At 45.7% G+C, this 72,089-nt stretch overlaps 4 protein-coding genes and 1 pseudogene across 4 annotated transcripts; 4 read left to right on the forward strand and 1 right to left on the reverse strand.

The window, feature by feature from the left end:
• The first annotated feature begins 14,329 nt into the window (after window positions 1-14,329).
• LOC136505863 (glycine-rich protein HC1-like) lies at window positions 14,330-15,240 on the forward strand. The gene has a single exon (XM_066500998.1). The coding sequence runs from the start codon at window positions 14,564-14,566 to the stop codon at window positions 15,071-15,073; it is 510 nt and encodes a 169-aa protein (XP_066357095.1). The 5' UTR covers window positions 14,330-14,563; the 3' UTR covers window positions 15,074-15,240.
• A 17,065-nt stretch (window positions 15,241-32,305) lies between these two features.
• LOC136505516 (uncharacterized) lies at window positions 32,306-33,240 on the reverse strand. The gene has a single exon (XM_066500680.1). It carries the CDS (start codon window positions 33,091-33,093, stop codon window positions 32,740-32,742), a length of 354 nt encoding a protein of 117 aa, XP_066356777.1. The 5' UTR covers window positions 33,094-33,240; the 3' UTR covers window positions 32,306-32,739.
• Window positions 33,241-38,197: 4,957 nt separating this feature from the next.
• Window positions 38,198-40,267, forward strand: LOC136503936 (uncharacterized). Its single transcript, XM_066498854.1, has 4 exons — window positions 38,198-38,297; window positions 38,554-39,116; window positions 39,217-40,190; window positions 40,259-40,267. Exons 2-4 carry the CDS (start codon window positions 38,555-38,557, stop codon window positions 40,265-40,267), a joined length of 1,545 nt encoding a protein of 514 aa, XP_066354951.1. The 5' UTR covers window positions 38,198-38,297; window position 38,554.
• A 27-nt stretch (window positions 40,268-40,294) lies between these two features.
• On the forward strand, window positions 40,295-41,304 carry LOC136506106 (uncharacterized). The gene is made up of 3 exons (XM_066501228.1): window positions 40,295-40,455; window positions 40,561-40,679; window positions 40,764-41,304. Exons 1-3 carry the CDS (start codon window positions 40,296-40,298, stop codon window positions 41,202-41,204), a joined length of 720 nt encoding a protein of 239 aa, XP_066357325.1. The 5' UTR covers window position 40,295; the 3' UTR covers window positions 41,205-41,304.
• A 5,837-nt stretch (window positions 41,305-47,141) lies between these two features.
• On the forward strand, window positions 47,142-49,432 carry LOC136505097 (glycosyltransferase BC10-like; annotated as a pseudogene).
• Window positions 49,433-72,089: the final 22,657 nt, after the last annotated feature.

Genomic DNA, 72,089 nt, shown 5'->3' on the forward strand with positions numbered 1-72,089 from the left:
TCACCGCCATTGCCGCTGTAGTAGAGGATGTCGCCAAAGTCCTTGTTGTCGAAAGATAGGACGGTTGTTGAGACGAGGTAGGATTTAGAGGGCAGGGGGATTTCAGGAGAAGCGACGGTGATGGCTACGACGAAGAAGAAGAGTGTGGTTACCATTTATGATCATAGTGGGTGGGTAAGTGGAGACAACACACAAATCAAGTAAATCTTCCCACACTCATAAGTAATGGCATAAATGATTGAGATATGCTAGCTTTGCTCACCAAAAGAAAAAACAAACTAAAAACATATTAGATTAACTAGAGATTTAAGATTTACGTCCATATTTACCTGCTCCGATAGTTGTAGACCGACATCAGCACGACCAGCTTTATAGTGGATGGCGACGGGCGAGGATACATCGGCGGCGACAGGCACGAAGTTGTTGGCGACACTACTCATGTTAGTGTTGGAGGAGCATCCACCAGTTAGGCGAAGAGGTGGCGAGGGCACCATGGTTGCTATAAGCAGCGGCGATAGTGACGGTGACGGCTGGATGGTGATAGGATAGCGGCGACAAAGACAACCAAAATTGTGGTGGGGGTAGCGGGTGCGGCTGAGTTGAGAGAACTATGACGATGAGGAACTAGGGACTATATATAGAAACTATCGTGGATGCTAACCCTAACTATTGAGATGGATATGGGCCCCACTCACATTACTATTTCTATTGGGCTTGAGCCTATTCCGAAGATGATGTAAAGGCCCATTTACTAGAAACTGCTCATTTAATTACTAGCAAGGCCCATTGATGCCGCGGATGACGTGCACCATGACGCCATACTCGCTACTACTATGGAGCGTGAGGTTGCCTTTCTTGAGCGTCTGATCGATGTGGTGTTCGAGGATGTTCTCCTGTAGTCACCGCCATTGCAGCTATAGTAGAGGATATCACCAAAGTCATTGTTGTCAAAAGATTGGACAGTTGTTGTGATGAGGTAGGATTTAGAGGGTAGGGGGATTTTAGGAGAAACAATGGTGATGGCTACGACGATGGCGAAGAACGTGGTTTCCATTTATGATCATAGTGGGTGAGTTGGTGGAGACAACACACAATTCAAGAGATTAACTAGAGATTTAAGATGTATATCCATATTTACCTGCTCTGATAGTTGTAGAGCGGCATTAGGAGGATCGACTTTATAGTGGATGGCGACGGGTGAGGATACATCGGCGGCGATAGGCACGAAGTTGTTGGCGATGCTACCCATGTTAGTGTTGGAGGAGCATCCACCAGTTGGGCGAAGAGGTGGCGAGGGCAGCATGGTTGCGATAAGCAGCAGCGATAGTGACGGTGAAGGTTGGATGGTGATAGGATACCAGCGATGGAGACAACCAGGATTGTGGTGGACGTAGCATGGTGCGGCTTAGTCGAGAGTACTTTGACGATGAGAAACTAGGGACTATATATAGAAACTATCGTGGATGCTAACCCTAACTATTGAGATGGATATGGGCCCCACTCACATCACTGTTTATATTGGGCTTGAGCCTATTCCCAAGAAGTTGTTAAGGCCCATTTACTAGAAATTGCTCATTTAATTAATAGCAAGGCCCATTGATACCGCAGATGACGTGCACCATGATGCCATACTCGGTACTACTGTGGAGCATGAGGTTGCCTTTCTTGAGTGTCTGGTCAATGTGGTGTTCGATGCTGTTCTCCTACAGTCACCGCCATTGCCGCTGTAGTAGAGGATGTCGCCAAAGTCCTTGTTGTCGAAAGATAGGACAGTTGTTGAGACGAGGTAGGATTTAGAGGGCAGGGGGATTTTAGGAGAAGCGACGGTGATGGCTACGACGAAGAAGAAGAGTGTGGTTACCACTTATGATCATAGTGGGTGGGTAAGTGGAGACAACACACAAATCAAGTAAATCTTCCCACACTCATAAGTAATGGCATAAATGATTGAGATATGCTAGCTTTGCTCACCAAAAGAAAAAACAAACTAAAAACATATTGGATTAACTAGAGATTTAAGATTTATGTCCATATTTACCTGCTCCGATAGTTGTAGACCGACATCAGCACGACCAGCTTTATAGTGGATGGCGACGGGCGAGGATACATCGGCGGTGACATTCACGAAGTTGTTGGCGACACTACCCATGTTAGTTTTGGAGGAGCATCCACTAGTTAGGCGAAGAGGTGGCGAGGGCACCATGGTTGCGATAAGCAGCGGCGATAGTGACGGTGACGGCTGGATGGTGATAGGATAGAGGCGACATAGACAACCAAAATTGTGGTGGGGGTAGCGGGGTGCGGCTGAGTTGAGAGAACTATGACGATGAGGAACTAGGGACTATATATAGAAACTATCGTGGATGCTAACCCTAACTATTGAGATGGATATGGGCCCCACTCACATTACTATTTCTATTGGGCTTGAGCCTATTCTGAAGAAGATGTAAAGGCCCATTTACTAGAAACTGCTCATTTAATTACTAGCAAGGCCCATTGATGCCGCGGATGACGTGCACCATGACACCATACTCGCTACTACTATGGAGCGTGAGGTTGCCTTTCTTGAGCGTCTGATCGATGTGGTGTTTGAGGATGTTGTCCTGTAGTCACCGCCATTGCAGCTATAGTAGAGGATATCACCAAAGTCCTTGTTGTCAAAAGATTGGACAGTTGTTGTGATGAGGTAGGATTTAGAGGGTAGGGGGATTTTAGGAGAAACAATGGTGATGGCTACGACGACGGCGAAGAACGTGGTTTCCATTTATGATCATAGTGGGTGAGTTGGTGGAGACAACACACAATTCAAGAGATTAACTAGAGATTTAAGATTTATATCCATATTTACCTGCTCTGATAGTTGTAGAGCAACATCAGGACGACCGACTTTATAGTGGATGGCGACGGGTGAGGATACATCGGCGGCGATAGGCACGAAGTTGTTGGCGATGCTACCCATGTTAGTGTTGGAGGAGCATCCACCAGTTGGGCGAAGAGGTGGCGAGGGCAGCATGGTTGCGATAAGCAGCGGCGATAGTGACGGTGATGGTTGGATGGTGATAGGATACTAGCGATAGAGACAACCAGGATTGCGGTGGACGTAGCGCGGTGCGGCTTAGTCGAGAGAACTCTAACGATGAGAAACTAGGGACTATATATAGAAACTATCATGGATGCTAACCCTAACTATTGAGATGGATATGGGCCCCACTCACATCACTGTTTCTATTAGGCTTGAGCCTATTCCCAAGAAGTTGTTAAGGCCCATTTACTAGAAATTGCTCATTTAATTAATAGCAAGGCCCATTGATACCACCGATGACGTGCACCATGATGCCATACTCGGTACTACTGTGGAGCATGAGGTTGCCTTTCTTGAGCGTCTGATCGATGTGGTGTTCGATGTTGTTCTCCTACAGTCACCGCCATTGCCGCTGTAGTAGAGGATGTCGCCAAAGTCCTTGTTGTCGAAAGATAGGAGGGTTGTTGAGACGAGGTAGGATTTAGAGGGCAGGGGGATTTCAGGAGAAGCGACGGTGATGGCTACGACGAAGAAGAAGAGTATGGTTACCATTTATGATCATAGTGGGTGGGTAAGTGGAGACAACACACAAATCAAGTAAATCTTCCCACACTCATAAGTAATGGCATAAATGATTGAGATATGCTAGCTTTGCTCACCAAAAGAAAAAACAAACTAAAAACATATTAGATTAACTAGAGATTTAAGATTTATGTCCATATTTACCTGCTCCGATAGTTGTAGACCGACATCAGCACGACCAGCTTTATAGTGGATGGCGACGGGCGAGGATACATCGGTGGCGACAGGCATGAAGTTGTTGGCGACACTACCCATGTTAGTGTTGGAGGAGCATCCACCAGTTAGGCGAAGAGGTGGCGAGGGCACCATGGTTGCTATAAGCAGCGGCGATAGTGACAGTGATGGCTGGATGGTGATAGGATAGCGGCGACAGAGACAACCAAAATTGTGGTGGGGGTAGCGGGGTGTGGCTGAGTTGAGAGAACTATGACGATGAGGAACTAGGGACTATATATAGAAACTATCGTGGATGCTAACCCTAACTATTGAGATGGATATGGGCCCCACTCACATCACTGTTTCTATTGGGCTTGAGCCTATTCCCAAAAAGTAAAGGCCCATTTTGCTAGAAATTGCTCACTTAATTACTAGCAAGGCCCATTGATGCCGCGGATGATGTGCACCATGACGCCATACTCGTTACTACTATGGAGCGTGAGGTTGCCTTTCTTGAGCGTCTGATCGATGTGGTGTTCGAGGTTGTTCTCCTACAGTCACCGCCATTGCCGCTATAGTAGAAGATGCCACCAAAGTCCTTGTTGTCAAAAGATAGGACGGTTGTTGAGACGAGGTAGGATTTAGAGGGTAGGAGGATTTCAGGAGAAGCAACGGTGATGGCTATGACAACGGCGAAGAGTGTGGTTTCCATTTCTGATCATAGTGGGTGGGTAGGTGGAGACAACACACAATTCAAGTGAATCTTCCCACACTCATAAGTAATGGCATAAATGATTGAGATATGCTAGCTTTGCTCACCAAAATAAAAAACAAACTAAAAACATATTAGATTAACTAGAGATTTAACATTTATGTCTATATTTACCTGCTTCGATTGGTGTAGAGCGACATTAGGATGACCAACTTTATACAGGATGGCGACGGGCGAGGATACATCATTGGTGACAAGCACAAAGTTGTTGGAGATGCTACCCATGTTAGTGTTGGAGGAGCATCCACCAGTTGGGCGAAGAGGTGGCGAGGGCACCATGGTTGCGATAAGCAGTAGCAACAGTGACAGCGACGGCTAGATGGTGATAGGATAGCAGCGATAGAGACAACCAGGATTGTGGTGGACGTAGCGCGGTGCAGCTGAGTTGAGAGTACTCTAATGATGAGGAACTGGGACTATATATAGAAACTATCGTGGATGCTAACCCTAACTATTGAGATGGATATGGGCCCTACTCACATTACGGTTTCTATTGGGCTTGAGCCTATTCCCAAGAAGATGTAAAGGCACATTTACTAGAAATTGCTCATTTAATTACTGGCAAGGCCCATTGATGCCGCGGATGACGTGCACCATGGCGCCATACTTGCTTCTACTATGGAGCATGAGGTTGCCTTTCTTGAGCGTCTGATCGATGTGGTGTTTGAGGCTGTTTTCCTACAGTCACCGCCATTGCTGCTGTAGTAGAGGATGTCGCCAAAGTCCATGTTGTCAAAAGATAGGACGGTTGTTGAGATGAGGTAGGATTTATAGGGTAGGGGGATTTCAGGAGAAGCAATGGTGATGGCTATGACAACGGCGAAGAGTGTGGTTTCCATTTATGATCATAGTGGGTGGGTAGGTGGAGACAACACACAATTCAAGTGAATCTTCCCACACTCATAAGTAATAGCATAAATGATTGAGATATGCTAGCTTTGCTCACCAAAATAAAAAACAAACTAAAAACATATTAGATTAATTAGAGATTTAAGATTTATGTCCATATTTACCTCCTTCGATAGTTGTAGAGCGACATCAAGATGATCGGCTTTATAATGGATGGCGACGGACGAGGATACATCGGTGGCGACAGGCATGAAGTTGTTGGCGATGCTAGCCATGTTAGTGTTGGAGGAGCATCCACTAGTTGGGCGAAGAGGTGGCGAGGGCACCATGGTTGCGATAAGCAGCAGCGATAGTGATGCAAACGGATGGATGGTGATAGGATAGCAGTGATAGAGACTAGCAGGATTGCGGTGTAGGTAGCGCAGTGCGTCTGAGTCGAGAGTACTCTAACGATGAGGAACTAGGGACTATATATAGAAACTATCGTGGATGCTAACCCTAACTTTTGAGATGGATATGGGCCCCACTCACATCACTATTTCTATTGGGCTTGAGCCTATTTCGAAGAAGATGTAAAGTCCCATTTACTAGAAACTGCTCATTTAATTACTAGCAAGGCCATTGATGCCGCGGATGACGTGCACCATGATGCCATACTCGCTACTACTATGGAGCATGAGGTTGTGTTTCTTGAGCGTCTGATCGATGTGGTGTTCGAGACTATTCTCCTACAGTCACCGCCATTGCCGCTATAGTAGAGGATATCACCAAAGTCCTTGTTGTCAAAAGATAGGACGGTTGTTGAGACGAGGTAGGATTTAGAGGGTAGGGGGATTTCAGGAGAAGCAACGGTGATGGCTACGACGACAGTGAAGAGTGTGGTTTCCATTTATGATCATAGTGGGTGGGTAGGTAGAGACAACACACAATTCAAGAGATTAACTAGACATTTAACATTTATGTCCATATTTACCTTCTTCGATAGTTGTAGAGCGGCATCAGGATGACCAGCTTTATAGTGGATGGCAATGGGCGAGGATACATTGGCGGCGACATGCACAAAGTTGTCGGCGATGCTACCCATGTTAGTGTTGGAGGAGCATCCACGAGTTGGGTGAAGAGGCGGCGAGGGCACCATGGTTGCGATAAGCAGCAATGACAGTGACAATGATGGCTGGATGGTGATAGGATAGTAGCGATAGAGACAACCAAAATTGCGGTGGAGGTAGCTCGGTGCGGCTGAGTCGAGAGTACTCTAATGATGAGGAACTAGGGACTATATATAGAGACTATCGTGGATGCTAACCCTAACTATTGTGATGGATATGGGCCCCACTCACATCACTGTTTCTGTTGGGCTTGAGCCTATTCCCAAGAAGATGCAAAGGCCCATTTAATAGAAATCGCTCATTTAATTACTAGCAAGGTCCATTGATGCCGCAGATGACATGCACCATGACGCCATACTCGCTACTACTATGGAGCATGAGGTTGCCTTTCTTAAGCATATGATCGATGTGGTGTTCGAGGCTTTTCTCCTACAGTCACTGCCATAGCTGCTATAGTAGAGGATGTCACCAAAGTCCTTGTTCTCAAAAGATAGGATGGTTGTTGACACGAGGCAGGATTTAGAGGGTACGGGGATTTTAGGAGAAGCGACGGCGATGGCTACGACGACGACGAAGAATGTGGTTTCCGTTTATGATCATAGTGTGTGGGTAGGTGGAGACAACACACAATTCAAGTGAATCTTCCCACACTCATAAGTAATGGCATAAATGATTTAGATATGCTAGCTTTGCTCACCAAAATAAAAAAAACAGACTAAAAACACATTATATTAACTAGAGATTTAATATTTATGTCCATATTTATCTGCTCCGATAGTTGTAGAGCGACGTCAGGACGACCAACTTTATAGTAGATGGCAACAGGCGAGGATACATCATCGGTGACTAGCATGAAGTTGTTGGAGACGCTACCCATGTTAGTGTTGGAGGAGCATCCACTAGTTGGGCGAAGAGGTGGTGAGGGCACCATGGTTGTGATAAGCAGCGTCGACAGTGATGGTGATGGCTAGATGGTGATAGGATAGCAGCGATAGAGACAACCATGATTGCGGTGGAGGTAATGCGGTGTGGCTGAGACGAGAGTACTCTAACGATGAGGAACTAGGGACTATATATAGATACTATCGTGGATTCTAACCCTATGTTGACGGTAGTTATCATCCATCATAAACTATCAATTTAACTTGAATAAATGTATAAACAGGATCACCAACATAGATTTAGGGGTTTAAACTGATAATTTCCACAAGTTTTGGTGAATCTATGTTTTTAGCAGGGTTTATCCAGAAAACTGTCAAAAGGGATCAAATCATCAAATGAAAAGACGCTTATCCGCAGCGAAAACTATCCCAGAAGGTTCCAGAAGACTCGGGAAGACACCACACCGAAGCGGAGGCTGAGGCGTTGACATGTGGGGCCGGCTGGCCCCACCTATAAGTCGGCCGGCCCCCTATCCCCACCTGGCAGTCCTTTCTTCGTACGTCGGTTCTCCACCGCCTTAAGGATTGCATCTACGCCGTTCTTTTAAGTCGGTTTGATCCGAGGGCTCAGGATTGACGCTCCAACCTATATAACCTACCCCTGCCCCCCTCCAGAGCATGCTGCCATAAGTCAAGAACAGACCAAAAATTAGGGTTTCTAGAGAGAAGAGAATAGAGCTCCAATTCTTCAAGGTTCTAGTATAGGTTAGCTAGCAAGGTTCGAGTAGAGTGTGGGCTATTGCTTAGGATTCCGGATCTGCTGTCTGGAGACTGGTATAGCCATTGTATCTCTAAATTTATGACTTTGTGCTACTTCAATATTATATTGCTATTTATTATGTTCCTAGTTTGCTATAGTTATATGCTTGATATAGTTGTGATTGATGATTAATTTATGCATATGTTCGCAAAGCTCTTAGCTCAGTACTCGAGTGAGTTAAGTGGTCAACACTATGTAAGCATGGTGCTTAGATATTGTTTGTCTGTGGATGCATTCTGCACTCTGGGTCATGTGGTAGATCGCGGATGTGACACTCCAGTTGAGTCCTTTCTAGTCCACTCCCCGTTTGTAGAACAAGTAGAATGCGGTTGCGAAGGGAGACAAGCTCTGTTCTTGATCTTCCATAGTAATGTTCCTTATGCATAGATCCAAAGTTAGTTATACTATAGATGAGAGTGTATATACTTGGGTGTACAAAAGACTTAGTAAATAAGGAATGACTTAGAAATCTTCTACTCTTAACGAATCTCCTGCTTAGCCATACTACATTTTATGAGTCTCTATTTCTATCTCTGGGATATCATTATTACCTTACACTTATTATTTATTTATCATTTGACCTATCCTTGCCATAGCATGAGAGTGGTTTTGTCATAAGTATATATATTTGCCAATACCTCTATGCCAACACAACTCCATAGCTCCCCCCTGTGGATAAAATATAAATAACGATACCTGGCATACTCCCAGGTGAAATGCTACAACGATATATTATCTGCGCGCTTGCGGATACTTTAATATATATATAATTTTCCTCTAAGTTTTCAAGTGTCATTTATAATTACCAACAACGCATTTCTGGCATCATGCTAGCGATGACAACTTAGTAAAGAGTGATGCTAAGAAATATCAACACCCTAACTATTGAGATGGATATGGGCCCCACTCACATCACTATTTGTATTGGGCTTGAGCCTATTCCCAAGAAGATGTAAAGGCCCATTTCTTGAAATTGCTCATTTAATTACTAGCAAGGGCCATTGATGTCGTGGATGACGTGCACCAAGATGCCATACTCGCTACTACTATGGAGCGTGAGGTTGCCTTTCTTGAGCGTCTGATAGATGTGGTCTTCGAGGCTATTCTCCTGCAGTCACCGCCATTGCCGCTATAGTAGAGGATGTCACCAAAGTCCTTGTTGTCAAGGTCCTTCGGAGTTGTTTGATCTGGGTGATGTTGGTGGCATGCACCATCCCAGGGGGTGAAGGCACCGGCAGTCCTGCACCATTTCAAGTAGAGGCTTGCGGTGGATGAGGATGCATAATGGAGTTGTTTGAACTGGTGATGTTGATGGCATGCACCATCCCAGGGGGGTGAAGGCACCGGCAGTCCTGCACCATTTCAAGGAGGGCGCGTGCTCGCTTCTTGGTATTGGGTGTATTGGATCTACCTGTTGTAGGTTCTTCTAACACCTACTCCTAGGACAAAGGAATGATATGATTAGGGATAGGGAGGTAGTTGTAGTGAGCTAGGATTTGATGGGGGGATTTTACGAGAAGCAATGGTGACAACAATGGAGGAAAGTGTGGTTTCCATTTATGAGCACAGTGGGTGCGTAGGTGGTGACAACACACAACTCAAGTGAATCTTCCTACACTCATAATTCATGGAATAAATGATTTAGATCTACTAGGTTTCACTGATCAAAATTCCAAAATAAACTAAAAACATATTAGATTAACTCGAGAATGTAATATTTATGTCCATATTTACTAGCTCCAATAGTTATAGAGGGACATCGGGAAGATCGACCTCATAGTGAATGTCAGCGAGCGAGGAGACATCGGTGACGACAGATACAAAGTTGTTGGAACGCTGCCCATGTTAGTGTTGGAAGGTCGTCCACCAGTTGGTCGAAGAGGTGGCGAGTGCACCATGGTTGCAATAAGAGATGCAGTAGTGATGACTGGATGGTGATAAGATAGTAGTGACAGAGACAACTAGGATTGTGGCAGAGGCGGAGGTGTGCGGCTAAGTCCTAGAGTAGTTCTAAGATGGGGAACTAGGGACTATATATAGAAATTGTCATGGATACTAACCCTAAATATTGAGATGGAACATGCCCTACTCACATCATTGTTTTTATTAAGTTTGGAATCTATTCCCAAGAAGATGTAAAAAGTCCCATTTACTAGCAAGTGCTCATTTAATTTCTAGGCTAGACCACCCCTACTTGTAACATAAGGATTTTACACTTTTCATGTAAGTTTTTATGAAAATATTTTATAAGAAAATCTTACTGGAGTATCATTATGCATACAATTTATTTGTACTGTTGACAAACAGAGGATCAAAGAGTTCATGGCACTTGAGGCAAGTAAGGAGTTCATAGCTCAAGGGTTAAATACCATTACATCTCATGGGATAATGAAATTGGAGAGCATGATGAAGTATTTTCTGACTCAGCATTGGAAAGAAATACCTTTATGTGCTCCCAAGTGTACAATCAAATGAATGTTATGTGGCTCCAAATTCCCAGTGCTTACCCAAGTCCTTCATAACGCCATCTTGATGTATGACTACATTGTACCTTCATTTACAAGAATATGGTAGTGAATTAAAATATTCCAAAATTGCAAACATTTAAACCATGGACCGGGGAGCACAAAGCCAAGGCAAGTAGCGGAAAAGGCATTGTGAGAGAATAGTCTCAAAGAAGGCAAACATGTGCCTATTTAAGAACACAAAGTTTCTCTCAACAACTATGAATGAACATTCTCCCTCATTAGGTACCATATCTCTAAGCGGTGAAAGTTAAGAATTGAGCAATATGGCTCCGATACCGATTGTAAGGACTAAATGACCCCAAGAGGAGGGGTGAATTGGGGCTTTGAAAATTAACTCTATGACCTTATAGAGGATGTCATAGGCGTAGACCTTGTTTGTGGCCTTGGTTGTGCACCTTGCAATTGATGCCACGGATGACGCACACAACGATGTCATACTCGCAGCTGTTATGCAGCGCGAGGTTGCCCTTCATCAACGTCTAGTTGGTGCGGTGCTCGAGGTTGTTGTGTGCACAATGGCCACTGCCACCGTTGTAGTAGAGGATGTCACCCAAGTCCTCATTGTCGAGGTACGCTTGGGAGTAGACGATGCTTGTGGTATGGGGACGCCCTTGCGATGAGGTGGGTGGAGACGTAGCTAATGACGGCCTATAGTTTGGTGTGCAGACTAACGGTCAATAGTTTGTTACGGTAGACAAAGGTATTGATAACGAGCATGGCAGGGATGTCACTAACGATACTAACCCCGCGGTAGAGGCACTTGCCGGTGGAGAGCATACCACTGTAGGTGCTACTATATGCGGAGTTTCTACTGGTGTTGTTGGAGTTGGAGAGCTCCTACAGCTAGTAGGTGTGTGTTGCATACAAGGATGCAGTAATAGAGTTGCTGGATTGGGGTGATGTTGGTGACACGCACCATCCTAGAGAGGGGGAGCTGACTGTCCCACACCATTTCAGGGAGGGGCATGCTCGCTTCTTGGTGTTGGACGGATTGTATCTGCATACTCCTGGTTCTTCTGATACCTCCTGCTCCTATTGCGGAGATAAAAAATAATATGATCAGGGATAGGAAGGTAGTTGCGGCAAGCTAGGATTTGATGAGAAATTTTAGGAGAAGCAGTGGTGACGACGATGGTGGAGAGTGCGGTCTCCATTTATGAGCATAGTGGGTGGGTAGGTGGAGACAAAACACAACTCAAGTGAATCTTCCCACACTCACAAGTCATGGCATAAATGATTGAGATCTGCTAGGTTTCGCTCACCAAAATTACAAAACTAAAACATATTGGATTAACTTGAGAATTTAGGATTTATGCCCATATTTACCTGCTTTGATAGTTGTAGAGGGACATCAGGAAGATCGACCACATAGTGGATGGTGACAGATGAGGAGGCATTGTGACTATGGGTGCGAAGGCTTTGGTGGTGTTGCCCATGTCATTGGCGAGGAGCCATCCACCACTTGGGAAGAGAGGTGGCAAGGGCACCATGGTGGTTGCATTAAGCAATGGCAGTGGTGATGGGTAGGATGATGATAGGATAGTAGCGACAGAGCCAACTAGGATTGCAATGGAGGTGACGATGTGCCACTGAATCAGGGAGTACTTCAAAGAGGAGGAATTAGGGACTATAAAGAAATCGCCATGGATGCTAACCGTAGCTATTGAGATGAATACATATGCCCCCCTCATGTCACTATTTTTATTGGGCTTGGAACATATTCCCAAGAAGATGTAAAGGGCCATATACTAGCAAGTGGTAGTTTAATTTCTAGGCTTTGGATCTGCTCCTATTTGTAACATAAGGATTTTACACACTAAGTTTTCACTACCCAACAAACTTTTTCTACGATGACAAGAAAAGTACAAAAAACTTTATTAGACACGACTTCGCATGGTGGTTACCGTCAAGGATCAGCCGTCGGGGTCTGACTCTCATGGAAAGTCAATCTTCCATGATGGTTATAAGACATGCCACAGTGTGTGCGATGCTTAAAAAAATTTTATCCTACCAGCTGTACCGGTGTCTGAACTCCTGCTTAAGCCACAACGTGGGTACCGTGGCTATCCACATGCGTGGACCCCAGCCACACCCCCTTTCCCCTTCCTTCTCATTCGTTTCAAGCGCGAGTCCGGCCAGCCGCAGTCACCGAGGTCACCTCCCATCGCATTTTTTTATGTTTGAGGCATCGGTGAACCTACTTGACCCGGTGCCCTGTTTTTCTGGCAACTCGGCATCGGCCATAATGTTAGGCATCGATGCTTGGAGAGGAGAGAGAGTGTTTGGGCACCGGCATTTTGCAACATTGTGGCTAGTCTAAGCGTCGAGGAATAATTTTTGGAACGGTTCTATTCTTTACTGTTAGGGAAACATCCCTATCGGCTACTGCACCATCAACAAAGGTTTGAACCTTCAATGTTGGTTCTGTCTGAATCGTCAAGAAACATCTTTCTGTGTCGGTTTAAGCCGTCAGTGAGGCTTTGGTCTTTCCTATCGGTACCACCAAACTGTTAGGAAACCTTGATGTCTTCCTCGTCAGCCTAAAACCGTAAGTAAATTATGATGTCCTTTGTCACTCACATATTAATTAATTTAGCCATTAAAATTAATACCACATAAGAAAAAAACACACACAGACACGGACACACACACACCCTACACAACACGCACACGCACAATATTGACAAAAGGAGGGGGTGAAGTCACTACTCATTTCTCTAGTTGAAAGTAGACCTTAGTGCCCTTACAAGACATGTTGGATTGGAATTAAACAAGGAATTAAAGCAGAGAACTACACTTATATATTTCTAATGTCAACCTTGAGTTTGTTCATCCCCGTTCTCGCCGCCTTAGCAGCTTGTTTCTTCGAATTTTGTTTGTGATGGAAGGAAAGGAATAAATGAGCGAGTGTGTTCGACAAATTAAATCAAACCATGCATCTTGTTGCTGCTGCTGCTGCTGCTGCTAGCTGTGGTCGATGGAGTTGACAAGCAAGCACTCGATCGCCACCGTGCTGCAACAAAGCATGCATTGATCCACGGAAGTCCACAATAATGTGTAAATGGCCGGCCGGCGACAGCTTCCTATTTTTTTCTCAGGGTCAGGTAATTAATGGTCACACTCACACTGACACGTCTCGCCTAAAACGATGGACGCGCGCGGAAGAAGAAGAAGAAGAAGAACCTAGCGGCGGTGGCGGGCCGGGTCATGTCATGTCGTTGTCGTGGTCACCTGGAGCAAGACTTGTGTACGTACGAGTAGACTGACGTGAGTGTCGACAAGTTTGCAGGCACACCGTCCGTCACTGGCCTATCCGCCTACGGAGTAGTAGCTGACCATGAGAGCGGCCAGATGGTCGATGGCCCTCTAGCTGTAATCCCCCTGGTGGAGCGAGCGAGCATAGCAGCTAGCTGCCGCGCGGAGCTGTCCGCAACGTACTGGCGACTCGCATGGCGTGGCATCCATCCGGAATGCATGCATGCCAAGATGATAAGATAAGATAAGATAAGATGATTGCAGATTTGCAGTTGCAGCCGGAGAAGGAAGAAGCACCTTCAATTCTCAGTGTCCTGACCACTTTCGGGCGGTTGCATATATGCGATCCCATCCATCCTATTGCATGCGTTGCCAAAAGTAAAAGCCTCCCGTCCCGTCGATTTGGGAATTTGGCCGGCCGGCAGACTAAAAAGTCTCCACTGTGGCACTGCCGGAGAGCTACCCAGCTGACTGACACCTGCTTAGCCACCGCGCCGCCATCTCACTCGCGCAAACTGTCAAGTGTGCATATAACACACACACACACATCGCCGCTCCCTCCGTCCACAGTCTTCGGTTCAGCTTTATCATGGCCAGAGCCATGGCCGCGCATCACCACCACCGCGCCCGCACCCCGCCCCTCCTCCTCGCGATCCTCTTGGCGGCGGCAGCCGCGGCCTCCGTGGCCTCCGCCGCGCGAGACCTCGATGGCGCCAACCCGCTCCCGGCTGCACGAAACAGCAATCCCGATCCCAACTACTACGGCTACGGCGCCGTCCCGGGCGTCGGCGGCCCGGCGGGCAACGGAGGCGGATTCTACGGTGGGCCGGGATACGGGTCAGGCGTCGTCCCGCCCGGAGGGTTCGGCTTTGGCGGCGGCGGCGGGTGGGGCGCGGGGTACGGCGGCGGGTACGCGCACGGCGGCGTGGAGGTGCCGACGGTGGTGTGCCAGGACAAGGGCCCCTGCTACGGCAAGAAGGTGGCGTGCCCCAAGAGGTGCTTCTGGTCCTACAGCCGCTCCGGCAACGGCTACGGCGCCAGAGGCGGCGGCGGGTCCTGCACCATCGACTGCAAGGCCAAGTGCACCGCCACCTGCTGATCGATCGATCGAGTACGTGCTAGGTAGCTGCTCATGGCTCTCCTCGATGCATGCAGCATATATATACAGGACAGTGTGTGTTTTTACTAGAGATCGAGCCCCTTATTGTGTCAGATTAATCTCAGATATGTTTAAGAACTAGTACTACTTGTGACTTAATTACTGCATGTTGTTGGTACCTACAGTACGTATATATACGTATCCTTGTAAATAAGGCGATCATGCATGCATGATCGATGTTGTGTGCGCCGGCGGCCATGCAGTGTGCTTCGATCTATATTATTATATAGTATAAGTTTAATTAACGACTTTTGCAATGCAATTGAAGATGGAATTCATTTCGAATTGAAGCTTCAGTACATACATCTGGAAGGCTCCCTCCCGGTGTGTACAGCATTGATTCAGTTGAGGACATTCGCGCCAACAAGCTAGCTAGGCTGCCTTTACTTTTCCCGAGGAACCGGGTTTTCATTTCACATATGAGATGTCACATCCCCTTCTTTTTATCTCTTATTATATGCTGCGCTAGCTTGTTGCACCGGTTGTAGCGGCAGCAAGTGCACTTGAGGGGAGGCATTAGCTAAACCAGTCTTAATAGAAATTTTATGAGAGTTTTGTGAGCAGCAAACAAAGTAACCAACTTAACAAATATACATGTTGGCATGCATGGCACCATAAAAGATAAATGATCAATCATTATGAGGTGAAATGAGTTTCATGGGATAAAACTAGTCGTCTACGCTGGGACAATCCGCACTGAAACTCGTTATGAGTCCATCAACCCGTATTATCCCAGAATGGGCTAGGATTTCAGGAGACGTCATTAATCCTATAGAATCATAGATCTCAATTTTGATTTTGTCAGTCGGTTCTTTATCTTTAAGCTAAGTTAAAAGTTAATTTAAAGATAAAGAACCATAATATAGTGCCCCATATGTTTTTCTCTCTCATCTTCCTCTCTCTCTCTCACTGACACAAAGAGCTGCCGGAGCCAATAAAATTTTGCTTCACCGGCTCCTGCTGGCTGGCTATGTGAGAGGGAGACGAGAGAGGGAGCCGGAGCTGATCTCTACCAAAGGGGACCTCTGTAAAGCCTCCCGTCAATTTGGGCATTTGGCCGGCCGGCAGAATAAATGAATATACAAAGCAGGGGAAAAGGTGCTAGTGTGTGAGAGCGAGAAGGCACATCACATCAGGGCATCAGGCTTTGCTACATTACTACTACTGTATGTACTTAATTGTAGCTGTTGCTTAATTATGCTCCTGGCGGCTGGCGGACCTTCGTCCATCATCTTTTCTTCTGTGCCAATATCTTTCACTCATATGGAGAAGAATTTGATCTTGCATGTATGGATGATGGAACAGTAGACGCGAAATTAAGAGTGGCTGGCATCATGAATGATGTTTTTTACGACGATATGAATGATGTTTAATAACGTGACTATGGACATGTTTCTGCAATTCTGCTGACAATAATGTAAATTTCAGGTACTCCACCTATTCCCCGAGCTACGCCTATCCGGTACGTACGTACAGTACTCCCTCCGTCCAGGAAAGAATACAATTCTAGCACAGTGTCATGATTTAGTATCCTAAGTTCAATCAATTATAGATAAAAAAGTATCAGTATTTATGATATCAAATAAATATCATTGGAGTGCTGTGAAACGGATACTCAGGTGCCATTGCCATGCACGCCGTACTGATCCATCATCTGCATGTGTTGCAGAGCTACTACAACTACTACCAAACCCAGACCTACGATGGCTACCAGGGAGCCCAAGAGTTGACTACAATCCTCCAGCCTGTTCGGCGGCTGCAGAGCGACGACTACCTGCAGAGCTACTATGCTTACCCAGTGGCGGATCCACGGGGGGCTAGGGGGGCAGCAGCCCCCCTGTGAGAGTGATTTTCCTTTGTATTTATTGTAGAAAAAACGTGATTTCACCGTTAATCTTCGACATTTGTTCTAAATCTCTATTGATTAACCCCCCGAGGTGCTCATCTTGGCTCCGCTAATGCGCTTACCTGCAGAACTACCACGGTTACCTGCAGAGCTACGATCGCTACCAAGGAGCCCAACGCCAATATACTGTCCCCTGGGACCAACAACGCTATGGTGCTCCTTGGGCGGAGGCGTGACGGTCATCTCCCCAAGAAACTACACCTTTGGGGGGGGGGGGGGGGGGGGGGGGGGGGGGGACGACCCTTTATGGAGGGTGGAGGGGGACGACCCCTTGCAGGTGCCTTTGTAGGGGCTGAAGGGGGTTGGGGACGAGCCAAAAGAGACTCGAGAGGAGGCACCATTATAGAGGTGACGACTGAACATCACTATAAGCGTCATTATGGAGATGTCGCAACAATGGAGCGAGAAATGCGATCACATATTAGTATATAGAATAGAAGGTGCATGGTTAGTAAGGGTAATTTTATACAAAGGTCATTACATAGTAATTTGGGGTAATAAGTGGAGGTAACTTGGAACATAGTCTGAACCTGCTCAAGCACTAATGTTGACCAGTTTCGTTGGCCTTCAACATAGCTAGCGTTCACAGTACAGTTTGCCTTCAACAACTCACAAACTGACCAGCTCTGTGGGCCTTCAACAACTCACAGACTGACCAGTTCTGTTGGCCTTCAACAACTGACAGTCTCACTAGTTCAGTTGGCCTTCAACATTAGCGCCTTTAGTCTATCAGGTCCTCCTGAGACGATGATCCTATCTTCATACTCTTGTACATGGTCTGGGGTATTGAAGAGGAAAGTAAGCATAACCATTTTTTTTTTCGAAATATCCGTTGCCGGCTTTCATTGACAAGAGGATAGCATAATAATTACAAGTGTTCCAGCGTGAGAAGCGCCCTTTTTCTGCATGGCGATCACGTTACAGTGAAGGCCTTGCCACCCCTACAGATTGTAAGCTCAATTTACATGAAGCTTGTAACAGCAAAGATTTAGTAAATAAATCATCATCTAAACTATGGCACAATTGGCCCAACTCCAAATACTTGCGCCGTCGATGGTAACACCTCTTCCAGACCTTCGTTCCCCGTGCGGATCCACACCTTAGCCGCGCGAAACTTGCTCAGATGATCTGCTGGTCCTGTTGAAAACACGATTGTTTCTTTCTTTCCAGATTTCCCATGCGGCTAGCATCACCATTGAACGTGCTCCATCTCTCCTGGTTCTCGGACCGTTGTTTGCCATCTGAACAAACCACTGGCCTAAGTCATTTTCCTGTCTCCAGTTTGCCGGCCTCACCGCTACTGTCGTAATCCATAAGCCCACCCTATATCCCAGACCGCTCTGGAGAAGCAGCATTCCTGGAACAGGTGCAAAACCTGACGGATTAGGATTCTATGGGTTCCCCACTGGGCCGGCTACTCGGAGGATTCCTGGACTGGCCCAAGGTTTGCTTGAAGACACGAAACAAGGTGGCGTGATCTCCAAATAATCAAGAACCGACCTAGTCGAACATTTAAAGAAAGTAGTCTCTGTAATAGAACTAGGACTCTCCAATTCTAACTGACTAGGACTAGAACAACTGCCCTACCCTCTGCTCTATATAAAGAGAGGCAAGCGGCACCCCTTTATACATCAATTCAATCATACAATCCAACACAAAGGCATCACGCTGAACTGGACGTAAAGGTTATTACTCGATTACGAGGGCCCGAAACAGTATAAATCGTTTGTCTTCGTGTTTTCCGCCGAGTTCTGCATACGTCAAAGCCCAACACTGTCCCAAGTAATCCCGTGACAGGTCGTTGGTCGTCAAACACCGACAAAACCGTCTCTAGGTTCCTTATGCACAAGGGGCAGAAATAATCATTTGGCCATCTCCTGATTTGTAGGTGTGCAACTGTCCAAATTCTGTTCTGGAGCATCAACCAAATGAAAAATCGACATTTCGGTGGTGCTTTCGTTCTCCAGGTGTTCTCAGCTGTCATAGATGTAGTCATTCCAACGAATTGTAGTTTATATGTGTTAGATGATGTAGCTTTCTCATGTGTGCGTCTAGGTTCATTTGGTAGTTATGGTGTATCCAGGTTGTTCCTAGATTGTAGCACAAATCTGTGTAGATAATTGTCACATGTGTAATTCTGTTGTAAACTGATCCTCCCCGAGGGCTTTTCCCATGCCTATTTAACACGAAGCCGAGTGCCTGGGGAGGGTGAAAGGATCAAGATGCCCAAGAGGGGGGGTTGAATTGGGCTAATTCTAAATTTTCTTGCAATAATCAAATCCTACGGATAGCCCAATTAACCCCTTGTGCCTAGAAAAAGTGTTTCTATCAAATCAACGCACAAAAAACTTGCAACCTATGTTCCAAACTTACTTTAGCAAAGCAATTCTATGAATGTAAAGACAAGTATTGAATTGCTCAAAGTAAATACTTAAAGTAAATGCTCAAAGTAAATGGAGAGAGGAACGCGGCGATGTTTTGCCGAGGTATCGGAGAGTCGCCACTCTCCACTAGTCCTCGTTGGAGCACCCGCGCAAGGGTGTAGCTCCCCCTTGATCCGCGCAAGGATCAAGTGCTCTCTACGGATTGATTCTTCGACACTCCGTCGCGGCGAATCACCCAAAACCGCTCACAACTTGAGTTGGGTCACCCACAAGCTCCACCGGATGATCACTAAGCTCCCAATCACCACCAAACCGTCTAGGTGATGGCGATCACCAAGAGTAACAAGCACGAACTCTCACTTGACCACGCGAAGCCTAATGAGAAGATGGATGCACACTTGTCTACTCTTGATTCACTAATGAGGTTTCACTCTTGGATTCTCAAATCATAAACACCTCACTAGGACCTTGCTCTTCTTGGCACTCACAAACGTGTTTCTCAGCTGTTGGAATGAGCAAAAGTAACTCCACTCACGAGTGTAGCTTCTATTTATAAGGCAGCCTGAAAAACGAACCGTTATGAGCTTCTGCGGGGTGACCGGATGCTCCGATCGTTTTGACCGGACGCTCCGGTCAGTTCAACCCGCGAACAGTTTTCAAGTGATGACCGGACGCTGTCAGGGTCCGGTCAGTACCGACCGGATGCGTCCGGCCGCTCTTGGATGCTTACTTTAAACGACCGGACGCTGGATACTCAGGGTCTGGTCACCACTGACCAGACGCGTCCGGTCACACTTTCTCAAGTCTGGACCCTTACTGGAGTCGACCGGACGCTGGTCCTCAGCGTCCGGTCACTCGACCTTCCAGTGTCTGGTCACTCCAGACTTTTTCTCCTCAGTCAAATGGACTGACCGGACCCTACGGCCAGCGTCCGGTCGCACCGGAGCCAGCGTCCGGTCAGTATTTGACCCTCCATTCACTTCCAACTCTCGATCATATGTGAATGAAGTTTGCTCCAAAGGATCTTAGGCATTCATAGGAGCTACCTAGAGCTAGTTTTAACAAGTGTGCACCACACCTAACTCACTAGACTCAACTAGGTCAAGCTACCCATTCATAGCCCCCTTCATAGTACGGCCAAAGGAAAAACAAAGTCCTAAACTACTCTAAGTGTCTCTCCAACTTCAATTGACACTTAGAACTAGTTAACCTTAACCTTGTCGTCCATCCTTTGAAAACCGAAATGATTTCCATCGTAGGGGCATGACAACCTCAATTGCCCAATCGATCTTCATTACCATGACCTAACTTAATTGCCTCTGCAAAACACACGTTAGTCATAGTAATCTTGTATTGACATTAATCACCGAAATCCACTTAGGGGCCTAGATGCTTTTAGAGGGCAACTCGTTAACCTACTTTCACATGGTATTCAGAGCCTTTCTCCTAGCGGATTCCCATGGCTTTCTCGTTAACCTACTTTCATACTTGGCATCTTGTACCGAATCCTAAAGGGAAGAATATCATTGGATGTAAATGGGTATTTAAGGTAAAAAGGAAAGCTGATGGATCAATTGATCGCTACAAAGCTCGGTTGGTTGCAAAGGGGTATAAGCAACGATATGGGATTGACTATGAGGACATGTTCAGTCCGGTAGTCAAGGCGGCCACTATTAGACTTATTCTGTCCATTGCTGTGTCTCATGGATGGTCACTTTGGCAGCTCGATGTTCAAAACGCTTTCTTCATGGCATCTTGAATGAGGAAGTTTATATGCATCAACGCCCGACTATGCTGATAAATCTCATCCTACCTATGTATGCAAGCTTGACAAGGCCATCTATGGTCTGAAACAGGCCCCCAGGGCATGGTATGCACGGTTGTGTGCAAAGTTGGTGGCCTTGGGTTTCATACCGTCTAAAGCAGATACTTCCCTCTTCTATTATAACAAAGGAAATTGCAAACTGTTTGTTTTGGTGTATGTTGATGATATTATTGTAGCTAGCTCTAACCCCCGTGCAATAGATATGCGCTGCTGGCTGACCTTCAGAAGGAGTTTGAGTTAAAAGACTTGGGTGGTCTTTACTATTTTCTGGGAATAGAAGTCAAAAGAAACAAAGATGGATTAGTGCTCTCTCAAGGAAGATATGCTGCTGATGTTCGTACCCGTTCGGGAATGGACAAGTGCAAGGCTATAGATACACCCTTGTCTAGCACGCAGAAACACAGTATTGAGGAAGGAGATGCTTTAGGTCCTGAGGACTCAACAGAATACAGAAGTCTGGTTGGAATGTTGCAATACTTAACTCTTACTAGGCCTAATATTTCCTTTGTGGTTAATAAAGTATGCCAGTTTACATGCACCTACCACAGCTCATTGGAGTGCTGTGAAACGGATACTCAGGTATATACGAGGAACATTGAATCTTGGACTCAAGATTGGGGTTTCCAAGTAAATGATTGTTAGTGCTTTTTCAGATGCCGACTGGGCAGGTTGTGTAGATGATCGTCGATCTACAAGGGGCTTTGCTGTGTTCCTTGGAGACAACTTGAACTCTTGGATGGCTAGAAAACAAGCAACTGTGTCCCAATCTAGTACTGAAGCGGAGTATAAAGCGCTAGCAAATGCAACAGCTGAGACGATGTGGGTTCAAAAGCTGTTGACTGAACTTGGGATACCTCATCCTCCCATGGCTCGGCTTTGGTGTGACAATCTTGGTGCTAAGTATCTTTCTGCTAATCCAGTTTTTCATGCCAGAACGAAGCATATTGAAATAGATTCCCATTTTGTCCGAGAAAGAGTAGCACAGAAATTGTTGGATATTAGGTTCATCAACTCCAATGATCAAGTTGCCGATGGTTTCACCAAGGCACTCCCTATTGCGAAGCTTCAACAATTTAGACACAATCTCAACCTTGTCTGTGGCTGAGATTGAAGAGGGGTGTTAGATGATGTACCTTTCTCATGTGTGCGTCTAGGTTCATTTGGTTGTTATGGTGTATCCAGGTTGTTCCTAGATTGTAGCACAAGTCTGTGTAGATAATTGTCACATGTGTAATTCTGTTGTAAACTGATCCTCCTGTACACGCCACGCCGGGGGCTTTTCCCGTGCCTATTTAACACGAAGCCGAGTGCCTGGGGAGGGCAACTCGTTAACCTACTTTCACAATATGCAGAGCTCGCTGTGTATTGACCATCAGAGTCATGCAGCCAAACAATCCTGTCCTCCTACAACGGTAGCAGCACTACATCCTGTAGGCTCCCCCATAAGGCCACAAACTCTACAATTATCCTTTCATTCATGCTTGGGATCCACGTCCCTTACCCATTTGCTGTCTGTCAGTGCTTCCTTAACTATACTATTCTTCCTTTTGCTGTGTTTGAAGAAGGCAGGGTATAGCGTTCTGGGTGCCTCTCCTTGTAGCCAGCGAGAGGTCCAGAACATAGCTCGTTCTCCATTACCTAATATCACTCTTGTTGCAGCATTGAAAAGTGCTATGTCATCCTTGTCCACCAGCAGTTCCATTCCTCTCCATGGTCTGGCTCTATCATCCCAAGAGTACCACAGCCACCGAAGTCTCAAGGCTCTACTAAATTTTTCTAGATCTATGATGCCTAAGCCACCGTATATTGTTGTCGTGCAGACCCTAATCCAAGCCACTTTGCATTTCCCTCCTGTAAGCTCCTTGTCTCCTGCCCAAAGGAATTTTCTCCTTAGTTTGTCGAGCTCCTTCAGGAAGTTCTTTGGCACCTTCACCACCGTCAGCAGATACACCGGGAGGGAGCTGAGGACCGAGCTAGCGGACTAGCTCTCTCCGTCCCGCCACATTGAGAAGGCGCCCTTGCCAACCTGCTACTTTTCCTTTGGCTCTGTCCTGTATGTCCTGAAGGTGCACCATCTTGAGTCTTCCAAGCGTTAGTGGCAGCCCCAGATATTGCGTTAGAAAGTTAACGCTTGGTCTAGGGAAATGATGCAGCACTTCGTCCATGTCAAGTCCCGCACATCTAATCGGCGTGACGGTGCTCTTTTGCATAGTGATCTGTAGCCCTGTGGCATCCCCGAAAGCGCTCACGATCTCCATGCATGATGCAGGTGTTAGGATTGATGTGAGTACCTTTCTGTGTTTCACCCGTAGATTCGTAGTTAGGCTCCACGACCTTGCGGAGCTTCACCGCAACGACAGCGTGGACGCCGATGCCGTCCTAGATGTAGCCTCGCGAACGCCAGTGCACGGCATGGTGGTGAGGCAGTGGGGCGTCGAAGAACTCTTTTGGTGGGTGTGGCGGCTCCGGTCCGGTGGCGAGGTACAGTGGTGGTCCAGAGGGGCCGGTGTAGACCTGCAGGGACGACGGCGATGGTGGGGCACATCCCGTCGCTTACAGCACGACTTTAGATCGGTTTTAGGGTTTGTCTATAGGTGGATGGCGGCTCCGTTGAACCTCATTGTCCGAGCCCTCGCCCCCACCTTCCTTTTATGTGTGCTGGGCGACAGGGGCCCACCAACCGAATTAGGGTTGGGCTCCCCCAATCAGGGAGCAGAGATAGGGCCCAATAGGCCGTTGGGCCTATTGGTGGAGATCAACTAACATTCTCCCCCTTGATCTCATTCCATCTTTCACTTTCATGTTATTTGCTTTTGTTCATTCCATTACAGATTAGCTCATAGAGCATGTCTCATCGTCACGGTCCATTGCCGATAGACTTAACAGCTACAACTCACTACTCTGTTCTGAAATAGATACTTATCTTTGGGCCTTCTTTTGTCCAGGAATATTTTAGGCTTTCCCTTAAACCCAAACTAGCTATATGTTCTCTGAACACCATGTCCTCTGAACATGTTGGGTGGTAAGCCTTTTGTAAGCGGATCCGCGAGCATCCTTTCTTTACTTATATGCTCAAGATTTATGACTTGATCCTGGACTTTATCTTTCACAACATAATACTCCATGTCAATGTGTTTGGCAGCACCACTTGACTTATGTTGTGAGCATCCTGTACTGCCAGATTATAATCGCAGTATTACTTTAGTGGTCTATAGATGTCGTCAACCACCTTCAAACTGGGTATGAACTTCATTAGTTAGTTCACCTGCCCGTTGCCTCATAGCATGCTACAAACCGTCATACATTGTGGACGATGTAGTGACAGTTTGCTTTGAGCTTTTCCATGAAATAGCTCCCCTTTGTGAGATGATAGAAAATCCACGTCTGGATATGCATTCACTCTCGCATAATCAGAATCTGAATATCCCACCATGTGGAGTCAATCAGATCTTCTATACGTCATCATGAGGCCTTTCATTCCTTCCAAATAATGCAAGACTTTCTTTACTAATTTCAGTGTTCTATTCCAGAATTGTTCTGGAATCTGCCAAGTAAAACCCGGTAACAAATGCAAGTCAGGGCGCATACATACTTGAGCATGTTGCAAGCTTCCGACAGCTGAAGCATATGGAACCACTTTCACTTTATCGATTGAGCTCACATTGGTTCCTGGGGCATTTAAAATTCCCATATTTATCGCCCTTGACAATAGGAGCAGGTGAGGGACTACATTTGTGCATACTGAATTTCTTTAAGATCTTTTCCATGTATGCCTTTTGTGATAGTCCTTATACCCTTTTTTCTTCTATCTTGGTGAATCTCGATCCCTAGAACGAATAAGGCTTCGCCAAGATCTTTCATATCAAATTTCTTTATCTCCAGTAGTAGACTGACATCACTACTAGCAAGTAAGATATCATCTACATATAGGACAAGGAAGATAAACTTCTCATTCTTAAACTTTGCATAGACACAATTGTCCTCTACATTCTCTTTAAAACCCAAAATTCTTTATTGACTGATCAAACTTCAAGTACCACCGTCTTGAAGCTTGCTTTAATCTATAAATGAATTTCTTTAGGCGGCATCCCATTCGTTCTTTTCCTTCCATGATAAAACCTTTCGGTTGTGCCATGTAAACATTTTCCTCCAAGTCTCCGTTGAGAAATGCCGTCTTTACATCCATCTGATGTAATTTTCAATCGTAATGTGCCACTAATGCCATTATGATTCTGAAGGAAACTTTACATGAGACTGGAGAAAAGGTCTCATTGTAATCAATTCCTTCTCTTTGCATATAGCCTTTTGCCACAAGTCGCGCTTTATATTTCTCTATATTCCTTTGAGAGCCAAGTTTTGTTCTGTAGACCCATTTACAGCCTACTGTTTTGACTCCTTTAGGAATTATTTCCAAATCCCAAACTTTATTGACATTCATTGTTTTCATTTCATCTTCCATGGCCTCAAGCCACTTTGATGAATGATCACTTCTCATGGCTTCTTCAAATGAGGTGGGATCATCCTCCATTTGAAATTCTTTAGTGTTGTACACTTCATAATCAACAGGAATAGCTGATTTTCTAACTCTTTTGAGACCTATTAGGGGCCTTCACATTCGGCACATCTTCTATTTTGAGGTTGTTGTTGCTCCCCCTCATGTGTGGCAATAGATTCTATAGAATCCTGAAGAACAGGTTCCTCATTTTTCATTTATTGTTGCCACAGGTGAAATAACAACAGGTGCTGGCACCATAGTATCTAGCACTGTCGGTGCAGCCACAATAGGTAGTGAGAAAATTGGCTCATGAATCATTGGAGTGGGTGCTTACACCCGCTTCACTTCAAGGTCAATTTCTCGAGCTACCATGCTCCCCCTCATCTTTTCATCCTCTAGGAAAACAGCGTGTCTCGTTTCCACAAACTTTGTATGTCTCTCTGGACAGTGGAAAACGAAAACCTTTTGACTTTTCTGTGTTGCCAATGAAATGGCACCTTACTGTTTTGGGATCTAACTTCTCAATGTTTGGGTTAAATACTTTAGCCTCAGCAGGGCTCCCCCACACACATGCAAGTGGTTTAGTGAGGGTACATTTTCTGTCCACAACTCATACAGTGTTTTGGGCACCGATTTACTTGATACTCTTTTGAGAATATGAATGAGGTTTTTAACGCCTCCATCCACAGGCTCAACTATAAGGTGGAGTAACTTATCATACTGCCCACCATATCCATCAGGGTACGATTGATTCTTTTAGCTACTTTATTCTGCTGAGGTTCACCCGATATAGAAATACTGGGCTACTATGCTATTCTTTTAGGGTATGCCAACCGTAGTACTCCTCCACGATCAGACCTGACTATCTTAATCTTTAATATCTTAAATTTATCCAATACATCTTTTCTTTCTTTGATTGGATAAATATAGCCATAATGGGAGTAATCATCTGTGAATGTTATGAATGAATCATTACCATCCACACTCTTTACAGGAAACTGATCACAGATGTATGTGTGAATAATCTGTAGAATTCCTGCGCTTCGTTTGTCATCTTTTCTTAATTCTTTTTACATACTTTCCTTTGTTCAAAAACTGAGAGCTCTAATGGAGGAAGAATCTCATTATTAACTTGTCTTTCCATTCTCCCCCTCGAAATATGGCCTGAACGATAGTGCCATAATTTCGACAATGCATCGTGAGCTCTCTTATGCCACCATATCCAGAGTAACACTCTGTCACCAGCTGCTTTATCAGCTGAGTAGCATATGTCTTTGAAGTGTCAGTAAACTGACTCTTTATTCTATCGAGGTACTCGGTGACCGTGTCACATTCTAGGATTAAGCCCACAATTACGGGTTCAGTCATGTTCTTTATCACAGCCAAACATTTCTTGTTGGCAGTGATCCACTTTCTATGCTCAAAAGCCATATGATATCTTTTAGGATTCAAAATCCCTTTCTTTAGTTGCCCAAGTGGCATCATTCTCTTTTGTCTCCCTCATCGGTGCCACAATCTCAGTGGAACACGGTGAGGTGACTACCCAGTCCACCTTAGACAGGATGAAAACCAGATCATAACTTTTCTTAACATAAAATTAACACCATTTGCATGTCTTGATTCCAACGTTGGTCAAAATCAAAACATACAACTGTTCTTATACACTAATTCTACATCACCGTTGGGCAGAAATAGAATTAATGCATAAATCATTAACTTTCACAATTGTTCTTACACACTAATTCTACATCACCGTTGGGCAGAAGTAGAATTAATGCATAAATCATTAAAATTAACATCAGTTCTTATACACTAATTCTACATCACCGTTGGGCAGAATGAGAATCAATGCATAAATCATTAAAATTACGATATTGTTATTAACAACGTTGGTCAGAAAATAACAACATCATAATCCATGACAAATCTCTTTTCTCCAATTAAATACCACATTGGTTCAAAATAACTGGAGAATCAACAATTTCTTTAGCAGCGGAAAACTTTTCTTTTTCTCCAATTAAATACCACGTTGGTACAAATTAACTGGAGAATAAACAGTTTCTCTAGCTGTGGAAAAACTTCTCATTTTCTTGAATTTTACCCACAGGGAAAATTGCTTTTTACTATTTCCTTTAACCTATTAATCAATTTCCAGGAAATAAACATTTACTGGAAAAAATTTCTTTTCTTGAATTTTACCCACAGGGAAAAATTACATTTTCTATTTTTCTTTTGAACCATTTATTCATTTTCCAGAAATAAATATTTGCTGGAAATAGAAAAAAGGAAAAACTCATTCTTTTCTGTACTGTTCTTTCGGCCCAAAACAGCAAGGCAGCCCACGGCCCACGGCCGTACACGCCCTTCCCGCGCGCCCCCCCCCCCCCCCCCCCCGCGCCCAGGCCGCAACCTGGGCCTGGGCCGGGAATTCGGCCTGGCGCGCGCAGCCGCCTGGGCTGAAAGCCAGCCCGCTCGATCTGAGCCGTCCGATGGGAATCGACGGCTGCGCGTCGATTTCGCGCAGTTAAAAACCCCCGACGCCGCGCGCCCGGGGAAAACCCTAGCTTCATTCGCCTCTTGCCCTTCTCTCTCTTCGCTCGCCGCTCTCTCTTCTCTCTTCCTCAGCGCAGCCGCAGCCACCGAGAGGACACCGAGCGGGAGTGAGCAGCGAGCCACGGCGCCGTCGCCGGCCCCCTCGCCGACGCGCGTGCTCCCCGACGGGTGAGCACGCCGCCGTCGAGTGGCCTGGCCGCGGCGCCCCCTTGACCGAGCCCGGCGAGCAACTGCCCCCGCTCGGCACTTCTTCTCCCGCGCCGGCGAAGGGACGGTTCGCCCGGTGATTAGGGTTTGGATTTTTCTCTTCTTTTCTCTGATTTGCTGTTCTTCCTTTTCTTTTCTTTGACATCCGAATGGATCTAGGGTTAGGTTCTTCTCTTCTTTGGATTTTTCTTTTCTTTTCCTTTTCGGAGTTCATCCGAATGGTTTTCATCTTTTTTCTTTCTCCATGCGAGTTAGGGTTAGGTTCGGTTGAACCCATCTTTTCCTCTTTGTTCTTTTCTTTTCGCTTGAATTTCCCGAACAGATTATCCCCGTTCTAGGGTTAGGGTTTCGGCTCTGTGAGCCTAGGGCCCTATTTCTTCTCTGATCCGAATGGATCTAGGGTTAGGGTTCGTGTGCCGACCCCTCTCTTCTTTTTCCTTTTCTGTTTTCCTTTCTTTCTTCTCGGATTGAACCGATTAGTGATGGGGATTCGTTCTAGGGTTAGGGTTCTTGAGATCCTAATCCTCTTTCTTTACTGCTTCTCTGATCCGAACGCGGATCTGTTCTTTCTCCCCGCGCGGTGGCGGTGGTGACCGGGTTCCAGTGATATCCGCCACCCCCGATCCCTTTTCTTTGCTTTTACCCGGTTAGGGTTAGGAATACACACTTGTAACCTGCTCTGATACCATTGTTAGGATCGATGTGAGTACCTTTCTGTGTTTCACCCGTAGATCCGTAGTTAGGCTCCACGACCTTGCGGAGCTTCACCGCAACGACAGCGTGGACGCCGATGCCGTCCTGGATGTAGCCTCGCGGACGCCAGTGCACGGCGTGGTGGTGAGGCAGTGGGGCGTCGGAGAACTCTTTTGGTGGGTGTGGCGGCTCCGGTCCGGTGGCGAGGTACAGTAGTGGTCCAGAGGGGCCGGTGTAGACCTGCAGGGACGACGACGATGGTGGGGCACATCCCGTCGCTTCCAGCACGACTTTAGATCGGTTTTAGGGTTTGTCTGTAGGTGGATGGCGGCTCCGTTGAACCTCGTTGTCCGAGCCCTCGCCCCCACCTTCCTTTTATGTGTGCTGGGCGACAGGGGCCCACCAACCGAATTAGGGTTGGGCTCCCCCGATCAGGGAGGGCCCAGGTGGAGATCAACTAACAGTAGGTAATGTCTTCTTTTCTTGGATTGGTCAAAACTACCGCATCATCGGCATACATTGAGATACGGAGACTGGCATGTCTACCCTTCAGCTTTGACAAGAGACCCTATTATGTTGCAATGTCGAAGATGTTGTTCAGTAAGTCCATTGCCAGTATGAAAATATAAGGTGATAGGGGGTCTCCCTGCTTCAGCCCCCTTATATGCTTTGTGTTATCTCCTGGGCAGCCGTTCAGTAGAATAGAGGAGGACAAAGTCCTGAGGATTATAGCTAACCAGTCAAGCCATCTTGTCGGGAAGCCCCTTCTGCCAGCTTGATGAGGCAAGCCGGCGTTCTTGTCCTGTGGTAGTGTCTTTCCAGTCCCCTAACACACATGAAATTGTCTTGAATACATCTCTTCTGGATGAAAGCACTCTGTGATGTGGAGATGAGCTTGTCAATGTACATGGATAATCTGATCGATAGCACCTTTGTCAGGAGCTTAGCGAAGGAGTGAATGAGATTTATTGGCCGAAAATCCTTGGGCTCAGTTGCAACTTCAACTTTTGGAATCAGCATGACCTGAGCACGATTCAGATGTTCCAGGGCTCCATTGTGACGAATGTAGAAAGCACTAAGGACATCAGGTTTGATAATCTTCCAGCAGGCTTTGTAGAAGTCCATCGGTGAAACCGTCCGGGCCAGGCTCCTTTTCATTCGGTAGGCTTTTCACCGCTTGCTCGATCTCGCTCTCTGTGAATGGTCTGTCTAATTCGAGACCAGGCAGCAGCTGTAGTACGTGTGTTAAGGTGAATGTTTGGCCACTGGAAGTTCCTAATCCTGCGCACTTTCTTTCCCATCAAATTCTCGAAGTTTGTCATCATGGTTCCGGACCAAGGCACCATCTCGATTTTTAAGCATAGGGAATCTTGTACATGCATCCCCAGTTTATTCTGGATGCCTGTCTTCTTTGACTTCTTTCCAAAGCTGCCAGACCTAGCATCCTGACTTTTGAGATCCCGTCTCAAGTTCATCTCCTCGCCTGTTAGCTGTCGACTTTCTTGTGCGATGTCGAGTCTTACATTTGCAGTCGTGCATTGCTAAATATAGAGGTTTGCTCCAGCTACGCAGGGCGCGCGCCGTCTCTGCTAGCTTCTTGCTCAGTACGGTGTGCGCCGAGCCCAGCCTGCCCCACCTCACTGAAGCCATCAATTTTAAGCCAGTGATTTTCAAATTTGAACATCGCCTTCCTTGCAGCATGGTTTTGGTGGGTGAGGATTAGGGGACACTTCCCATTCTAAGTCGCAAAAAACTCTGTCCACACGCACCAAGGTTGGATTTTCCCTTTCATTTGACCATGCGTATCTCCTATTCTGCAGCGTTATCTCCATGAGTTCACACTCGTCCAAAGCTCTCCTAAACTTCCCCCATTAATCTTCTTCTATTCATATTCAGGTTGTTTTTGTCACTTGCTTGGTACATGAGGAGAGAAGGCAGAGCAGATGTCACCTGTTGCACGTGTCCTTGTAGAAGTCCATCATCGGATCAGGGTGCGTGGGCGGTGGGGGAGGCGCTCCAAAGGTATGTAGCTCAAATGCTCGCTTTGCATGCGAGAGGCACGGGGTTCGATCGCCTGCATCTCCATTTTTCTTAAGATTTTTCGTGTCTTCTTACTTATATTGTTTTTCATAATAATATTTTTCATGCATACATTATACGGTAAATAAATAAATAAACATCTGTGCATGGACCATATGAAAAAGCTGTTTTACGGGCGACGCGGGTAGGTACTGTACGGTAGCTGAATGCATGCAGGCCAATGCAAGGACCAAATAAGTTTGTTTTGCTTAATTTGCATGTCCGACCCCGTCCGAGGCGATGCGCGTGGTCAGGGAGGAACTCGATCATCTCTGACCGGCGGAAAGGCGGCGTGAGTGATGGGTTGGTCTGTCAACGCCTTTGAATTGAATCATCATCGTCCGTTCCGTGAATACGAGTAAAATTTAGAGATATCACGTGGAGTGTTCGGATAGTAATAATAAAACAAATTACAGAAGTCCTCAGTAATCCACGAGCGTTCGGATAGTAATAATAAAATAAATTACAGAAGCCATCGGTAATCCGCGAGACGAATTTATTAAACATAATTAATCTATCATTAACGCATGTTACTGTAGCACCACGTTACCATGGACTAGCTGATTAAGCTTAAAAAAAATCAACGGCTACCATCGCGTGAATTGCAAATGCAATTGCATGGCATCCAAGGCGCTGCTGCTGCAGTCAGCCATGACGCGACGCCGACGCCGACGCCGGACCCCTACCGCACGCGCGCGCACAGGAGTTGTACACGACTACTGAGATGCTCGTATTGAGTGTCAGAATTAGATAAGCTCCCTCTCTCCCTCCACGAAAGAAACGTAATTGTAGGATTTATAGCTCAAGTTTCATTAAATTTATAGCAAATAGTATTAAAATTTATGTCTCTAAATAAATTTATTATAAAAATATATTCTATGACTAATCTAACGGTACTAATTTTATATCATAATGTTAGTATCTTTTATATAACTTTTATCAGACTTCGAACCGATTGACTTGTTGTTCTTGAAAAACGAGAAATATACTCTTCCTTGGACAGAGACAAGAGAGTACTTAGGTATTTGAATCGAACGGGGGGATCGGAGTGCTAAAACAGCAACACCAGACAACCAATAATTACCAGCACTGTACTAGACATCTACGTACAGTACAGCATCTGTCTAGTATCTATCTGCTGTCACTAGCGCTAATTAACTGTTGTAATTAACACAACATGCAAGACCTGCGATGCGAATGCGATACATATGATCCAGTCACCAACGACGTACGTACATACAGAGACGGTAAAAAGGCGAAAGCTAGCTCCCGTCTGCTGCTTTCAGGAGCGGCCGCCTCCTCCTTTCCTTCGTTTTCTGTTTTTTTAGTACTACAAAAGAAAAGGAAAAAGAAGAAGAAGAAAAAAAAACAAAGGATGATGCTTTGTTCCTCGTCTTCCTGATGATCGATGCGCCATGAGTAGTAGAGTACTCCGTAAGAAGTAGCAGTAGCGCAGGCAGGCAGCTAGAGGAAAGCGCCGTGCTGGGGCTGCGCCGCCTCCAACCCGCCGGCCATCGGGAACGAGAACCACGGCGCCGCCGCGCCGTACGCCTGCTGCTGGCCGCCGGGGCGCACGGGCTGCGGCTGCACCACCACGCGGTGGTGGTGCTGGTGCTGCTGCGGGCGCCGCAGCGCCGTGGGCGGCGCGCCGGTGAGCCTCTGCACCAGGTCCCGGAACTCCCGGGGCTCCACGCGGTACACCTTGGGCGGCGGCGGCGGGGGAGCCGCGGATGAAGGCGCTCCGCCGCCTCCGCGCCATGGCCGGGCGTTGGTGGGCGGCTTGTTCTGCGCCGCCTCGTGGCCCTGCGGCACCTCCATGTTTGCTTGCCCGCTGCTTGGTTTTAGCTTCTTGGATTGGAAGAACCAAGAAGGAAGTGAGTAGCTAGCAGAAGGGAGGGGAGGGGATCCTTGGCTGCTTTCCTGGAAGTGGAATGAAGGAGAGGCCGAGACAGAGAGAGAGAGGATGAGAGCGTGTGGAATTTATATACAGCTCATCCTAGCGTCGTCTCGTCGTCGTCGTCTCGTCTGTAGGAGAGGAGTAGGTGTGGCGTGGAAGCCTGTAGAGGAAGGTGGTGGCGGGCGAGATAGAGACGACGCGGCACCGCCGTGCCACGTGGTTGGAATCGGGAATTCGGAAGGAAGTGGGGCGGTCAGTGCTGGAAGGCGCAGTAGATTATCGAGGTCCTTCCTCAGATGCATCGCCGCCACCTGGACCTCGGTGTTACCGACCACCTCGCTAGGCTAGGCAAGCTAGGGGTCATCCGCTTCGATGTGATGTCGTGAGTTGCTTCATCACCTCCACTGGCTGCCGACGTGGACCATGGATGCTTCCTTCTCTCTCTCTCTCTCTTTTTAATTTCCATCCATCAAAATCTGATGATCCGCTGCCAACCAAATTGGTAGAGCGACTCCAACAACGTCTAAAAATTTATTTAAGTGGTAAAAACCTGGTCTTTTCTTGAAAAGTCCAAACAATAGTACGTAGTTTAAAATAACAAACCTTTTGCCTACTCCAATGATAGTTTCTTCTTTAATTTATTGGTTGTTAAAAACACACGTGCCGTTGTCGATTTAGATGCAGAGCCGACACTACACAGCTGGCTGCTATGGTCAGCCATCCTCGGTTTTTCCAATCGCAATGGATTCGGAGTGAGGGTGAGTAGTTTTTTTTGTTTCCTCCATCATGTAAAAAAAACAAGATTATATTGATCATGGGTTTACCCAACTGTCAAAGCTGCTCTAATAAATCCATTACTAGTAATGGCATAAATCACATTTCCATCTCACCAAAGCCAAGAGCATGCAAAGATTCCCTGCATACATATATACTAATAAATAGGTAAAAGATACAGCTGGATTGTTGAGCACGCCCGCCACAGCAGCCAAAGAGAGAGAGAGAGTGACTACTTGGACATTCCGATGGGTTGCATCGTCGTCTCACCATCATATCGCCCAGCCCAGTCAAACAGAGGTGGCTAGCGGTAGGCTACGTACACTCGTGTAGTCGTGTGTGGGAGCACAAGTTACGAGTAGTATACGGAGTATATATCAACTAAACCTTTATTTATATAAACCGAAAATAGTTGAGCGAGCCGGCTAGTCTTTTTTTATAAGCTAGATGTTTAAAATATATAGTTTACAAATAAACTATAAGCTATTCTATTTAGATCAGTGAAACCTTTTAACGGCTAGCAACTTATTTTAGTCAATCCAAATGTTGCCTTGCTTGCTTCATTCACTCTTAACAATATATAATGTACTGTACTACGGAGTAACAATTAGTAATATCTCCGGACAAATTTTTTTTCTACTTACAAAGTACTCTGTAAGCACTAGTAACAATCCAAATGTTGACGTACAAACAGGACCTGAATTATTGGTCACAATTAGTAATTCATGTCCTGTTTGAACAGTAACAATTAGTGATTAGTAACTACTACTAAGTGAAAATAAGAGAAGACAAGGAAAGGAAGTGACGGGGAACAAACAGGACCTGAGTTCTTGGGCTGTGGGCCTTCAATCTGCCCTAGGCCTCGTTTAGATTGTAAGTTTTTTCACTTTCTCCATCACATCAAATCTTTAGACACATACATGGAGTATTAAATGTAGATAAAAAAATAACTAATTACACAGTTTGATTATAAATTACGAGACGAATCTTTTGAGCCTAGTTAGGCTATGATTGGACAATAATTATCAAATACAAACGAAAGTGCTACAGTACCAGATACTGATTCCTAACCTCAATCTAAACAAAGCCCTAATTTCAAATCGATCGACACTCAGTTCAATTCGTTTTGTTTCCTGCGTGCATGGTGGTAGCGGATCGGAACTTGCATGCTACCAGCATCGGATCGGAGTAGCAGGGTGGGTAAGCACACGCGTACATGTGCCTCGAATTAAATAAAAAAATAAAATACAATACTGAATGAACAATACTAAACAGTAGGTGCAGCGCCATGCATGTTTCACGTGTTTAAACAAGGACAGCACAGGCCGCGAATTCTTTTTCAGGTCTCGTGGTACGTTGCAGTGTACCCAATTCAAAAGGCTTCCTAATTACAATGCATTCGATGTCAAGAATATAATAATACGTATTAATTTGAGCTAATGTCAAAGCAGAACGCGACTAAACGAGAGGCCGCACAACAGGGGCCCGCGTTCTTCTTTAGATTCTTTAGAAGCTAGCTAGATTGTGTTCGACTTCGAGGATGACCAAGACACTTATGGCAAACATATTTTGATCATGAAAAGGAAAAAAAAAACAACATACTATACATTGCCATTTGCTAAATATTAACTATCGTATCAGAGGCAATTTTTCAATATAAATATTTTTATTGACTTGGCGTTGAAGTCAGAAAAAGAGGAACTCGATATTTGTATATCTGTACAAAATCTTGTAAAAATCCCAATGCAACACTACACACACGTGCAAATCCTTAGCCCGTGCTACAAAGCAAGCAAAGCAAGTATTTGATGCAAGCAAAACTCTCCACAGTGGCATCCACTAGCTCTATGCATGTGCTTGGCGCAGGGCTAGAACCACTCTACTGTGATTGGACAGGCAAAGGAGAAGGATCATTCGCCCTGTTCGCTGGTTGATTTTTAAGCTGATAAGTCCAGCCGGTGCTATTTTGTTGTGAGAGAAAAACACTATTGGCTGGCTGATAAATCCTGGCCGAAACCAACAAGCGAACAGGCTGATTGACCGAAGATGATGGGCCTTGCCACTCCAAGCGGCCACTATACAGGGCCCGACTGACAATAGGTAGTTTTGTCTTCGTGATGCGATGTGTAATATTTAAGAGAGGGTAGAGATGGAGTGAGACAGTACACAAGAAAGAACAGAACACAAGTCGAATTAAACTTGACCTTCCTCGTCCAACACTGTCTCTTCTTTGTGATGCTTCTCACCTCGCTAAAAGATGGCATTCGTCCGTCCTCCTCTGTTCTACTATGTTCCACTAGCTTCTTCCAAGTCTCTGCTGCTTCCACTCTCCGTTGCCTCCTTGCTAACATGCGTTCCTCCTCCTTTGTTTGTACCCTAGCTGTGGGCGGTCGAGTTCCATTAGTCCAGTGGAGGTAGGGGGGCTTGAGCCCCCTTGTTGCTGTCCCCTACTAGATCCGTACTTGTGTCCCTGACCTAACTAATTAACACCATCAGGCTAGAGACGCGGGCGACACCACAGGTACCATGCCCACTAGAATGACCTCGAGCTCGGGGCACCCAAGCAACCATGGTATGTCTCCCCTTAGGCGAGTACCTTGAGTGCATATAATGGATGAGTGGTAGGCGCTAGTTGATCAAGTAATCTGGCACCCTCGATTTATTAAGTACTCTATCCATTTCAAATTGTAAGACATTTTGGCTTTTCTAGATACATGCTTTAACTATATATATATAGACATAGTGTATATCTAAGTACATAACAAAATATTTATCTTTTATAACTAAATAGGAGATCCCCACTAGCTTATTTTCCTGGCTTCTCCTTAAGCCACGTCATCCTCTTCATTTGGACCTGCTATTCCTCCATGTGCACTAAGCCACCGATGGAACAATCTTTCTGGATCTATCTATACGGAACTTGCGTGATCTGAGACCTTTGGATACCCGAGTGATTTAACAAACAGATATCACACAAATATCTAGTATCTAGAAATTCAAAACTGACTTTTAATTTGGAATGAAGGGGTATTATTTTTAACGAATAATTGTAGATTTAGGTATTATTAAACAAAAAGTGCAATGTTGGTTATTTTTTTTCATAATGACATACGTGGACAGTATAAATATACTTGATGTTACTTTTAGTAACAGCAACAAATTAAAAGACAAGTAATAAGATAATAATAATTCTCGGACGCAACGGTTACGTGAGGATTATTAGCGAAGTCTCCAGCTACTACTCCCTCCATCCAGAAAGAACGTAACTATGGGAAACGTGCCGGTCAAACTAGCTCAAGTTTGACCAAGTTTATAGAAAATAATATTAGCATTTATCACTACTACAAAAAATCTGTTGCGGGGCATTTTGAAATTAGCCTCGGAGGTGGGCGGACTTTTAAACCGCCTCGGTTAATGGCTAGGATTAACCGAGGCAGTCACAGTCAACCGCCTCGCAAAATTGATTTACCGAGGCAGTTACATAAAATCTATTTACCGAGGCGGGCATTATAAGGCCCGCCTCGGTTAATATCCCCGAGGCCCATCAAAAAGCCCATATCTAATAAACTATCGGGTTCATATATATCCACGTTTTCCTAAACGGTTTTAAACGGCCGGCTAAACGCGTTTAGACGGTAAACGACAGGGTGCCGTGCAGTTTAGGGCCTGGGCGGACAGTTAAACGGCTTTCCCGTTTAGACGGTCAAAAACGGGAATAAACGTTGAAGACGGGCTAAACGGGACGGCAGGGAAACGGGAATGGACGCCTGGAACGGGAATAAACGGGCGTTTAGGTGATGGCCGCGGCCCAAATCCATGCGCGGGAGCAGCAGGCGGGAGGCGGGAAGGGAACCGGGCGGGAGGCGGGAAGAGGAACGGGGCGGGAGCAGCAGGCGGGAAGAGTGGCGCCTTGGCGGGCTCCTCGACAAGTTTTGGGCCTGGTACCAGTACCGGAGGCTAGGGTTGAGAGGAAATTTCCCCGTTCTGCTCAGCTCGTACGCACGCCGCCGCCAGCTCTCGCGCACGCGTGTCCCAGCGCGCCGGCGACGAGGCCGACCTGTAGCTGCGCTCGCGTCGCGGCTCCCTCCTCTACACGCGCGTCGACCAGCGCGCCGGCGACGAGGCCAACTTCCAGCTGCGCGGGCGTCGCGGCTCCGTCCTGCGTGCGTCGCGGCTCCGTCCTGCGCGCGTCGCGCCTCCGTCCTGCGCACGTGACGCCGCCTCTGAGCAGCAGCTCCTCCAGCCATGACACCTCCTCAGAGCAGCAACAGCTCTAGCCTTGACGCCGCCTCCGAGCAGCAGCAGCTCCAGCCTTGACGCCTCCTCCGACCGAACTGCCTCCCAATCCCAGGTACTGCTCTGTCCATTCTTCCATTTACTTGTTGTTCCTGATTAGCTCGATTAAGTACTTCAATCTTGCTCTCAATCTTGCTCTGTTATGCTTATGCTCTGATTCAATCTTGCTCTGATTCCCTGTTATGCATCAATCTTGCTCTGTTATGATTCAATCTTGCTCTGATTCCATTTACTTCGAATTAGCACCATGAATTGCATCAATCTTGCTCTGTTATGCTCTGATTGAAAGGTCGATGACATGCCATTTGCAGGATGTCATCTGCCGGATCGACTCGTGCATCCGTGGACCAGCCAGAGCCAGCTCGTGCCCCTGCCCTTAAGAGAAATTCTGATGATGTGGGGTGGGAGTATGGGGTTTTGATTGATCCAAATGATTTGAATGTAATCAAGTGCAAGCTGTGCCCAAAGGTTGTGAAGGCAGGAATCTATAGGCTCAAATTGCATATTTGCGGCAAGAAAGGAGATGTTCGTGCATGCCCCAATGCAACCGAAGAGGACAAAGCAAAGTGCAGGAAAGCTATTGAAGAGTCTGGGAGAGCTAAAAGGGCTAGAAGGGAGAAAGAACAAGAGGTTAGAGATGCTGTTACAATTGATGTTGAGTCAGATGCAGAACCGGAAGAAAAAACTGGGCTTGATGAGATTGGAGGCTCAGGATCGCGTGTGATGGGTCCTATGGACAACTTCACAAAGCCTATGGACTCTAGTTCGTTGGCCAAGGGGAAGAAGCTCCATCAGCTTAATATCAGTGAGCATGTCAAGAAAGAAAGACTTCATAGGTTCAAGAGATATGTGGCAAGATGGTTGTACGTTCGCAGTAAGTTTGTTTCAGTTCAGCCTTTGCAGCAAGTATTTGATTTTTGTTGCCTAACTTCCAAGTTTTTAACCATGAATTGCATTAATTTTTACTTTTTTAGGAGTACCTTTCAATGCAATCAATAATACAGAGTTTGATCAAATGATTGAAGCTGCCGGTCGCTTTGGGCCAGGTGCAAAGAAGCCTTATCAGCATGAGTTGAGAGAGAAGCTGCTGCAAGAGGAAGTTCAAGATACAAAGGAGATGTTGAAGGCACATGAGAAAGAATGGAGCAAGAATGGTTGCTCCATTATGACAGATGCTTGGACTGATCAGAAACGAAGAAGCATTATGAATATGTGTGTCAATTGTAGCATTGGTACAAGCTTTCTTGAGTCAAAAGAAGTTTCAGCCGAGTTCCACACTGGAGAACTCATTTTTCAGTATGTGAACAGCTGCATTGACAAAGTTGGGGCTGACAATATAGTTCAAGTAGTCACAGATAATGCTTCAAACAACATGGCAGCAAAGGATTTATTGTCTGTAGAGAGGCCTCAAATATTTTGGACTTCATGTGCAACTCACACAATCAATTTGATGCTTGAAGCAATGGGAAAGATGAAGAAGTTCAAGACCACAATTGAGCAAGCAAAGGCATTGACAATCTTCATTTATGCACACCATAGGACCTTGGCATTGATGAGGAAGTTTACAAAGAAAAGAGAGATTGTTCGGCCAGGCGTGACTAGATTTGCATCCAACTTTTTCACCTTGCAGAGTTTGTTTGAGAAGAAGGAGCAGCTGAGGAAGATGTCTCAAAGTGAAGAGTGGGAGAAGATAAGCCATGTCAAGAGTGCAAAAGGAGTGCAAGCCACAGCCACCTTGGTGAGGCCAAATTTTTGGAGTTCTGTTGCACTTTGCTTGAGGGTATTTGAGCCATTGGTGAAAGTCCTTCGGATGGTTGATGGGGATGTGAAGCCATCAATGGCATTTCTTTATGGGGAAATCCTTAAGGCCAAGGGAGACATCAAGGTGGCTATTGGAAACATTCCTGGGGCAGCAGGGTTGTATAGTTCTATCATGCAAATCATTGATGTAAAGATGAAAAATAGGTTGGACAGTCCTCTTCACAAGGTTGCTTATTTCTTGAACCCTTATTATAGCTACAATGATGACTCCATCTTTCAATCTACGGAAGTCATGGATGGCTTCTTAACAGCTGTAGAAACATTCTACCATGGTGATTATGATAAGCAAGCCCAAGTACTGAATGAGGAGGTGCACAGGTTCAAAGACCGTGTTGGTCATTTTGGAAAACAAGTGGCAGCTGCTGGCTGTAAGGACTTTGACATGAATCCTGGTATGCAAGTTTTAGTAATTTTTTTGTTGGCTGTTGGCTGCTGCTGCTGCTGGCTGTAACTGGCTGCACAAGTTTCACTAATTTTTTTGTTTCTATTTTTTGCAGCCAAATGGTGGGGAAACTATGGAACACAAGTACCAGTACTACAAAAGATGGCTATCAGAATTCTATCCTTGACTTCAAGTGCATCAGGTTGTGAAAGAAATTGGAGTTGCCATGAAGGGGTAAGCATCCTAAATCCTCAAGAAGAGCTTCAAATTCTCAAAATTTGTGTTGTATACACTCCTTTCACAATCTGATTTTTGTAGATTCATACTAAAAGAAGGAACAGGCTCACTTGTGAGAGGCTTGAGCAACTTGTGTTTGTTCAATTCAATGCTCTCCATGCACAGAAGAAAGATAAGGCTAAGAAGAACCAAAAGGTGGATCCCCTTCTAGCTACTGAAGCAACATATGCTCAAGGGTGGATTGTGGAAGGTGGAGAAGAGGATGAAATCAATGATGTTGATCCTGTTACGGGGCTGACGTGGCAGCTAATTGCAGAAACTTGTGGTGCTGAGGAAGTCACTTTACTTCGGAGAAGTGCAAGACTGAATCAGCCAAGAGAGATTGAAGAAGACATACACTCTGAACCTGAACCTGAGGATGATCATATTGACGAGGAAGAAATTGAGTTTGAATCTGACCAAGAAGATGTGGTCACAGCAGGCTATGAGGCAGAGGAGGGGGCTGGGACTAGTGACGATTGAGCTGCTCCAAGTCATATGATATGATCAGAGCCTTGTTTTTTTATTATGAGTGTGAACTATTTGTGTAATGTTGTCCTATTTGTGCCTTGTGAGAACTGAGAACTATGTTGTGTATTGGTTGTTTGTGAACCATTTGTGATTTGCCTAATGCTTGCCACTTCTGCTAATTGCCTAATTCTAAACTGATTTGTGAACTTTCATATTACTGCATGTGGCTTTAGTTTGCAAAGAGTCAAATATTGGCATATTGCATGTGGCTTTAGTTTGCATGTCACAGTACTTATTTTCTCCTATATGTGCATAGATTATATCGAGTCAAAGGAGTGGACATGGAGTTATGCAAGTTCAGAAACTCAAATTATGCAAGGTATGTGCAGTTCTGTGACTCATGTTCTTTTCCCTTCTCATGTTTTGTACATGTTCTGTGACTTATGGAATTATGCAAGGTATCTTACATGTAAAATTGACATCTATATATAATTATATATACAAAACTGTTGAAACCTTGCTACAGTAACAAAACCGTTTAATCCTTTTAGACGCCGTCTAAACGGCGTCTACACAGTCTAAACGCTAAACGGAGGGTCACCGCCCGTTTACCGTTTACCGTCTAGGAAAACGTGGATATATATACAGACAACAAGACAGCAAGGGTAAGAGTGAAGTGTTGGTTGTCTTGGCTGAGTAACTGATGATGTATGTGTAAGATTGAGCACTTGGTAGCACATGTTAGCTTAAGCATTGTGTCCCCCTTTATAGTACGGCCTTTTTATACTCGAATTCAAAATATAAAAGAATTTAAACCTCTTTTGAGTTTGAAGCCATCAACATTTATAATTGAGGGCTCCTCCGTTTCGTGTAACATCTTCGAATATAGATTCCCTGCTTGTCATCTCGATAAATCTCATTAGTTCTCTAATTGCGTGGTCATTATCACCAAAACCCACAATTAGGGCTTGATTGCACTTTCACACTCATTTCTCCCTTAGTCAGCCGTCACTCCCTTCCTCCCTTACTCCCCCAGCCCGACGCCACCTCCCCTCCCCGCCCCCAGCTCAACGCCCTCTCCCCTCCCCTCCCCTCCACGGCGCGCGGCGGTCGGAGCATGAAGCACGGCGGCGCTCCTTCTCCACAACCAGGCGGCGGCGGCGGTGACCCTCCAAGCAGTGTTCCTTCTCCACAACCGGATCCATGACTGTGGTGGCCAGATCCGCCGCTGGTGGCCGGATCTAAGCGGCGGCGAGCATATCCGACCGAAGACGAGCATCTCCGACTGGCGAGGAGCTGTGGTACACGGATCCAGCGGCGATGGCGCAGATCTAGGCCCGGTAAGGGCTGGGTCCGAGCTTTTTCTTTTCTTTTTTGTTTTTTTATTTGATTTATAGAGGCGGGCATACAACCGCCTCGGAAAATACCCCATTTACCGTGACCTTTGTGCCGAAGTGGTTGCGATGCCCGCCTCGGTTAATCGTTTTTTCCCGCCTCGAAAAAGTTTTCTGTAGTAGCGTATATTTTTCAAATAAATTTATTATGAAAATATATTCTATAACTAATCTAATGATACTTATTTTGTTTCATAAGTGTTAGTACTTTTTTTATATAATTCTAGTCAAAGTCAGGATGTGAGAATTGTATTCTTTTGTGGACGGATGGAGTACCCAGAAAGCAAAACGAAGTCAAACGTGCGGTTGGTCATACAAGACTGAAGACCGGAGAGGCAGGCAGTCAGATCATATGAAAAGAAGGAATATATAGGGCGCGTTGAGTTGGCCGGAATTTGGATGTGCAAAGTTTGCATAGTGCCAGATCCCTTACTGTAGTATTTCGTTTGTATTTGGTAATAATTGTCCAACCGTTGATTAATTAGGCTCAAAATATTCGTCTCGCAAAGTACAACCAAACTGTGCAATTAGTTTTTAATTTCGTCTACTTTTAGTATTCCATACATGTACCGCAAGTTTAATGTGATGGGAAATCTTTTTTTTTGCATAGTGCCAAAGTTGAGATCTAAACAAGGGCATAGTGGACAAGTACTAATAAGTGGTGAACGACGCAGTCAGAGAGGCAGTCAGTCAGATGCCGTATCTATGACGAACGAGAGAAGAGAACGTTGGGCCAGTGGCTGTGCGGTGGTCTACGTACCTGTGCGTGTGTGGATAGCAGACTAGTAGACCGTCCCGAGCGCGTCGACGTACGCCGGACGACGACGACGCGGCTTCGCTTGGAATTGGGTCCGGTCCGGCAGTCAAACAAAGACGCCCGCCCGTCAGGCAGAAGCTTTGCTGGGTTCAGCAGCCAGCCACGCGCGCGGCTTCTCTCTACGTATGCACAAGCTTGGACGTTTACGAGATGTAAAATAAATAAAAGCTAAAATTTTCAAGTTTTTTTCCTTTCCTTTTCCTTTTCTGTGCGAAGGACCAGAATGTTGTTAAATGGGAAATGAGATGAGCCTCGATTGTGGTTGTGGGTCGTTGGTGTGGCACAGCTTGGTTTGGGCCCAGTGCAGCGCGGTGGGTGTGCGGAGAATCAAGCTGCTAGGGCCAGGGCCCAGTGCAGCAGCACACAGCCCTTCTTCCACGGCAGGGTCCGCTGGGCCGGCCTAGCTGACGTTAGCTCAAGGGAAAGTACTGCCATCTATTGGCTGCAAGTAACACGATAAGAATGTAATAAGTAGTACCTAGCAAATAAATATCACCGGGAAGAGAACATTCTGCAAATTAATATACTAATTCCATAGCTTTAATAAAAAAATATTGGGCATCATGAATGAGAAAATTACCCTAAATGAAGGAAATTTACACGCCAACAAAGGAGATGGAGAACATTTTTAATATAAAGGATGAAATTTTGTAATAATTGAAATACACCATTATTAACCAAACCCTCTCCCCCTATTATACCTGAGGGGCATCTAGGCCCCCAGCAGTTTTGGCAGTTTTCTGTATGGTTGCTTCAGGCATTTTGGAGGACCTCAGGAAATCCTTGTGATATGTAGTTTTGCCTGGTTTTTGCACAGAAACGCTAGTTTCCGCCTCGGAGGCACCCGACAGTCGTTGTTTTTCACAGATGGACCGAACCTTGGACTTTTTGTGTGGGGCCACCTTGGGTGGGTCCCTTGGGCCCCGTGAGCCACCTCGGTGGGCTTAGGACCCATGGCCCATTCCGTCCCGTCCGTGGCCTATTTTTGGCTCGTTTTCACTGTGCCCTTCACTTAGACTAACTTAGTCATTTCCATGCATGTTAAGTGGCCCGATTTGACTCGTTTCCGCGTCGCATTACCCGTTTTTGGCCCGTTTTCATTGGTTTTGGCTCATTTTCTTCGTGCCATTGATTTAGACCGACTTAGGCATTTCCAACCGTGCCTTGGGGCCTCTCATCACCCGTTTGCACCTCTTGTCTCCTGGTTTGGGCCTATTTTGGCCTTGCATGGCCCGTACTTAGCCCGTCGCGAGCTGTTTTCGCCTCGCATGAGACATTTTTGTCCCGATGTCATCTTGTCCTTCTGTCGTGACCCATTTCCGTGACCTCATTAGGCATATCCGTCATGCTCGATTTGAGTCCTAGCCATTCCTCGGCATCCATCCAACCAACCGTGCTTGGAAATCAGAATCAAACGAGCTTACTTTTTCAAGGTTTTTGCTCAGAAATGCTGGTTTCCTCCCCGGAGGTGCACAAGGGTCGTTGTTTTTCATGGATGGACGGAATCTTGGAGGCTGACCTTAGGTATAGATACATAACATCATTTGTTGAGCAAGGTAATGTTTGGTACTTTCGATATTTTGCATAACGTCATGTGACCAACAAGGTTATATGTGGTACCTCCGCTATATACAAATAACATACTTATCAAATGTCAGAAAGATGTATTATCCAGAGCGATGGCTTGCTTTGAGCACTCTAGGGCGTGCATGTTTGATATCCGTCCTGAAGCCGGCTCGACGCGCAGGCCTAGCCTAGGCCAGCCACTGCCTGGCCCAAGTGGTGAAACTGCACTTGTTTGGTTTCCTATACAAACTGGACCAGGCCCATAGAAGATTGTGTTCGATTCAACAGCAGGGAGCCAAGCCCAACACCAACTAACTGCAACTATCATAGTGAGATCATGTTTGATCTCAGTGAGGCTAGCAACTAGGGAGAAGAGCACACAAATGAAACAACAGATATCATAGAGGTAACAGAAATTCATTGAACAAATAAATTAGTGTTGCATTACAAATAAAATACAGAAGCTTCATCCACTTTATGTGACAGAAGCTTCATCTCACCACCTACAGATCCCCTTGGAATGGGGACCTACAAAGTACTGTAACCATCATACTTTGAACAAAATATAAACATACATGATACTTATCTGATAGAAGCTTCATCTCACCACCTACTTTAGCTTTTTTTCAGCAGCTATGTGTTCATCACAGAAGTTTCCGTGGTAAATACTTGTGATAATTTATCCACTTTATCTGACAGAAGCTTCATCTCACCATCTACGGATCGCCTTGGAATGGGGATCTACGAAGTACAGTAACCATCATACTTTGAACAAAATCCAAACATACATGATACTTATCTGACAGAAGCTTCATCTCACCACCTACTTTAGCTTCTTTTTCAGCAGCTATGTGTTCATCACAGAAGTTTCCGTGATAAATACTTGTGATAATTTATCCACTTTATCTGACAGAAGCTTCATCTCACCACCTACGAATCGCCTTGGAATGGGGATCTACGAACTACAGTAACCATCATACTTTGAACAAAATCCAAACATACATGATACTTATCTGACAGAAGCTTCATCTCACCACCTACTTTAGCTTCTTTTTCAGCAGCTATGTGTTCATCACAGAAGTTTCCGTGATAAATACTTGTGATAATTTATCCACTTTATCTGACAGAAGCTTCATCTCACCACCTACAAAATCCAAACATACATGTGTTAATATGCTTTTCATATGATCTATAACTGAGAATAAATAACTATGATAATAGTGGTTTGTGATCCATGTAATTAATTGTACCTGTATGGTCTTGCTAAAGAATGAAGTGAAGCACCACTTTGCTCATGTGCTGAAAATGGCTGCATGTACAATTTATGTGGTGGTGATATTTTCGGTAATCACTGATAGCGTTTTTTTAACTCTAATAGCGTTTTTTTAATATATGTTGCAGCCTAACGGAGAAAATAAATCAAGTAGTTCTCAGGCTGCCATTGTTCAGTTTGGACTTAATCAATCCCAGGGTAATGTAGTAGCAAGCTGTATTTCAGCAACTGAGCACTCTTGTAGTTCTGTACGGCTAGTTTGGGGTCCACCCGGCACTGGTAAAACTAAGACAGTCTCAGTAATCTTGTATTTCCTTCTGAAGATGGCTAAGATACCTAGAGTTCTTGTATGTACTCCAACGAACACAACTCTAGGGCGATTGACTCGTCAACTTGTTTCTCTATTAGAGAACTCATCTGAAGCCGAATCAATTCAGGACATCATTATGTTGGGTAATGAGGAGCGTCTGAAGGTGAAGGAAGATAAAGATCTGTCAAAAGTATATTTGAAAAATCGCGTTAAGCAGCAGAAGGACGAGTTCCAGAAGCTGAACAAGCTGAACAAGGAGTTTCAGAAGCTGAGTAGAGGGAGAGAGTTGAACATGATGGAGTTTTAAAACCACGTCACTCACTCGTAGCATAGCCTAGTAAGGAGGCTATATATATATATATATATATATATATATATAGATATATAATATATAGATATATAGATATCTATATATATATATATATATCTTATATCTATATATATATATATATATATATATATATATATATATATATCTATATATATTATATATATATATATATATATATACTTGGAAAATAGAGGGGTTTATTTGTAAAAAGAAATAGAGAGAAACATGTGTATGACTAGTAACCACTGCTTGCTGAAAACTGAAAAGCGTGTGATCGCTGATTCTGATTTGGACTGCACCGGTGCACCTCCTGCCTGGCTCTGCTGCCAACGCACACCGGAGAGCCGCGACCTTTCCAGCGCCCCCGCCCACCTCCTCTGCCCTGCGTTGTCTTCTCCGTCTCTCTCTTGTCGCCGGGCTGGATTAATCGGTCGGTCGCGCCCGCCGATGAGCTGAACTGATCGAGCTGAGGCCGGCCGCCGCGCGCCGCCCGCGGAGAAGACGAAGACTCCTCCTCCTACGCTTTCCTCTTTCTTAAATTGAAGCACCATCTCATGGTACGGTCCATCCTTCCCAGTACTCTGCTTCTTAGTAACCACTTTCTTTTTCCTGCTATGGCGTTGTGATCTCATCGTCTTCTCCGCCGGCGGGGCGTCGCACCGCGTGAAGCTGCGTGCGTTCTTCATCTTTATGCGTTTCTTGCCGCCTCCTCAACGAATCCAGTATTCCTCCGATCCTCCTCCCTTTCCCTGCGGTGCGCAACAAAAAATGTTTTTTTGGTCCTTCACAAAGAAAACCGCTGTTCCATTCAAATTCAGTTCAGAAATAACCGCTGCTCTGCTGTTACCACCTTCCTTCACGATGGACCAATCCGAAGCTTTCATCATCTTCTGATTCCACAGCCTCAGCAATTCTCAATTTCCCATACGAATTCTTGTCTGAAAAAAAAAACTCTCCTTTCAGCTGATCGGCATGCCGCAGGGAGCAGCAGCAGCAGCAACAGCCGTGGACGGCAACGTCAAGGGCGGCGGCGGCGGCACCAACCCCAGCACCGCCCTGCCTGCGGCGGCTTTGCCCCTAAAGCTCCTCCGCCCTCTCCTCCTCGTGGCGGTGCTCGGCACGGGGTTCCTCGCCGTCCTGGTCCTGCTCCTTGGCGGCACCGCCTACTCGTCCATGCTCCCGCGTCTCCCCTCCGCCGCGGACGCCCTGCCGGCGTCGGTGGGGAAGGCGCCGCTGGAGCGGTGGGCGCGGGCGCCCGCGTCCGCGTGGCACAACATGACCGACGAGGAGCTGCTGTGCGCGGCGTCGTGGCGGCCCAGCGTCCGGTGGTACCCGTACCGGCGGACGCCCAAGGTGGCCTTCATGTTCCTCACCCGCGGCCCGCTGCCGCTGGCCCCGCTCTGGGACCGCTTCTTCGCCGGCGTTGCGGACGCGGGGCTCTTCACCCTAATACAGATGCCGGTCAATTTGATGCAACGCAACAAGAGGAGATGGCATCACCATGGAATCTTCACCCTAATACAATCTCACTTTCACTTTCACTTTCTAGTGCTTTGCTATCTATGATCACTACTGAAAGTTCTCTGCTTTATTTCCAAAGAACGCAAAGTGTACTGTTAGTGTTAGTAGAACAGTGAACTGCCGTTGACTGACCACTGCACTGCATATATACAGGTGGCTGCGTCCTGCGTGGGGCGGGGCGAGCATGCTGGACGCGGAGCGGTGGCTGCTAGACCCAGCGAACGAGCCCTTCGTGCTGCTCTCCGAGTCGTGCGTGCCGCTCTACGGCTTCCCGGCGGTGTACAGCTACCTGACGCGGTCACGGGCGAGCTTCGTGGGCGCGTTCGACGACCCGAGCCCGCACGGCCGTGGGCGGTACCGAGGCGGGCTGGCCCCGGAGGTGCGGCGGGAGCAGTTCCGGAAGGGCGCGCAGTGGTTCGAGCTGGACCGGGCACTCGCCGTCGACGTGGTCGCCGACGACCGTTACTACCCCAAGTTCCGAGAGCACTGCCGCGCGCCGTGCTACGTGGACGAGCACTACCTGCCGACGGCGCTCTCCATCGAGGCGCCCGCGCGGATCGCCAACCGCAGCGTCACGTGGGTCGACTGGTCCCGCGGCGGCGCGCACCCGGCCACGTTCGGGGAGAAAGACGTCGACGAGGCGTTCCTGAAACGGCTCACGGCGGCGCCCGGGAAGCGCCAGGGGAACTGCACCTACAACGGCCAGCCGGCGGAGGTGTGCTTCCTGTTTGCTAGGAAGTTCGCGCCCAAGTTGCTCGGATACGGCTGACTGTGACTGCTCTGCTCTGAATCTGAATCTGAATTTTCTCCGAGTGACAACAGAAGGAAACCATACTCTGCTTTAACAACTTTGTTTTACAATCTACTAGTATGACTAAACACATGTCGTTACAGTTGATTGGTATAAAAATGTACTCTAGACTCCATGCTCGTCATCATCGGTGTATAGATATAGCTCCATGACTTACACAATTACACCACCGGAACATCATTTTTTTGGCTCAATGGGATTAATGGATGAGTGTTGAGATGCCTTGGAACAACCGAAAACAAGCAAACAGGAAAATCGAGTGTTTCCACACGTATCAAGACCTGGTTCTAAAACCATCAGATAACCTCCTTTTAAAAACAAACAAACGGGGGGGGGGGGGGGGGGGGGGGGGGGGGGGAGAGTTTCCCCACCAGATTTTCACTCACGGAAAGGAGGCTCCAGCGAGCTGGAGAGTGTTACAGAGTTACAAGTGAGAAGGTAGCTACGCCAGTCGTTCAGACCGTTTACAAAATCATTTCGAAGGTGCTTTCGCCAAATTACAAAATCGTCACAGATTCGGTTTTTATGATCAACCGGCTATCGGCGTATTCTCCACGAAAGATTTCACCATTCCTGGCATCCCATAGGCGCGAGAGTATAGTAAGAAGAACAAAAGGCACAACTTAGCATCCAGACCGGGGGGTGTGGCAAAGTTCCAGACATCTTTGTCAGTTAGAGAAGAGACACTGCCGAAGCCAATCTTTCGCCAAACGCTAGCACTCACTGCACAGCCGAAGAACTTATGGTGCTTATCTTCAATGGAACCGGCACATCTTTGGCATTGGTCGCTGTCCAGTACATGCTTAGCATGAAGGTTGGATCTTGTACTTAACCTGTCCTTGAAGTATAGCCAGGCGAACACCTTAACCTTGTTTGGGACACGAGTCTCCCAGATGCGGCGCCCATGGGTGTCTGGAGTCTCATGTCTTCGGTCGAGAGCCGCATAGGCGTCCCTTGAAGTATAAGGTTTCCCGGTTGTTTTTAGAACCCTCACATCTGCACCTTCGCTGAGGGTGAGTTCCTGCAGACAAGATAGTAGACTGACTAGCTGGGCACTAGCAGCATTCGTTAGTCGCGGCCTGAGACACAAATCAAACCCATTCTGGAAAAAATTTTGCACCGATACGTTAGGCCGAGTGGTGTGGGAGAAGAGGGCAGAATAGGTAGAGCAAAGGGGACCATCCGGGAACCAGTGATCAAACCAAAAGGAAGTAGAAGAGCCATCCCGGACAGTAACACAAGTGATAGATCGGTAAGTATTAAGTTCCTCATCAACAATTCGCCAGAGGTAGCTGTGAGGCCCGTTGATGGGAGTATCAAAGGATGCCGCATCCCGAAGCAGCCAGTCTTTCCAGGCCACCGGCTCGCCAGAGAAAAGCTTGTCAATGAACTTCATGAGAAGACATCTATTCTGAAGTTGAAGGTCTTTTACCCCGAGGCCACCATCCTCTTTCCTGGCCTAAACATTATCCCAAGCAACTAGGCATTTGGAACCGTGGTAGACCTCATCACCAGTCCAGAAGAATGCCCTACGGCGCCGATCAATAGCTTTAATAACCGTCTTAGGAATGTTAATAGCCGACATAAAGTGAAGAGGGACCGAACTGAGGACAGCAGTAGAGAGGGTGAGACGTCCGGCCCTGTTGAGCAGCGAGTCACGCCAGCCAATGAGGTGTTTGTCACAGGAGGAGATGAGTGGGAGGCAATCAGCAACAGAGATTTTGTGGAGGGAAAGGGGGAGGCCAAGGTAGGTTTAGGGGAAAGAGGAGACAGTAGTACCAAAACTAGTAGCAAGGGCATGAGCAGTGTATGAAGGCACACCAACAGGAAGGAAGGTAGTCTTGTGGTAGTTGATAGAGAGCCCCATAGCCTCCTCCAAGATCTCCAAGATATGCTTAGTTTGAGCAATGGATTCAGTAGAGCATTTGAGAAAGATAAGGGTATGTCAGCGTATTGGAGCACGGGGCAGGGAGCATTAGGGACAAGGGGGTGCTCGATGGCACTGGCCAAGTTAGGGTGATGGAGGAGCCGACAAAGGATGTTGGCAACAATAATGAAAAGGTAGGGGGAGAGGGGGTCTCCTTGCTGAAGACCATTACGACAGTTGATCCATCGCCCAGGGATGCTATTGAGCAGAACAACCGTTTTGCCGGTGCTAAGTAGGTCATGGATCCAATTGCACCATTTATCAGGAAAACCACGACATTGGAGAACTCGATCGAGACTATCCCAATTCACACAGTTGAATGCCTTATGAAAGTCGAGCATTAGGATAATGATGGGCTAGTTGCGGCGATAGCAGCAGTAAAGACTGGTCGGAGCCAATGAGAGCGGGGATATGAGAGCAGCAAAACTATCGGCAATGCATCGGCCCAAAACAAAACCAGACTGGTCGGAGCCAATGAGAGCGGGGATATGAGGTTGTAGCCGCGTCGTCAGGACTTTGGAGATACCTTTGATGGTAGAATTCTACAGAGCAATAGGACGGAAGTCTTGAGGTTTCTGAGCATTGTCCTTTTTGGGGAGAAGGACAAGGTAAGAACGATTCAGCCTTTCCAGATCAGTGGAATGAGAGTAGAATGATTCAAAGAGGGAGTAAAGAACGGGAGAGGTGGTGGCCCAGGTTGCCTTGAAAAAAGAGGGCCAAAGCCGTCAGGCCTGGGGCTGGCGTTGGCATGCATACGACCGAAGGCCTGGTGGATTTCATCCCGACTAAAAGGCGCAGCCAAGTGATCAAGTTGCAGTGCCCCTTTAGGGTAGATGTCTGCAATCCGGAACGACCAATTGGTGGGACGTACGCTTCCAAGTAGGTTGACATAGAACGTTTGAAGGACAGCCGCTTTCTGGTCATGATTATGGAGCTGACAGCCATCATGGTCGATCACTTGAATCTTGTTGCGACGATGGCGTTGATTAGCATAGGCATGAAAATAGCGAGTGTTCTCGTCACCTTCAAGAGAAGCTCTCACTTTACTCCGTTGCTTCCAAAGCAGTAGTTTAGCCTGAGTGGCCCTGCTGAGGATGGTGACAATGAGGGTTCGAAGATTGTGTTCAGGTGGGGAGAGAGCTCTAGATTCCTCCACATAATCCAACAGATTGATCACGATGCAACAATCCGTCTCTTGCTGAGAAAGGTTGGGCTTATTCTTCCCCAAGCTCGCAGCTCAGATCTGGTAACTTTCAGTTTGGCAGCGATTAGAGCCGACAGGTCACTGATATCCGTCCGACAACTCTACGCGGTGCCCACAATATCATGAAAACCAGCTGCATGAACCCAATAGTTTTCGAAATGGAAGATTTTGGACTTCGGAATGGAAGTGGCGATGTCAATCTTCATAGGAACGTGATCAGAGGTGGTCATGGTAAGAGAAGAAAGAATAGTGTGGGGGAGTTTTTCATCCCAGGCTAGATTAATGAAAACTCTGTCCAACCGTTCAAGGGTGGGGGTGCTACGCTTGTTAGACCAAGTAAAGCTTCTGTCGAGAAGTGGTACTTCAATAAGACACATGTCATTGATACAGTCGTTGAAGGCCTCGGCCTCAGCAATCCGGAAATTCGAATTGTTTTTCTCATGGGCATATCTGATCATGTTGAAATCACCACTGAGCATCCAAGGAACGTTGGGAGAAGGGGAGATAGTTTTTAATGAATGGGCACGAGAATATGTCTATTTTCGTATTTCATTAATAGAGAAGAGTGCGGTACAACCCGTTCAAAGATGGGAAAGAAAAGAAAGCTACTCTTTCCTAGATGATAAGGAGGGCAAGATTTTTAATTACTTTTTGAGGGACGTCTTGTGTCGTTGACAAATTTGTCCACCTCTCATGTGTTGTCGTGCTCGTTGCCCAATTCCCTGGTTTTTAGTATATCTACACTATGCTAACATATGAGGGGCTAGAGGTTAGGAACTTAGGATAGCTCGGCCGGTGTCTACCCTCGTAAATTCCAGCGAGAGTGGCATCCTTGGGATTTGAACTTGGTTGCCTACTTAAAGGCTGGTGCTGCTTACCACCTAAGCCCTTCACCTCTCCCCAACTATGCTAGGGCGTATTTGGTTTGCACCTCCTAACCAACTTCTTAACTTTAGTCACCCCTGTTTGGTTTGGTGTACTAAAAGAGGCATTTTAGTCTCTTTTAGTTAGGATGTTTGGCTTTAAAGTGACTAAACAGTGAGGTAGCCTGACTAAAAAGTGAAGTTTAGGGTGTGTTTGGTTGAGCTGTGGCTGTGGAAAAAAGCTGTTGTGGGCTGTGAGCTATAGGAAAGCTGCTGTGGGCTGTGAGCTGTAGAAAAGCTGAAAGCTGTTTGGTTAAACAAGTATAAAATATATCTTCTATCTTTATCTGTCTTGAAACAACTATGAAAGAGTTTTTTATTCCACCAATTTCGAAAAGCAGAAAGCCAAAAGCCAAAAACAGGGTCAAACCAGCTTTCAAAACTGTACTACAGAAAAGCAACTGCTTCTGAAAAAGCCACCTGAAAAAGCAGCCCCTTTGGTTGGGCTTTTGGCTTTTGGGGCCAAAAGCTAAAGCCAAAAGCCCAACCAAACAGACCATAGTCTCATTTAGCAACATTTAATTGACTAGTTGGCTAAAGCCCGTTTAATCCCATTCAATAAAAGTGTTTGGGTAAAAAATAACTAAATATGACTAGATTTAGGAGATGGAGAGTGAACAACACCCCTAACATATGGTGTGACGTTTCTCCCTCGATTGCCTATATCACAGGCAAACTGGACTATAGGAGTCTACTCTCTTCGCGCTAGTCTTTCCGAAGTTCAGTATGCAAAATGAGCCAGGCGTGACCTCCATTTATAGCCCCTAGATTTTCTGATGTGCATTCCTTACCTGAAAAAAGAATTCATCTTCAGCCGACTGGGACGTTTTGGTTTGAAACGTTCTCTTTCACCTCTTAAGCGACGACATGTATATATCTGTGACAAGTGTGACCCCATGATCGTATCTAGCTAGGGACGTTTGTAATGTTCAGAAGTTAGGCATTTTAACACGTTCTCGTAACAAATGAAGCTGCCTTTATTACATTTCACATTAAACAAATATAGAAAAAAAAAATCAGTAAACGTTTTAGGGCCCTTTTGTAACACAAGAATCTTGTAGAAATCAGTTTATTTTCACAGGAAAAACACAAGAAACAGGAAAATTTCCTCCATTCTAAAGGGGGTCTTGACAATCAACGCGTACATATGGTCTTTGACATTTGCCATGATATGATGTCATTTACAGAGGAGGAGGTCGTCAATCATCACACGAACAAATAAGTAATAACACCTCTCACAGAATTGAGTCTACGACGAGAGCTGCTTCTCCATCCACTCTTATCGAAATTTAAATGCCTTACTCAAGCAGGGTCTAGGATGAAAGACCAGTGGGTTGAAAGTCATCCTCAACCTCCAGCCTCACCTCAAAGCAGTCATGGCAAAAATTCTTAGAGGGACCCTAGAGGGGCTACATGGGATCAACAGTGGTAGGGGAGCTTGAGCCCCCCCCCCCCCCCCCCCCCCCCCCCCCCCCCGCTCCACCACTGGATCCGCCCCTGGAATAGATGAAACAAACAAACTTACTCAGTCACCCAAGAGATACACCCATACATTCACAGTGTTGTGTAGATCCCAAACTTACCAAGTCATCCAAGAGATACATCCATACATTCCCAGTGTTGTGTAGATCCCAGTTATTCTTCAAAGAGATGATATCCATACAGCCAAGGGCGAAACTCCACAGAGAGAACATGGTCATTTGATAAGGGATCAATCCGGAAAACAAAAGAATTATATATCAGAATTAATTATCCCAGAAGGAAAACCTAATATACACATCTGTGAAGGATGTATATTGAACTGAACTTTTTGTCAAAGCAGAAATGAACAATAAAGGCTTTGATGACGTACTCCCAAATGGCCATCAGTGCGTGCTTGACAATTTAATTTACACTGTTCAAAAAGTAATCATGACTATTTATATATCTATCTAGATCTAAGGGTTAAAAATGCATAGGAATATAGTGCAAGGTGTTGGGCCCAAACTTAAAATTGATGGATCAAGAACCACTACTACACAAAGAGTTTTCACACACGGGCATAGAATCTCTAGTCATAGACGGATCTCAACCCCATCACAGACGGATTATTCCACGATATGCATGACTACATCACAAATATCCATATGTGATGAACTCGACCACAGACGGTTTGAACTTTTGTGATATCAATAATCACATACGGGTAATATAACAATCTGTGACGACGTTTCATCACAAATGGGTAATATCGTATTCTGTTAAGACTCGTCTCTGATCTAGCATGTATCACAAACTTTTATTTGTAGTTGTAGCGGCCCATCTGTCATTTTTTTTTTAGTTCACAGACATACCGCTGTAAGGTCCACATCTGTGTCCAGTATCTAAACTCAAGCGTATATTTTTTAAATCCCTGACTGCAATGACTGCCGCTAGGGGTGAAAGAGAAACCAGAAGATATCAGTTACCGAGACTCGTTTCTGATGTTTTACCGTGTTTTTGACTAAAACAAAAACAGTACCGAGAACCGTAAGCATCGTATCCGTAAAGGTACAAAAATATGAAAACCATAACGTTAACAGTATTTACCATTTCCAACTGTATAAGCGTTTTACCGTATTTCTGTAGTAAAATACCATGATATTATACCTGTTTTTCTTAGAAAAAAAGGAGGTCCTCTATAACTTTAGTCCAGCCAGGCCAAGCTGCCAAGCGCCACACGCCCACACTCCAGTCGCACCACGTACCGTCCGCTCCACTGACTGCACAAACCTAAGTTGGGCAAAGGCTTTCTAATAATCTAAAGAAATTTGTCTTTCTTTTCTTTCATAAAAAGCATGCGGCTCTCACTCGAAACCTCAACCCAACCCAGTTACCCAGCTATATCCAAACAAAGTGATTGGGCTTCGTTAAAGTAACACAAATGTATATATATGTTTTGGACATGATTAAAGTAATGTCTATGTCTTAATAATCGTCAGCTCGTTTTTATGTTTTAGTAAATATACATGGTCGGTTAAAGTAACGCAAATGTAACTATGTTTCATTTTTGTGTGTTATTAAATAGAGTTAAATGCACCAGAGATCCATTAATTTGTGACCAAGTTTCAGTTGGGTCCATCAACTTCCAAAGTGGCTTTTTGGGTCCATAAACTTTTAAAATGGTTCAGTGCAATCCATACCTATTTATTTAACCTTAAATTCAAAACACATTTGTAGAAAACCCCTTCCTGCACCACATCTTCTCCATGCAGTCCGGGTGGTTGAGCGCCAGCGCCAGCGCCCACTCCACGCTGGTCGTCGTGGTGTCGGAGCCGGCCATGAAGATGTCCAGCACGAACGCCTTGATGTTCTCCCTGGTTAGCTTCACCTCGGCGTTCACGTCCTCCGCCGCGTCCATGAGGATGTCCAGCAGGTCCTTGCTGCTGTTGTCGGTGGTGGTGATGGTCTGCCCCAGCCCATGCTGCCGTCTCCGGTTCTCCTCCTTGCCCGTGATCATGATCTCCAGCAGCGCGTCGAACTTGTCCCGCACCACGCGCGTCCTCCGCGTGAGCCCCTGCAGGTCCCATCCCCGGCAGAGCCCCACGTAGTCCTCGACGTTGAAGGCCCCCACGAGCTCGGCGACGTGCTTGGCGCAGTCCCTGGCCGCCTCCATCATGTGGCCCGGCAGCGCGCTGGCCACCATGCGCATGATGGTGTTGTTGGACATGCTGATGAGGTGGCGGCTGACGTCGATGGCCAGGCCAGCACCAGTTCAGTTGCCCCGCCGCGCTTTCTTCGCGTCGGCGAGTGGTCCCAGTCCGGGTGGCGCAGCCGGCAGAGTACGACGGCAAGGAGGTAGGTGTCCAGTGGTGAGGTTCAGCACCAGCTCCTGGTTGGCGTCGCGGGCGGTCTGCGGCGGCGTTCGGGGCCTGCGAGGCTGAGGAAGATGGCGCGGCGTCGTGGGCACATCCGAAGTCGCCGTGGCCAGTGTTGGAAGTAGTAGGCGTCTGCGAAAACGGCGGTGTGGTTTGGGGTAGGCATGGAGGTCGACGATCGGAGCTCGGCTGTTCGGTAGTGTCCGCGCTGCGGCGTCACGCCCGCACCATGACGGCCGGCGCCGTCAGTGCGCGCTTAAGGAGACCCCGCCGCGCGGGCATGTGGTCAGCTGCCTCCGTTGCGGGCCTCGAGCTGCCGCCGCCGTGCATAAGGACCCCCCCGAAAAGGGCGCACAGCGGGAGCTCTCGACGGAGCTGCACATGACCAGTCGCATGCGCGCGCCGGCGAGATACACCACTGCAGCGCCGGCGGTGGATGCGGCTCTGCGTGGGAGAAGCAGGGGAGAGAGTGAGAAAACGTAGTAGATGATGCAGGTGGCCCACACCGGCATGCCGTGGTGGGCGTGTCGTGCCTGGTCGGGAGCAGTGCGAGTAGGCGGAGGTGGAGCGGGTGCGCGAGCATCAGCAGCTCCCCGTGCCCCTCCTTGTGCCAGGCGTAGTCGACGGAGAAGGGCCGGTCGTTCGGGTTCAGCGCGGCGTGCCCCGCGGTCGGGTAGCAGCGGCTGTAGCGGTCGAGGACCGGCTCCAGGAGGTAGGCGACCCGGATGGCGCCGGCAAAGGCGGTCGCCGAGAGCTGCGTGGGGCCGGCCTGCGCGAGGTGGATCGGGGCTGACGCGTAGAGGAGGAACGTCTGGCCGCTGTCCATCCGGAGGCGCCACTTGGTGCCGGAGGAGCCGTGGTGGCAGTAGCAGGAGCTTGAGCCGACGTCGACGAAGGCGTGGACGGACGCGACGGAGATGTCGATCGGGCCGGTGGCGGTGGTGGTGAGGGTGACGTAGGGGCAGCCGCGGACGAGGTGCGCGCGGAGGGACGGGGACACGTCGAGCGTCACGGAGAGGTTGTCGAAGGCCGACACGACGTGGTGCTGCGCGCTCCCGGCGGCTGCGACGGAGGCGTCGGAGACGGGTAGCAGACGTCGAGCGCGCCGCCGCCGGGGGATCGGACGGCGTACGGGTGGATGTACTCCGGCATGTACCCGTCCTTGAGCACGAAGTTCTAGAAGGAGGAGTTGGTGGGCAGCGGCGCGGCCAGGAGTGCCGGCGCGAAGAAGCGGGACGGGTCCGGCACCACCGTGGACGTTTAAGCCCGAGCGCTTCATGCCCGGCGGCGCGGGGGCCGGCGTCGACCCCAAGGGGCAGCACATGCACCTCATGCCGTTCGGGAGCGGCCGCCGCGCCTGCCCCGGCATGGGCCTGGCCAGCGCGCCCGCAGCAGCGACGGCGGGCGCCACGGAGCCGTCCGCGTACGTGACCTGCTGGGGCAGACCACCACCACCGCCGACAACAGCAGCAAGGACCTGCTGGACATCCTCATGGACGCGGCGGAGGACGTGAACGTCGAGGTGAAGCTGACCAGGGAGAACATCAAGGCGTTCGTGCTGGACATCTTCACGGCCGGATCCGACACCACGGCCACCAGCGTGGAGTGGGCGCTGGCGCTGGCGCTCAACCACCCGGACTGCATGGAGAAGATGTGGTGCGGGAAGGGGTTTTCTACAAATATGCTTTGAATTTCAGGCTAAATAAATAGGTATGGACTGCACTGAACCATTTTAAAAGTTTCTGGACCCAAAAAACCACTTTAGAAGTTGATGGACCCAACTGAAACTTGCTCACAAGTTAATGGATCCCTGGTGCATTTAACTCTATTAAATATTTGTTGGCTTTCAAATAGTCTGGCGCGTACTGTGTTAGGATTTTTTTTTTCAAATGAATTCAGTTTAGAAAGTGCAGCCTGATCTTTATAAATCTTTCTGTTTGGTATTGAATACTGATGAATTGCTTGTTGGGCTTATGTTTCCAACCATCAGAAAGCTTTTTTACCCATCTGTATTTAGTTCTTTGATTTTATAGCCATACGTTTGATTGCACACACATTTTTTTAGTAGACCAACACGTGCAGTATTTTTTAGTATCTACTAGTTTACTGAAACCTTTGTTACAGAGTATAGTGCACTCTGTTTGCAACTCATTGATTGAGACTGAAACATGCAAGTTATACAAGCATATATTACTTGAAATGTTAGAAGGCTATAGTATATATTGATTTTTTTTTCTGTGTCCACTCATCAGGAAAGTTGCAGCATACTTCATAGGCTGCAGATTTCTCTTTGTGCAGTTATCAGCAACAAGAAAGACGTAGGGAATGGAGTCAAGAACTAGGTCGTTAGGGTCAAAAATAGAATGCTAGAACTGATTTAAGAATTTTGCAATGTTCATCAGTCTGTCAAGGATATAATTGTCACTGGTTTCTGTTGAATTGTCACTGGTTGAAATTATTTGGCTCTTTTGATTGGATTTGCAAAACTGTAATTTATAGATAAATAATGCGGTGGATGATGATACTCCTATTTATTATTTATCTTCAGAATTTTTTTGGACCTTTGGCTTATGTACAGAATTGTTATGCTGGAAGCATATGTTCAGAACGCTCGGGACTATTGCATTGTATGGTAGCAGTACATTTCGCGGGCTGCGCAGGCATCCGCAAACCTACCTGCATTTTACTGCAAAACCCAAAGCCCTATCTGCAAAACTCGTCATTGGCAATTTGTACAGGCTAGCAGGTTGCTACAGGGTAATCAATTCTGGCATGCAGTTTTTTTTTTTTTTTTTTGCAACATTCTGGCATGCAGTTGATGCAATTACAGTGAAAATTTCGAGAAATAATAATATAAATTCAAGATAATTCATATAATAGATAGCAAGAATTCAGATAAAAATACAAATATGTATTTGCCGCAAGAGTTGGCTGCTCAATTCATGTAATAGATGACAAGAATTCAGGTAGAAGTAAATTGTGTATTTACAACAAGAGTTGGTTGCTAAGCACCAACACCATATTTGAGCTGAATCATATCATCGGAAATTATGAGTTCTTGAAAATTAAAATTTACGCTTTTATTTACACTTAATATTAGCATACCATTCCATCAGTCACCAGTTCCTGCAAGACACAAATTTATCATAAGAAACATCTACAAGAAATGGGTATGCATGCAATTAACATTTCCATCAACAACAAAGAAATAACAGGTCACATGTATTTCGTTTGGGAATGCACTAAACAACATTATCTGCTTGAGCCTAAGACTGGGGCATTTAAAATTAACCTTGTACCACATGAATAACGTTAGGCTTGGTCTACAGGTTTATTTTCACTAATGCTCTTTACGAACCTATCATTTTTGCAACACAAAATTTCAATATAAACAAACCTTCTTTTCTCACAAGTTTTACATTGAATTGTGGTCCGTGTGCAGCCAACTTTTAACAAAAAAAAAACAACTTCCATTCATAATGTTCTTGATGACAATAACCTAATGCATCCTTTTCGTTGGTTGGGCGCCCCGATCAGGGCGTGTTACTGTTGTTACACGAGAGATCGTCCCAACAAATATATTCTTCTCCGCTAATTTTAGCAGCCGGCTATTAATTGCAGGGATCTAAACATACCCTTAATCATATACAACTAATAAATAATATGGCTGATAGCAAGCGTAATGGGGGTTTTACATGCTAAAAATCTTCTCTAGCCAACGAAACCCAACAGGTGACAATACATAATATGACCCGGGCCTGTTCAGTACTTTTTTTTTCAGCTGCTGCAGCAGCTTTGGCTGCAAACTTCTCTCTCACATAAGTATTGAAAGAGTTTTTTCCTTCTTAAGTCGAAAACGGAGCACCAAACATGCATGAATCTTCAATCAAATCAGACGACAATATATGAATCATAATATATAAGTTAATTATGGTGATCGAAACCGATGAACTGCGATTGATTACACAGGGGCTAGCTCTTATTATTATTTGTGTAAGGTAGAGTCAACTACCGTTCCAAGCATATGATAGGGTTGCATCATCGATTGGCTTTGGCTAGACGACGGCGGCGCGGGCATTTAGGGTTGCAAGCGAGGCAGTTCGCCCTGCACACATCCTCCGTCTTATAACAGTTTTGTTCCGGGTTTTCACTCAAGCAGCAGTAGCAGACCTTCCACAGTACACAAGTATCCCGCTTGCAAAATATTAGTGCAAAATCGCTCTGATCAGTCCCATTGGACGATGGTGATGATGTTAAACTTGCAGCCTCAAGCAGATAATGACGACCTGCCGCAATATTTTTCTATTCATAATCAGCATTTTGCATATATATATTTATTGATGAAAAGACATGATGCGTAATGATACTACTTACAAGTCACAGGCGATGCATATGCAAGCAGCAAAAGGAAAACGAATATGGCTGCCGGGTACACTAGGACGCCACAGCACCTACCCCTCATATTTATATTGTAGGCTAACCTAAATGCTATAGTTTGCATAGCCTATGTATAGGCGGTTTATAGCTATATATATATATATATATATATATATATATATATATAAAAGAGAGAGAGAGAGAGAGCGCGCTGGTGTCATGAATCAGGACTGGATTGAGATATGGAAAATAATATATACAAGTAGGATCTTGCTATATATATGGTACTTACTCGATAGATGTGATTAAAAAAGATGACCTATTACCGTCTAGGAGTTAATAGACCACTCTATAATCTTTATTTAGAAACATTTTATGGAAAAAGAAGTAACTCTCTCTGCAATTGATATTTTCTTTAACAAACGTTTCTTAATTTTCTAATTGATATTTTCTTTGTAATCAACGGCTAAGATTTAATTCATATCCTACTTGTTCATCCATGCGACATAATCTATATCTATATCTATATCTCATCTCATATAAAAAGCTAATTCCCCCACTGCAACAACATGCAAGACATTTACATCATCTCTTACTAACTATCCACATCATCTCCCATTAATAGCTCGCCGACGGAGGTGTGCTTCCTCTTCGCTAGGAAGTTCGCGCCCAACACGCTGCGGCCGCTGCTCAGGTTCACGCCCAAGTTGCTCGGATTCGGCTGACTATGACTGCTTTCCTTTGCTCTAAATCTAAATCTGAACCGTACTCTGCTTTGACAACTTTGTTACAATCTACTAGTATGGCTAAACACATCATGTTACAGTTGACTGGTATAAAAATGTACTCTAGATTCATGATCGTCATCCATCATCGATGTATAGATATACTAGCTCCATCACTTACACAATTACACCACCGGAACATCATTTTTTGGCTAAAAGGGATTAATGGAAGAATGTTCAGAAAACGGGCAAATTGAGTGTTTCCACATATATCAAGACCTGATTTTCAAACCATCAGATCAGGATCTGACCTTTATTTTTTTGAACGAACGGACACAGGAGTGGACCATATTTTGCTTCAGAAGAAGAAAGGGCATAGGTATCGTAATTGTATTGCCAATGGCATTCCATTCAGCAAAGGAGGTACTAGAACATCAGAGCTGCCATGACGAGCACATGCATAGTGATGGTACACAGAGACAGGACACGCACCGACTGCAATGTCTTCAGAAAAAAAAATCCCACATCTTTGTGATCTCGGGGAGAAGGGCGGACCTAGTGCAAGCGGTAGAGTCTTACCGCCTGTGACCGGAAGGTCCCGAGTTCGAGTCGCGGTCTCCTAGCATTGCACAGACGAGGGTAAGGTGAAAGTGCAATCAAGCCCTAATTATGGGTTTTGATGATAATGACCGCGCAATTATAAAACTAATGAGATTTATCAAGATGACAAGCAGGGAATTTATATTCGAGGATGCTAAACGAAACAGAGGAGCCCCCAATTACAAATATTGATGTCTTCAAACTCAAAGAAGGTTTAAATTCTTTTATATTTTAAATTTGAGTATAGGAAAAACCGTACTATAAAGGGGAGACACAATGCTTAAGTTAACATGTGCTACCAAGTGCTCAAATATACACATGCATCCTCAAATTCACAGCCAGACAGCCTAAACTTCACTCATACCTTTGTTGTCTTGACTGGTGCGGCACTGCCGCACTTGAGGCACTGCCGCACTTAAGCCGCGGCACTGCCGCGACTTAAGTGACCATTGGGGATGAGGGCGTATTTATACCCATCCTCTTTCTCTCCAACGGCTATCTTCTTCCTCCTGCTTATTCTAGCACGCCCAAAACAGAAAATGAGCCCTCTCTCTCTTCCTCCATTTGTGACCTTGAGCCCTCAAGCAAATTCATTGATTTCCCCATCAATCCTTGAGAGAAAAAGGTCCAAAACTTGATTAGAGAGCAGCTCTATTGATTCCCCAACTTAAAAGGGCACTTGGTTCACGTTTAGGCCGCTGTTGTGTTTGTTACTCTTGGAGCTTGGCTCCTAGCCGGTTAGAGCGTCGTCCGTAGAGCTTGCCAACTTGTGTGGCAGCCCCAGAAGGTTTGTAACCATCTCTTGAAGCTAGTATACTCACCCCTCATCTCAAGAGTTAAGTCTCTTGACTTGAGAACGAGGAAGGTTGAAAAGCCCTAAGCCTTAGTGGCTAACCTTAACAATATGGAGGTAGGCAAGCCTTGGTGGCGAGCCGAACCACGAGATAAATCATTATGTCATTTGTGCTTAATTTACATTACTTGTATTTCATATTGTTGGTTGAGGTGATTTCTAGGATTTCTAGTCGATCTACTTGTGTGTGGTATTCCTACAACTTCTAGCTCTTGATCTGTGACTATCATACCTACAGTAGGCTGAGAAATTTCTCCGATCTAAGTTTCCGTTCACTGATTTTGAACTGTGACTTGAAGTTGTCTACAAGTGCGGTAGTGCCGCCCTCCAGCGTGGCAGTGCCACAGGATAAATTTGATAAAAGTTTGAGTGTTTGTGTTGACAGACCTATTCACCCCCCTCTAGGCCAACTAGAGATCCTACAAGTGGTATCAGAGCGGGTTATCTCATATAGGCTTCACCGCGTGAGGTATGGAGCCCGGAGGAGGAACTAGTGGCGTGAAGCGGGTGGATGTCGACATGGACAGCAGTGAGCTGAGCGCGTCGACAGCAAGCAACACCACGCTACCGCATCTTGAGGCTACCAATGCCGAAAGAGCTCTCAATGAGAATGAGAGAAGAAGGAAGGAGGCAAGAAAGCTAAAAAGAGAAGCAAGAGAGAAGAAGGAGGAACAACGGTTAGAGGACAAGAAGCAAAGAAAAGAAGAAAGAATGCTCAAGCGAGAAGCAAGAAGAAAGAAGAAGAGAAGGCAATAAGTACATCATCAAGCATATCAAGTAGTTCCGAAGATGGAGATGATGATGAGTCATACCAAGTGTCGAAGGGGAACAAGAAGGAGAAGAAAGGAAAGGGCAAGGCCAACAACAACAAATATGCTGACATATCCTTTAACTATTCTTCTATTCCTATGACTAACCATGATCGGAGGTCTTTCATCAATGTGCTCGCGGGCAAGTTACCTTATTTCAATGGACTAACTTTGCCAAGTGGAAGTATTTGATGAGATCCTATCTTATAGGTCTTCACTCCGACATTTGGGAGATTGTTTGCAATGAATTTGAATCTCTGGTTGATCCCAAGAACCCAACACTAGAAGAGATGAGAATCATTCACCTCAATAGTTAAGCCACAAGTGTGTTGCTTAGTGCCTTGGATGGTGATGAGTACAATAGAGTGATTGGAGTTGATGTTGCTAAGCAAATATGGGACACTTTGCACCTATCACATAAAGGGGTTGACAAAGTGAGAAAGGCAAGGATTGATTTGTTGATGCCAAAGCTCAACCGGTTTATAATCTTGAATGGAGAGGGGCCACAAGAGATGTTTGATAGGTTGATGACAATGGTGGGCAATATTAGATGCTTTGGTTGTGATGAGCTAGATGATCATAAAGTTGTCAAGATTATGTTGGAAGCTTATTCACCTAGAAATGAGACCGTAGTCACTCTAATTAGAGACAAGAAGAAGTTTGAGTACTTCACACCAAATGATGTACTTGGGAGGATCTCGACCTTTGACATGCAAAGAGAACAAGCAAATGAGAGGAAGAAACATAGAGAATTGCAAGCAAAGCTAGAGGGCATCAAGATCAAAGATGTAGCTCTCAAGGTCAACAAATCAAGCAAGCAAGGCTCTATAAGCAAGTCTAAGATCAACCAACAAGCTTCAACTAGTAAGCCCAAAGCAAGCAAGCAAGTTCAAGAAAGAGTAGAGACCACATCATCTTTAAGTGAAAGTGAAAATGATGATGATCAATATGAGAAGATTGATGATGTTGCTCTCTTTATGAAGATATTTCACAAGGGGCTAAAGAAGTAAGGCTACAAGGTAGTGAAGAGAAACTTTCTAAACAAGAAAAAGAGGACATGCTACAATTGTGGTAGCACCGATCACTTCATTGCCAAGTGTCCATATGAGATCAAGGACAACAAATACAAGAAAGAGGACAAGGCCGACCGGAGGAAGAGCAAGAAGAACATGGGAGAGGCTCACATTGGGCATGAATGGGACTCAACTAAAGAAAGCACAAGTGAAGAGGATGAGAAGATTCCAACCATTGCCATTCACAAGTCATCCCCTACACCAAGGATCTTCAACAACATGTCCGATGATGACCACTACTCCCCTCACATTTGTCTCATGGAAAAGCGTGAGAAGGTAAAATCCAAATCAAAGGCCAAATCTCCTCCATCTCCTAGTGATATCTCTAGTAGTGATATTAGTGATAGCTCTAGCGATGATAAATCTAGTGATGAAGAAATAAACATGATAACTAAAAATTTGGATGAAAAGACTAAATTATTCATCACTAAGCTAATGGAGGATCTAGAGAGTGTCCAAGCCGAGCTAGAATCTAGAGAAGAGACTCTTATCCAATAAGAGGATCTCTACATTGCTAGCAAAGAAGCTCTTGCATTAGAGAGAAGTGAGGTGGAATCCTTACGCAAGGCCTTGGCCAAAGAGCAAGAGGACCATGCTATCACAAAGAAAGCAAATAAAGCTCTCAAGAAAAAGTATTGTGACTTGGGTGACAAGCACAAAGAACTTGAGATGCAATATGGCATTCTTTGGGATAGCAACTCACATCTCTCTAAGACAAAGGAAACCTCTACTTCCTCCACTAGTTAAGGTTGTGGAAAATGTTTTAATCTTGATTTGAATGCCTATTCCACTAACCTTGCAAACATGGAGTCTATGAGAAAGGAGATTGCTAGGCTCAATGAAATCATTGGGAAAGGGTGGATGAGTGTGACCCAATTCAATGACAATAAGAATGATGAATCAAAAGGGCCACTATTTAAGCAAGGAAGGCATCCCTCAATCAAGCATGGGCTCGGCCACACAAAAGAAGCCAAGACAATTGGAAGAAGGATAGTGAATGGCTATGAGTGTGTGCAGTTTGAGAGGAAGGGCAAAATTGGTATAGATCAGCCTGCATAGACCACGATAGTGCAGCATTCTAGAGCGGCAGTGCCGCACAGTGGCAGTGCCGCAGTGAAGGGCGGCGGTGCCGTGCCTCGTAAAAATGGGAAAGCTACCAAATCTGCTCCCAATCAAACTAAGAACAAGAAGAAGGTGTACCCACAAAAACATGTTTTCTAGAAACCTAAGGAATCATTGTGGGCCACCAAGAACAAGTATGCCTATCAACCAAAGACTTATGCACCTCGACAAAGCTTGACATCATGCTTTGTTTTGAAGAACAACAGCAGTGGGAAAGTGGTTGCAAAATATGTTGGAAAGGAAACCAACATATATAGGAATACTTCTATTTGGGTTGCTAAGATCCTTGTGACTAACATGCAAGGCCACAAGTCAAATTGGGGACCTAAATCTAGCAACTAAACTTGTTTTGTAGGCATACTCCTCCGGTGGATCAAGTTGGGTGCTTGATAGTGGATGTACAAATCATATAACCGGAGAAAGAAGTGTGTTCTCATCATATTCACCGATGACACACTCAAATGAAAATATTGTCTTTGGAGACAATTCAAAGGGGGATGTGATTAGTCTCGGTAAAGTTGCTATAACTCTTGAGCATTCAATTACAAATGTATTACATGTTGATTCATTGAGTTACAATTTGTTGTTCATTTCTCAATTGTGTGAGATGGGCTACAATTGTCTCTTTATGGATAAGGGCGTGGAAGTCTTTAGAAGGGAGGATTCCTCTATTGTCTTTATGGGTCAATTAAAGAACAAGCTTTACTTAGTTGATTTCAACAAAAGTAAAGCTAAGCTTGAGACTTGTTTAGTGATAAAATCTAGCATGGTTTGGCTTTGGCATCGCCGACTAGCCCATGTTGGGATGAGGAACTTGGCCAAACTTTTAAAAGCTGAACACATCCTTGGACTAACAAATGTTCACTTTGAGAAAGATAGGATTTGTAGCGCTTGTCAAGCCAGAAAACAAGTTGGTGTACCTCACCCATGAAAGAGCATCATGACCATCAAGCAACCATTGGAGCTAATACATATGGATTGTCGCAGAACTGACCAATTTATAAGAATACAAGTACAATGGCAGCCCACAAGCGGTCGCACTGTCATACTTGAACCCATATAAACCCGGTAGTCCGTCGAGTACCACGATGGGTCTCGATAAACGATTTACAACAACCAAGATCGTATAGGATTCAACATACATGCCACATATTACATAAAGTTCACAGATACATTTCATCATCAGAGTACGAATAAAAGTTATTACAAACGAGTTTGATAAATAAAGCGGAAGCAAATAAGTTCGAAGATAAAGTTTCCAACATAGTTTGATACAGTGCCAAGCCAGATCACGGTCCACAAAAGCAAAGATAGGAGTTACTAAAGAAGCCTGCCCAAGGCTTACTCCTCATCCACAGCGGGATAGAAGCAACTCTTGCAATACCCATGATACACAGTGCCATCTGCAACAATGGGAAAATAAACCCTGAGTATGAGAAGGTACTCAGCTAGACTTACCCGTCATGAACCAGAAATAAAATGACTCCAAGGATTATGCAAGGCTGTATAAGTGGACGTAACTTGACAACATTTTGCGTAAAAAGGCAATTGACCCATTGTACAATTATGATTCCTTTATCAAGTTAATTATAACTATCCATTTCTAGATTAGCAACTATCCTGTGCCAAACACGTGGTATATCATTTAGAAGCATACAATAGTAACCATAGCAGGTATTGTAATTCCATTTTCATCTGAACCATCATGTTTCATAACACAGTTACTACGATGTTGGAGCTAGTCAAGTTTCTCAATATCCGGGAGAGATGGCGATTCGAATCGATTTCAACCAGCTGGGAATTTATTCCTAACACAAACCTAGGTCTACCAGCCACGATAGCCTTAGGTCACCTTTGGTACAACTTCGGTACATATTTCGCGGGTCCGTACTGCGCCGCACAATCTGAAACACCAGATGCCAGGATGCTCAGGCCAAGTCTGCCCTTGGGCTCAGTCTGATTGTTCCCCGGAAGGAGCGCACAACAGAACGATTCCCGGCCTGAGTTGAATTAGTCGGCTTCGCGGTCGGAACGATTTATCCGGCCAGCTAAGTGAGAGGCATGCGTTCAATCTTGTCAGAAGTTCTAACAACGGTACGGTCCTTGATCGACACAGACGGGGATAGATCCACACCCAAGACCTCCATGTCTTGTTGCTTCTCTATCGACCTTCCGTCCGGTCTTGATTTACTTTTACCTCATGGTTCTGTTCCACGATGGCAGATATAGCCAACCGTGCTCCGGTATCCACCTATATCTCGTAGGTGACAGGATATCACCCGACTTCTACCGGTCTAAGCATGGCTAAGCATTTATTCGATCCTGGACCTATACCGGTTAAAGGTGTAATATCTGGACAAGGAATGTACATGCATCAAGTGGTTTCATTCAACTCTTATAACCTAATGCATCAACCATAAATACGTAAGTAAACATTTATAAATTACTAGGAGACTTATAATGCTCCGGGGCTTGCCTCGCAGAAAGGAAGTAGGGCGGTGGTCAGGGCACTCCGGATGCTCTTCAGGGTTCTGCTCCACGCCTTCGGGAGCCGCGCCTTGCGGATCCTCCTGCTGGTTCCCTTCCTCTGCTTCTTCGAATTCCAGCAACGTGATCTCTTCCTCCGATCCTAGATGCATGAGTATGGCATAAGTATTACGAATGCATAAATGTTAACAAGTGCATCATGTTTATTGAGTAGGTGCATATCTCTTCTCGATTATTACTTAACTACTTCTACGATGCATCGACTATGCCACAAACAGTAGCTACTTGTTTTACTCCTAACTGGAGTTCTACTGATCCAAAAACAGTGATCCTGGACTTTCTGGAAAGCTTATCAAATTATCTACAACTTTGTTATTAACCATTTTTATAGTACACATCATTTTCAACATGCAACTCATCAAACTCTAGAATCAGTCCGGAAACTATTTAATATGCAATATAAAGTAATAATACTTCTACTTCATGTAATCATTCAAAATTTGACAACATAGAATCTACCAACAGTTTAAGCATACCAAATACATTTAAGATAATAAAATGGTGAAGCCCAAACTATTTATTTAATTGCCTTTATTATTTTATTTAGATATCTAGGTTAAATAATAAACATATATCAGATATACTTCATAAATTCTCAAAAATTTACAGTGCCTTACTAATGCTATCAAAGGACTACTATAAAAATTTCATGTCATTTTACTAAGTAGAACATTCTATACAAAAATGACAAGGAAGCAAGGCTTGAAATAGCATAAATGGAAAATCCTATTGAAAAGTGTCAAGCAATAGATTTCCTATTTTTCTTAACATCCATATGGTACTGGGATTACCTCCAACAAATTTCATGAATTTTGGACTCCTAAATAATTTATAAAAATTCATGCAAGGATTGACTATTCATAAAAGAAAAATCTATAACTATAAATCTACCCATGCACTGGTCCTCAAATTTTTACCAGAGTTCATATATGACAAGAATAGCTTACCACAAAAAATTCATAATTTTTGGAGCACAGGAACTCTAGATATAAAATAAACAAATTTGAATGCATTCAAAAGCACATTTCAAATCCCTATTTAAATCTCCAAAACTTTCTACTGTAAATGTTAAAAACATATTTTTCCTAAATACTACACTTCCTAAGGAACACTACAAAATTTATTTCACAAATTTAGGAGCTACCAAACTGAAGATACAAAAATCACAAATCACACTTGAATCTGGAATTTTTGAACTAGCCCTCAACACTGCTGTCGCTGACCGGTGGGACCTACGCGTCAGTTGGACCCACACGTCATTGAGACAGAAACAGAGCAGCGGCGCTGCTTGGCACTGCGCGGCTACGGCTCGTCGACGGCGAGCTTCGCCGGCGGTGAGGTCTTCACGACGTGTTCTACATGACCTAGCGAATCTACTGAGCCACTTGGCCGGCCCTATTGTCGACTCTAGAGATGACGGCGGCGGCCATGGCGGAGCGGCGGGGCTAGACTACGGCGGTACGCCGGTGGAGGCCACGGCGAAGCGAAAAAAGGTGTGGATGAGTATCCCTGGGCTTAGGCGAACCTAACGCGCACGGTTACACAGTCTATGGTGGGGGAACGTGCCCCAACCACGGTGACGGACTTGGCGGTGGAGCTCCGGCGAGCTTGCGCACGACGCTGGTGCTTACCGAATGCTGTTAGCGGGCAAGGGAGGAGGCAGGGGGTTGCTAGGGTGGCGATGGAGTGCTGCGGTGGTGATGGAGTGGCTAAGTGCGAGTTGGCGCACGGCTATGGCGACGGCAGAGCTGCGGGAGCTCGGCGGCTGCTGCTGGTGCTGCGAGACGACGAAGGAGGAGCGGGGAAAACGAACTGAGGGTGCTGGGTGTTGCGGGCGGGTGCTGGCGTGTTGAAGGCGTGCTTCGGCCTGCCTTGGCCGCGCTGGGCAGAGCGCCGGCGATGCGTGGCCACGCTCCGCGCCACGCGGCGACCACGGCCTGAACCGGTCGGCCACTGATGGCTTTGATTCAGTTCGTTCAGTGAACCGAAACCGAGCCTGACGACGGGTTTCGCAAACGATTTTACTGAAAATCCATGGCTCCGTTGTGCAAACATCCTAAACCGAATTTGTAGACCTATGTACAAGCTACAATACTTGTTCAAAGCACTTGTTCTAATTCGCAATAGAAACAGAGAAAAATCATGCACAAGGTTGGCTTGTCAGGCTGTCAGTGTTCATGACTTAGCAAAATTTGCTAAGTGTTGAAATTGTTGATTTCTCTGATTTTTGTGGGACCTATTCATGCATGCTAGGAGCTAAATCAGTCCATGACCTAAAAATAAAAGTTGTTCCTTATGTCAAACACTACAACTTTGCTTTAGTGAACTCCTCCATGCAAGGTCTCTAGCACCTAGTTCAACTTTAGTCAAACATGTCACTTTGAAATTATGATACATACTCAAACCATGACTAAATGACCAAATTAGCCCTAGCCCTAAATACCAAAGTTGTTCATAATGATATCCTAAGCATGTTTAAGCAATTTGCAAGGTCATTCAATCATTTTATGTAGTAGTCACTCATAGAGCTAGTTAGGGCAATCATAGGAAACATGCCATAAAGGCTTGATTAAGAAAGGTGACTTTCATGAACAATGTTCTAATTGCTAACCCAAGTGTGGTTACATGTTTTTGTGACTCACATCTACCAAGTACATGTTTTCATTCATGATCATTTGCAGATACACATGGAGACATGAAATAACGAGAAAGGTTGCATATGATAATGAAACATGCGATAACAAGCAAATGTTGCAGATGTTTCGATCAAATGTTTTAATTGTAAATGCTTGTTTATGAATGCGTGATGATCATGCTCATGTTATGCAAGTCAAGTTATGCAAGGCTAACACCCGAGGTGTTACATGGATCTCTTTGG

The sequence above is a fragment of the Miscanthus floridulus genome, chromosome 14 (genome assembly GCF_019320115.1).
Source record: "Miscanthus floridulus cultivar M001 chromosome 14, ASM1932011v1, whole genome shotgun sequence".
NCBI lineage: Eukaryota > Viridiplantae > Streptophyta > Magnoliopsida > Poales > Poaceae > Miscanthus > Miscanthus floridulus.

Bases quoted from the DNA above. Each gene is read 5' to 3' on its own strand.
- LOC136505863 (XM_066500998.1), top strand. From the start codon at position 14,564: ATGGCCAGAGCCATGGCCGCGCATCACCACCACCGCGCCCGCACCCCG.
- LOC136505516 (XM_066500680.1), bottom strand. From the start codon at position 33,093: ATGGAGGTGCCGCAGGGCCACGAGGCGGCGCAGAACAAGCCGCCCACC.
- LOC136503936 (XM_066498854.1), top strand. From the start codon at position 38,555: ATGTCATCTGCCGGATCGACTCGTGCATCCGTGGACCAGCCAGAGCCA. The intron at 39,117-39,216 runs GTAAGTTTGTTT...TTACTTTTTTAG, and splicing joins AAGATGGTTGTACGTTCGCA to GAGTACCTTTCAATGCAATC.
- LOC136506106 (XM_066501228.1), top strand. From the start codon at position 40,296: ATGGATGGCTTCTTAACAGCTGTAGAAACATTCTACCATGGTGATTAT. The intron at 40,456-40,560 runs GTATGCAAGTTT...TATTTTTTGCAG, and splicing joins GGACTTTGACATGAATCCTG to CCAAATGGTGGGGAAACTAT. The intron at 40,680-40,763 runs GTAAGCATCCTA...TGATTTTTGTAG, and splicing joins ATTGGAGTTGCCATGAAGGG to ATTCATACTAAAAGAAGGAA.